The 72,089-nt window shown below is 35.9% G+C and overlaps 3 protein-coding genes and 1 long non-coding RNA gene across 5 annotated transcripts in view; 2 read left to right on the top strand and 2 right to left on the bottom strand.

Annotated features, from left to right (window-relative positions):
- The window catches only part of LOC146140590 (malectin-B-like), an 18,499-nt gene extending 16,300 nt beyond the window's left edge, over positions 1 to 2,199 (bottom strand). Inside the window, exons 1-2 of the mRNA XM_083391612.1 lie at positions 2,048 to 2,199; positions 1,082 to 1,292 (exon numbers count right to left, since the gene is read on the bottom strand). Of these exons, the coding sequence (XP_083247738.1) occupies positions 1,082 to 1,292; positions 2,048 to 2,184 (348 nt within the window). The 5' untranslated portion in view covers positions 2,185 to 2,199. The remainder of the gene's footprint in view (positions 1 to 1,081; positions 1,293 to 2,047) is intronic.
- A 36,513-nt stretch (positions 2,200 to 38,712) lies between these two features.
- Positions 38,713 to 39,442, bottom strand: LOC146140589 (uncharacterized). The gene is made up of 2 exons (XR_014501339.1): positions 39,286 to 39,442; positions 38,713 to 39,145 (listed from the first exon to the last, which is right to left on the bottom strand). It is a non-coding gene; the product is annotated as an uncharacterized LOC146140589 (long non-coding RNA).
- Positions 39,443 to 41,426: 1,984 nt separating this feature from the next.
- Positions 41,427 to 43,089, top strand: LOC146140588 (uncharacterized). Its single transcript, XM_083392659.1, has 3 exons — positions 41,427 to 41,829; positions 42,273 to 42,731; positions 43,085 to 43,089. The coding sequence occupies exons 1-3, from the start codon at positions 41,427 to 41,429 to the stop codon at positions 43,087 to 43,089; spliced, it is 867 nt and encodes a 288-aa protein (XP_083248785.1).
- Positions 43,090 to 51,176: 8,087 nt separating this feature from the next.
- Positions 51,177 to 69,991, top strand: LOC146140587 (uncharacterized). 2 transcript variants are annotated; one of them, XM_083392023.1, is made up of 6 exons: positions 51,177 to 51,727; positions 55,204 to 55,362; positions 55,534 to 55,901; positions 60,283 to 60,468; positions 66,302 to 66,520; positions 67,810 to 69,991. In XM_083392023.1, exons 1-6 carry the CDS (start codon positions 51,444 to 51,446, stop codon positions 67,959 to 67,961), a joined length of 1,368 nt encoding a protein of 455 aa, XP_083248149.1. In that variant the 5' UTR covers positions 51,177 to 51,443; the 3' UTR covers positions 67,962 to 69,991. The 2 variants fall into 2 exon arrangements, with proteins under 2 accessions (XP_083248149.1, XP_083248148.1); XM_083392022.1 differs by having other exon boundaries at positions 51,179 to 51,727; positions 60,280 to 60,468.
- The last annotated feature ends 2,098 nt before the right edge of the window (positions 69,992 to 72,089 follow it).

The following is a 72,089-nucleotide window of genomic DNA, read 5'->3' as shown; positions in this document are numbered from 1 at the left end:
AAATGTATTCTTAAAGCCCCCAAATCCATACTCCACCCCATTTTTTGAGATTTTTGAGTGTTTTTAAGCTCCCTGATCTGGAATTGGCCACTGAAACAGCGGTCAGAAATTCCGCGTTTCAAAATATGGCAACCCTAGGTTAGGCTGGGTTAAAAACAGTTAGGCTGGGTTAAAAACATCCTTTGCATTAATGCAACTTACCTAGAAATAAGTTGCTGTTATGCTTATATCTCAAAAATGTCTCAAAAAGTTTAAGAACCACTGCACTAGTTGCTCGCCTAATCCATCCTATTAATAATTGGCCGCCCGAATAAAGGCTGACGCCACACTGCATTGCTAGTATACGTACAGTCGTACACTATTATACAGTAATTATTTCCCGACAGCGACAGGCATTTAACCAAACTTGCCACTTGCAAACGAACAATTAGGCATAACTTTCCGCAATAAAACGAATAAGAGGATCCAATACTCAATGTTGGTTAAACATCCCTACTGACGAGTCAAAGTAGGTATCAGAAAAATGTGTTCAAAAACGTTACAATAAAGTTTTACATTAGTATTAAAAAACACAAATTTAAGGTAACTGGTATATTTTGAAAATAGTCACACTTTGGTTTTTGCAATATCTAGCTAGTGAGTTATGCCCGTGCCCCCCCCAATGACCGCTCTGTGGCCGAGGGGGGCCGAGGGCCACGGTTGAGAAACCCTGGTTTAGTGAATGATTAAGGGTCAACTAATAGTAATTTAAGAATTGAACAAAATTTAAGAATTTGAACAAAATTACAACGTAAGAGATATATTAACTTTTGCCAGTAAATAAATCATAGATGATGTTCATGTCAAGTTTGTGTTGGACAAACAATAAGTCATGTTTCAGTTTTAAACTTTAAAAGTTACCAAGCTTATTTCACTTTAAAAATATTTTACAAAGCAAATAGCGATAACTAAACATAAGACAAGGAACTATTTTACATGAAAAAACTATTTTACATGAAAAAAAGAAATTCCATCTAAAACTTTTTCAAAAGACAGCAAAAGCCATTTGTTAAATCCTACATTTATAAATCAATGGTTGGACCTTCAAATTTGGCCCATAAAAATAAACTTCAGCAAATTTGAGGACAAGGACATAATCACTATCATCCTTATCCTTCACAGGGATGTTGTAATGAAATGATGTGTCATGCCATCGTTCAGTCTGGTATAGTACATTATCCTTAGGTGGTGCTCTTATCACAGCTTCTCTTTTCCCGTAATCACTGGCAACACCCAAACTGAGAGGGTCTTTTCTAAAAAAAGATAAAAAAGGTAAAATTAACTCTGTAGAATAAATTTAGAGTGTAAAAATAGTGCAAGTAAAAAACTATTTATGTGACCTGTCAAAGATAGGTAAATACAATTATTAGGCAGAATAATTCATTGGTAAAATGGTTGCCAATTTTTTTGCGTAAATTTGTCTGGCCGAGTCCTTATTGATTGACAAAGTACTTTTTTAATACCAATCCATTTGTAACCAATTTATTGTATATAGGGATGGCGAACCACTGTCCCGCGTTATTTCAACAAATTTGGTGATATATGTAGTTTAATTTTGCCGATGGTATGAAGCGTGGCTTCAAAATTGCCCTTTGTATAATTAGTAAATTATTCAGCTGAAGCTGTGCAAGAAAAACACAAACATGGCTTACTACTGAAGTTAGGGTAAGACGGCCATTTATTATCAGTTTAGCCGGGAGCTATAGTTTGCCGATGTTTTAATCTGTTTCAAAATGCGACGGTCAATGCTCCTTTTTGAGATTGAGGCTAATAAAAACATTCAATAGAACGACCTTCTTTCGTATAAAGTTTGTTATTGCATATCAAACAGAAATTTTTTTTTATAGATTTAACACTTAGCATAAAAACTTAAACGGATTACTGGTAACCACTTAAACCCGTTGCACGATCCCCAGAGGGATGCCACCCACTAGTAATATAGACAAACCTAACAAATGAGAGCATGTAACTAATAACTGTTTGAACTATTTAGCAAGAGCAAACTTACAAGTAATGAATTCCAAATGAATCTGTGTGTTCATCTCCTCCTGCATTGACAGCATATACAACTTGACCAGGCTTACTTGCACTAGTAGATAAAGTAATACCAAAAAATATTAAGCACAGAAAACACAGGTTGATCATCTTTCTATTGGATTTACCTCTATTCAAATTAACAAAAATAAATAAATAGTTAGTTTATAAATTAAAAGCTTGCATCACTTCACTAAATAACAAAATAAAAAACCTACTTACCACAGATTAGGGATGTTTAAACTAGAATGGTATTTTAGAATAGAAGCTTTTATTTCTAGCCAAATATAATCAAAATATTTAACTCAGGAAGGTATTATAATATATCGAGCATTATGCTCCAAAACTATATATAGTGTTTGATTTGAGTTTGCTTAGTCTAGTAATTTAAAGCACCCGCAGCACTACATTTACTCTTCTTAAATGATTATACTATATGTAACCACACAAGATTCTGGCCGAATTCTGAATGTTAGGATTTCTTCATCCCTGACCGATATGCTTTTCGGTGGAAATTTTTTTTCGCAACTTAAAAAACAAAAAGACTGTTGCAATATTTCTTCACCTGGTAGTGGATGCTAGGTTTTTTACTTATGATGCTCTGAGCACCCCTAGCAAAACTTAGAACATATTGAAATGTAAATAAGAAAATAAGAAAGGAATTAAACCTGACACAAAAACAATGCTAATTTCATGAATATACACGAAAAAAGTATTCACAAATTTTTCCTAATTTTTTTTTATTTTTTATTAATTAATAAAATGGGATCACAATTTCAATATTTTTTTTTTGATGCCTTAGCTAAAATCAATTATTATGCAACTACACTGTCATTCTAATTAAACGAAAAAAACAATAGGACTGTACAGTTCATGCTCATTTTGGGCAATGCATTGTCCATCCTTATCCAGTATTGTTAAAAAAATCAGCCCAAAATGACAACTTTAGGTTATTGACCATAACAAATTAGGAAAGTTCCTTTGAAACACATAGGGATTTAAAAAAATGTGTTTTTTAACTTCTAAAGGTATAGCTAAACTGACAGACATGGGAGTGGATTAACGCTCTTAATTGATGAACCAAAAAGCTTGCTAAGTGAGCTGCACACTTATTCCACTGCACACTACACAGCAGGTGCACACCAGATATTTTTCTCAAACAATTTATGTACAGACCTTGACTAGTAAATTGGAATACTTAAATCTTTCTGCCATGTTAAAGTAGAACGTCACAATTCAAAAGGGAAAAACAACCTGTTTTGCACAACTGCACACCTGTTTATTTAGCGCTGCACACCACAAATGTGGGTAACAAGTGCCATGGAATGAAGCCTGGCATTTACTAATCTATTTCAATTTCAGGTTTCTCGAGGCAAATAGAAGCTAACCTACTTTAAACATTATCATTTTTTGTTATATGTTCTTCTGTAAAAACTTGGCCAATCAAATGTGAAAAAAATTTTAGGAGCCACAATGAAAAGTGTTGCAAGTTTTTTTTCATTTGACAAAACCTGCACCCCTAAAACTGAATATGCAACAGTTTACAACCTTCCAATTTCCAACTTTAGGTGCGCAAACATATTGTTAAAAAAATTTGCCAGATCTAAGATCTCACATGAAGTACCATGAAGTGCAAACTGGGCTGTTTGGCTGCTGTTTAAACTTTAAAAGGTGTACACCGGGTAGCAACATAAAAATGCTCAAAGAGTACATGCAAGGTAACATAACCTTGTCATAGAAGAAATTGTTGTTCTTATATACCGTAACATAATTACAGATTAAAAACAGGAGTCATATCAGGGCCATTCCGTGTCAATTCACACAGTCAAGAAATTTAACCCCTCCAATTTCCCTTAAATATTAGACACCTTTTTACTATCCTATTTAATGAACACCTGCAAAATTTGAGCATAATTTGTCGACAAATGCCAGAGTTATAAAGCTTTGAGTTAAGAGGGGTCTGCCGAGGGGGCGCAATTTTTCTATTTTGGACCATGTTTGATGCCCTATTACTGCTAAACTAAATAAGGTAACAACCCAATTTTTTACAGGTGATAGTACTTCGACCAAATATTAAAAAAACAACATATTTAACATTGTCACTCTAAAAGGTCAAAGGTCATAGACATTCAAAGTTGGCCATTCCGAGCACTCGGCTAAATTTTTCTAACTTTGAAACCTCGCCAAGACCCCTTTTTTGATTGCAATTAGCTAAAAATGTTGTTTATAGAATTCTCTCTAAACAGCGAAAATTTCAGTACAAAATATTAAAGGGGTTGGGAGATATTTATTGTGAAACAAGGGTTGAAATGAAAAAAAGAAAAAAGTGGGGTCCTTTAAATATCCCGGTTACCCATAACCCCAGTGAAAATTTGCACTGAAATTTTGTCCACATATTTACTAAGATAGGACAAGTCTACCATGCAAAATTAATTCATGGTTCTCAATGTTTTCTGATAGAAATTCCGTGTTAAATTTAGACAAAAACGAGAAAAAATAAAATTAAAATGTATTTGTAATTGCGCTTTGTAACAATTGTTACCTCATAAAAACACAAGTGTTATGCTTGATAACTGTAATGTACAAGTGTACAACTTAATAACTGGAATGTTTTTCTATTTTTTGTCAATTACTGACCAAATAATTCCAATTATTACCAAATCACTTGGCTCTCCAAAAAAAAGATCTTTTTCAATTCTGGTGCTGCTTTACAAATTTTCAAAACCCACAAAAAAGCATTTTTGCAATCATTCAATGGATTTTGGAACTGAAACTGAGTGTCATTTATTTGCTAATTCTCATGGCAAAAGTCCATGTAATAGAATTGGTGGAACCACCAAAAGATTAGCTACATGTGTAAGTCATCAAACAACCAACAACCAAATTGTACCAATCAGAATCAAATCTGCAAGCCACATATTGGCCTACATTTGTATTATTTTTCGGCAGTTGTGATTGACCTTGTTTAACATCCACAAGGGCAAATGAAATATCATCCGACAGTCAACGCATTTTTAAAGACTGACATGATTGTGAAATGAAGCTATGATGTGATCTTGCGCCTGTTATTGTTTTACACCAGGGGTCAGCAACCTTTTTCTAGTCGCGGGCCGAAACCAAACTCAGAAAGGTCTCTGTGGGCCGCACAAAATGATAACTAAGAATGGTGTTATTAACATGTTCGAACAACTGTGAATCAGGCAGGCCTCGGATATTTTTTTGCACTTAAAAACGTGTTTAATTAAATTTAAGAAGGCAGGAAAGTGTTGGCGCAAAGCGCGAAAAAAAATTGTTTGTTTTGTTTAAAATTGGAGTTTTTACGTCGTCATCCATACTACTAATGAAAAGTGAAATAAAACTACTTTAGGAACGCGATAACATTTAAAGTTATTCTAGCTCTGTGTTTGTAAACGTTTTTAAGTAAAGGGACACCTGACGATTTTTTTTGTATACTGGCATTTCTTTTAAATTTCTTGCTTTATTACATTGCCGAAAATAAAGAAATATTAAAAAATATATGTTTTCCATTTTTGTGCTACGCACGTGGCAGCTGCCCACGGTGCATCGGTAACAAATCGCTGGTCTGGTTGAAAAGAAAGCATCGAAACGTAAAGAAATTAGCGTATAAAGATCATTCGCCTATTGCTTATACTTATTATAAAAGATAACAAAACTAGTGTGTTTGTCTAACTGTTTATAACATTTAAGAATATATTGTATTTAAACTAAAAATTGACCACCTCTATTTTAGGGGTTCTCAAACTTTTGGACCGCAACCCCATTGGTTTAATTTAGCGAAACTCTTGCCAAATGTAATTATGCCAGCATCTATGTCACAATCAAGTTATTATTTCACAATTTTGAATTGTATAAAATTGAGTTATAGTTTGCTGCTAGGTTTAAATTCATTGCCATTTCAGAAAATAAGGTTTTACATAGCACAACAAATGAGTGTGCGTTGCAAGAAATGCATAACTTTTTTGTAAATTATACAGTAATCTGGCCAAAAAATAAAAAAATACTCCGTTATTAAGTTGTACATAACAGTCACAAGTATGACACTTGTGTTTTGTGAGGTAACAATTGTTAAAAACACAATTACAAATACATTTTAATTTTTTTTCATTTGTAATTTTTTCGCGTTTTTGTCCAAATTTGACACAGAATATTTATCAGAAAACATTGAGAACCATGAATTAATTTTGCATGGTAGACTTGTCATATCTTAGTAAATATGTGGACAAAATTTCAGTGCAAATTTTCACTGGGGTCATGGGTAACCGGAATATTAAAAGGACCCCACTTTTTGCTTTTTATCATTTCAACCCATGTTTCACAATAAATATCTCCCAAAACCCAATATTTTATACTGAAATTTTCGCAGTTCAGAGAGAATTCTATAAACAACATTTTGACCCATTTTTAGCCAAATCCAATCAAAAATGGGGTCTTGGCCAGGTTTTAAAATTAGGAAAAAATTTAGCTGAGTGCTCGGAAAGGCCAAATTTGGATGTCTATGACCTTTTAGAGTGACAATGCAAACCATGTTTTTTTTTTAATATTTGGTAGTAGTACTATCACCTGTAAAAAAATTGGGTTGTTACCTTATTTAGTTTAGCAGTAATAGGGCGTCAAACATGGTCCAAAATAGAAAAATTGCGCCCCCTCAGCAGACCCCTACAAACTAAAAGCTTCATAACTCTCGCATTTCTCAACAAATTACGCTTAAATTTAGCAGGTGTTCATTAAATAGGATAGTGAAAAGGTGTATAAAATTTAAGGAAAATTGGAGAGGTTGAATTTCTGGACTGTGTGAATTGACACTGAATGGCCCATCAGGGAATTTTCGCCAAAGAAATGGAGACCTGTTTGGAGGTAAGAAGAGGCTATTTGTCCAGCACATTGAACTTTCGAAAATTCTCACTACTGTAAACAGATCTGCTAAAGCCGTTTACAGTAATGCGAATTTCAAAGTTTGGTAAATGGGTTGGAGATAACTTCTATAGGCGCTGGTCTAGAATCCTACCACAACAAACATTATTTGGGTTAGCGATTTGGTAGGTTAAGCAATATTAATAAATAATAAACAACACCCTCACCCCCTGTGGAAAGTATGGCAAGTGCACCCGGGAGTTTTTTTCAAATAAAAATTCAACTTTCAAATTGTTTTTGTATAAACTACAGAAGCGACTAGGGCGCTGGTCTAGAATCCTACTGTAGGGGTAATCTTATATTTGTTCTCACAAACAACTTTATGACGTGATGCAAACGCAGATAAACATTTGACCGTGGCTATAAACAAGTAACATGGAGACGTTACCCGTTAACACGCTTCTGCTAACTACTGGTATGGGCAGACGATGTGTACAAAAGCTGTGGGCATTAAGCCAAACGAGGCTAACGAAACTAATCAACTGAAATAATGTAAGGGACTGAAGTTATTATGCTGGACCGTTAGTTCTGTGCATGGACTATAACCCTTGAATAAACTAGCACCAGTCTTCAAATTAAATCAGCTTTAGCCCTGCAAATGGTGACCACCACGTTAAGGAACGACAATCAGCATTTGGAAAAAAGCGCTGCCATAAAGCGTTACATCTGAAGCAACAAGTTTTCCAGAAGAAAATCTTTCATCGTTGGATCAGGCAAATCGTTCAAACTTTGCAACTTTACAACTAAGCCGCAACGTTCAACAGAAGAAAACTAACAACCAGAAGAAGACAGCCTATGAGCGAACTTTCCTCATTATTTGTCTCAAAGAACCTATTGCAACGTGCGCACCTAACCAAATGTTCACAAGAGAACAAGCGCCGCCAATCAACAATTGGAGGAAATCACACTGCAACGATGCAAATCGCAATTCGTCGCTGGATGTCTTTGTAACTTTTGCTTAAACTACTAAATAAACAAGGTGAATGTCGAGATATCTTACAAAACATCTATAAAAAATCTAAGTTTAACGCCGATCGAAAGATCTGTTCATTTATGTCGTGAAACACGATTAACAAGCTTATAAAAAAGTTAAAAATGAATATAAAAGTTAAAAATGTGCATATAGTTTAAAGTTTTGATAACAGCGCTAAAACTTGTAAATATTGATTTTATTTTGTTGTGCACGAAACAATTTCGTGTTAAATTTCCAAATTCTTTAACATTTGGTTTGTTTTTGGGTTTTAGTTAGGGAAGTCTGAATCAAAGCATGCACAACGTGTCTATTTAGGTAGATTACAAAAACACGAGACGCCCGTTATACCTGCCTTTGTTAAAAGCAATAGTGAAAAAGCAGCAATTTAGAAACGCGTTTTTATGTACTGCGTTTGTTTGAAACTAACTTAAACGAAATGTGCTATTTAACAACAACAAAAAATTGAACAAATAACTGCCTTCCTTTTGTTTTTTGTTTTTCAAAGGTTTCCATTGCATTGCACGATTGTGGCAACTGAACGTGACAAACAACAGAGCGAGTTGCAGGGACGCCGGAGAGGGGGGGCGCGGGGGCAAGCGCCCCTCCTGCCCTTTGCTAAGGGGGGCAAGGGGGGGGGGGGCAAAAGTGCCCTTTTCATGAAAAATGATATATTGCTTTTACAACGTTAAATATTATGCAACGGAAATCATAAAGTTAAATATTATGCGACGGAAATCATTAAAACATTTTTGGTACCATTTTAAGTCAATCTAGAGGGCGTGGCCGCAAAAATTTTTCCGCAGGAGTACACCTGGACCCCCCAATATTTTGGCTCGCTACGCTTGCCTGCCATCTATGTTGCCCATACCCAAAAAGTCGCCCCCTTGCCCTGAAATCGCTCCGGCGTCCCTGGCAAGATGAACAGCAGTTACTGTTGAACTTCGAAAACACCAACAGAAGATTTTTCATCTTGCTGCTACAAAATTTAACTCATGATTTTGTTTTGTCATGTTCATGTTGTTCACAATTTTAAGCACAAATCTTTAATGGCTGCGATAGATAATATGTAGGGTAATCTTATTATTTGTTCTCACAAACAACTTTATGACGTGACGCAAACGCAAATAATGTAAACATTTCACCGTGTCTATAAACAAGTAACACGGAGACGTTACCCGTTAACACGCCTCTGGTAAATGCCTTTATGGCCAGGCGATGTGTACTAAAGCCTGACGAGACGGGATCTTAACTGAATCAGTAAATCGTAACTGATCTGGACAATTTAACCAACTTCAATAATGTAACGAACAGACTTCATTATGCTGGACTGTGTTAGTACTGTAACATGGACTTTTTGGACTTTTGGCTATTCCTGTAATTTGATTGCCGTTCTGATGTTCTCAATAAACTCAGGTCTGTTTAATACCTTGCTGTGGCTAAACTGTTAGAACACGCAACCTTTCAAGCAACCTTCGAAGAACCTTTTAATGAATGGAGCCGGACCCAAATCATAGCAGTAACCAGCATCAGTTTCAATGATGAATGGTCGGAACGCTTACAGTATTATTATTAAATATAATAACACTTGACCCACCTTCACCCAAACGCTAATCCCCACCCTGACTCAAATATTTTGCGTTGGTTTAATAATTGTTTTAACCGGGTAACACTTAAATTAGTGAGCGTTCCGACCATTCATCATTCCGTAAATTAGTATTACCCGGATTCTAGACCAGCGCCGCGATTAGCAATCTAATATGAAGTCTTAAATCAGTACATGCAACCAGTCAACATACAAAATCATAATAACATTTTGTCATGGAGTTTTACAATAAGCTATTCGATTAGGTAATAATATGAAGATGTTAATCTCTTTTATTGAAAGATGTTCACTTTCTAACGTGCTTTAAATTAATTGAAATCTTCCGCCAACTGAGTCAGCCAGTTATTGAGGTAGAAGGTAAACGACCAAGTCAAGTTTAATGTCGAACATAATAGAAATCTTAAATCGAAATGAAATAATTCCTGTAGAACAGTAGTTCTTAAATATGGCGATATCTGCACCCTAAGGGCGGAAATCTTAACGGGAGAGATGAGCACATATCCTAAATCAGGGTGGTTCTGTAGGGGTCGTACTTTGTTCTATTTTGTCGCAGTCCTGTCACCATAAATTTGGCCGCGTTAAGTAACACGAAGATGTTATTTCCAGGAAGTCGACCCGGAACCGAACCGGAACTTTATGAACCGGTTTGGGGTCAATTTTGTCCGAACCGTAACCGAACCTGAACCGGGTTTTGTAAGATTTTAAGGAGCCGAACCGGAACTGAACCGAATATTTTAAAAGTACTTGAACCTTAACCGAACCCGAACCTGTAAATAGAAGCGGTTCGCTCCAGCATGACGTCACAACTTCTATTTTACAGAGTCGAGTTACGCCATGTTCGAATTTTATGAAAAATATATGAATATTAAATAAATTAAACGTAGATTTTTTAATTTTTAGATATTTCAATAATGAGTTGCCGTTTTTTTAATACATCGCGTAACTTAGACTAAATGACTTACAGTTTAAAGGTTATTCTCTACATTTATCGAACCACATTTTGAGATTTAACGCAACTTATATTGTATCCGAACCGGAACTTTATGAACCGGTTTTAAAATAACGATGGTCGAACTGGAGCTGAACCGGAACTTTTAAATTGCTCAAAACCGAAACCGGAACTGAACCGGATTCCAAAAAAATCTTTGAACCAGAACCGAACCTGAACCGGAAAAGTCAAACGTTTCGACTCCCTGGTTATTTCCATGCTGTTAAGTTAACACGTCGACCTCTGCTAAACAATTATATGGCAAAGCGATGTGAACAAGCATCAGGCCAAACAAATTCAGTTTTAGCCTTGCAGTTCAACCCCAAAAGACATCACTAGACTGTGATTAAACAATTCCATGATCTTTCGTTTCGCGTCTTGTTAAAATATTTATTAAGGCTAGGTAATTAGTAAATACAAATGTCTTTAAATTTTTCGGTGATAATTTAAAATTGTGTGTGTTTTTACGTTTGCATAACACTCGCAAATATCTTGAAATCAAGGGCTGATCCTGTGGGAAGGTGTCATGACCCCCCCCCCCCTCTCCCCCTCCAGATTCATTCTATGCAAAAGCCAAAATAATTGCGCTTCTAGAAAATCTTGCTAAACTCTGTAAATACATAATAAAAAGAGAAAGTTTGTGAGATGTGTGTGTGTGTGTATGTGTGTGGGAAGATGTTCGCCCAATGTTACGTCACACTCAATGCGGTTTACAACATGTTACATTGTGATTTCATCACTTACCAAGATTGTGTTTAAGCATGTATCCCAGGCCCCAACGTTAGTTAATTTAATATAGGTATATTTAGAAGTTTTTGTGTTAGGCAGAGTTTAAGTAAAAGATAGTCCAAGTTTAACGTATCCGCGCAAAACTTTTTTTCAAGCGCAATTACCTGCCGGGAAATAAAAAAATAAAAGTAAGTATATTTTCTTAATGTTTCCAAATAAGACTATTATGTTTAGGAACTTATTGATGCCTGTTACCGCGTAAAATTTAGGTAGAGTTCGCGAATTTAAGAATTGAATTTTTATTTTTAAGCCGTTTGTTAGCGATAGTGATTGAGGCCAAAGCCTAATGACTTCTTACAATGTGTTTACACCCACGCAATACAGCAGAGTTCGCGAAAAAAGCTTTATTGCAGCAGTTAACAGTAAGCATTTGTTTTTTCAATGATGATTTTTCTTACGTTTGACGCAGTTTAGCACCGGGATTACTTATTCGCTTAAATATGGGCAGCCTCTTGACGCGGGGTTCAGGCTTTCCACTAAGACTGCCCGGCAAAACCTACGCCTTACTGTATATACCCTACTTAACCTGGGCAACGCCGGGTATTTCGTCTAGTGAGTTATATATCAAAATGCCATGCACAACAGCGCATTCTCTAAAAAAATAATCCAGAAGTTACCAAACTGAACGTCGCAACACCCTGGTGCGTCGTTTCTATTTTTCAAGGGCGCCGCACAATGATTGAATTGTGTTCCCAAATTTAACTGCAGCAATAACATGCTTCCAGTTAATGTGTGTATTTGAACTCATAACTGCAGCAACGTTTTACCAATCATATTTCTCGATTCTTACCTTCGACGCGCGACAAATAAAAGTTCGAGCAGTTATTTGTTGTTTATGAGCAAACAAAGATAAAGCTAGTCTGGTAGGCCTATCCAAAAACCCAATATATGCCACTGAATATAACCGACTAACCTTCCTTTTTATTTTTAGGTAGTCGCAACTCTATGTATCGAGAATGAAGGTTTATAAGTAACGCAATAAAATGGCGGACAACCTTAGTGCAGAGGGGTTCTTAACCCCAGGGGTGCGTGGAGGTATGAAGCACCAAAGCGTGGGGTGCGACTACAGTGTGAAATTATGCGCTATTAAGGCATATTTGAAAAGAATGCGCAACAACTACGAAAAGCAACAACAAAAAAGCCATTCGTAAATTGACCTATTGCAGTGGTCGGCAACCTTTCGTATGCAGTGTGCCACTTTATGAATAATGTCAAACTATAAACAACTCGCGTGCCAAACATTTTTCTATGTTTGGTTTTACACTAGCAACCAGGGCTGTGGAGTTGGTTAAAACAGCCCGAGTCCGACTTTGGCCAAAAAGTTGAACCCGATAGCCCGACTCCATCTAAATGTGCGATTTCGTCTTGTTCCAAGCCTGATTCCGACTTTACATCCTGTATTTCACCCACTAACGTAACTGCAATAAGATGGATATTCATCAATCCACTCATAGGGCCCATGGAAAATATGCCACGATAAGCTATTCCACCCTAACAATTTACAGTTTGCTGCCTTATTACTTTCGAATTTGTATGCGCACACGTCGGACTCGGGTAGTTTTACTTAGTCTTACTTAAGTCTGACTTCGTAAGCCCTGCTGTTATCTGCTAATTTGCGAATGATCTGACATCTAATTTACGTTTCTTAGGAGACGCCATTAAACCAAATTTCATCAGTAAATGTCATGGCGCTGATGGTACAGAATCCTACCGCATTTTGTCCGGGGGGTTATAATATTGCTCACAATATTTGGGTTAGGGTGAGAGTTAGCGTTTGGGTTTGGTTGAGTCCAGTATTATTATTACTATATTTATTCTTACATATTTACGCCTTTCTTACAATTTTACCTTTGACACCTTGCTTCGTTGGTAAAATAAATATCATAGGAATGTAGACAAGCGCCAAATTCTGTAATACCCAAACCTTCTGAGAAAAAAACGAACTGTCACGAACACAATACTGTGCTGCCCGCTATATTTGAATATATTTCGATTTTCAGTCGATACCTAGAAGTGTAACTATACCAGTTACTCTTTTAGCTTAACGCTTTTATTAATAGAGATCAGTTGCTTTAACGCAGTAAACATCACGCCAGTTTTTAGGCATTGTGTCGTAATGCGAACGGTTAGTGGTAAACAACAAGTTTAACGCCAACAAAACATAATGCTAAAAGACACTAATTTGTAAACGAACACGGCAAATCGAAATTAGTGATGTAATAATAATGTTAATGATGTAGTAGTGATGTAATGGTTGCACTTTGTTCGTCTGCGTTAAATAATTGGCGTGCCCTGAAAAATCATCTCGCGTGCCACTTGTGGGGTTGCCGACCCCTTACCTATTGTTTGTGTGTTGGAAATAAGACATATTTAATATATGCATTCAACACGGAAGTGATAAATACATTCAGTTTAATTCATATCATTCAAATTTACTTCCGTCGGCCAATGTACCAGCATGGTCATTTATTGCACTTTTTATTTATTTCAGGAAAAACATAGGCTTGTTAGAGCTTGTATTAGATTTGGCTTTTTATTTTGGCCATCTGGCAACCCTGCTTTCAGTTCAATTAGGCGCCTTCCAAACTTTCAATCACTATACCAGTCTGCTTTAATAGGCTATAAGTAATAAGTTTAGTCATAACCTACACATTTTAAAAGAAGTTTTTTTTAAAGGTAACAGACGAGGTTCGATCCTTGTGAAAAGAAACAGCTAAAACCTATTTTCAAAAAAGGGGCACTTGTGTTTTGGAAACATGTGTTTTTTGCTTAACACAAAATATAGTCAAAAGCCACGCTAAGTACTGTAAGTGACCATGTGCAATGTATGGCTCTTTGCGGATAATCACAGCAAAAATGTGGCTCTTAGGCAGGGATGTCCAACCCGTGGCCCGCGGGCCGCATTGCGGCCCATCTCATGTTTACGTGCGGCCCACTACTTATTCTCAGTTACAGTAGCCTTTTTTTTAACAATTGTTTCGACTATCATCAAAACGTGTAGAACGCGCAGTATTTGATGTAGGCCTCTTATATTTTTTCTGAAACTAGAATCGAGTGCACTCTCGAAGAGAGGGTGTTCGTAAGTTAAGTTGTTTTATGACGTCACGATATGGCGTAAATTATGACGTCACCCCTTTTGCCCAATTTATACCGTCTTTGCAATATTGTATACTGCACAGTGGTTCTCAACCGCTGGTCCGCGTCTACTTTCCTGCCGGTCCACCGAATATATTACAATTTTAAATCTCAATTACAAAATGCATGATAATAAAGGCTCGTCCATCAAATTTAGAACTTTGCCAGTTCCGTAATTTGCCACATTGTGACGTAAAATAGATTAATGGTCTACTTTGGACTTTATAGTACGTCACTATGCAAGTGTTGTGTAGGCTAAAACTCGTTCAAGTCTTAAATTTTGAGACCAGTTGTATGCGAAAAACTTTAATAGAACCACGTATAACACGAATGATATCAAAAAGACAGAAGCAAAATACTTATTAAATTAAAGTTTCCATTCTTTGCTTCTAAGTTGCATCTTTTGTCATTATTACATTTCGGGTTGACTTTGATTTTTGAAGATTCACCGGTCCGCAACATTTGTTTTGAAATTTTACCGGTCCGTAAGCTCAAAAGGTTGAGAACCACTGGTATAGCACATAACACATCGGTAACGTAAAGCCTCGACACAACTTGATAAACTAAAACATATCGAGCAATATGAACACATTTTATCCAGTGGTGGGATTAAATTTTTTTTTTGTTTCAAATTTGTTTTTGTCCTGGACCATTGCACATTTTAAAAAAACAAACACGTGATGCTACTTAGATCTCAAAAATCAATATATGGAATAAGAGGCAAAAATACATTAACAGTAACCAGTAATGCTAACCGGTTCGCTGATCTCATACAATTCCGCGAGACGGTTGCGGTTCTATAGAACCGGTGCGAACCGGCTGAATCCCACTACTACCTGTATCCAGTTGTAAGTTGTAACACAGTCCGCTTGAAGCGTAAAATTTCTAACACATAATCTAACGCAAACTCTTCAAAGATCCTAATTTGAGCGCTACAAGCGTTGAAAACAAAAGGAATGGGGTGTTTTTATCTGTGGTCAATGCGTTACACGCCCCTTGTATTTTAAACCAAATATGCGCTTTTTTTGCCTTTTTTAAATTCGACATCAGTTGCACATTTGTGCACAACAAACATAATTACACGTTTTAGGCCTAGCCTCCTTGTTTTATAGCGTCACTGTATTGCGTTATATTGTGTGTAATGGAGATCCTATTTTGACCCGCCCGCCACAACGTTTTATGTTTCTTCCGCTTTAAAAAATACTTACCCAACCCTGATTAAGAGCATAAAAAAAATACGATGCTTTAAATTCGAGGTCTTAAGTTGTAGATATGTTATTTACGACAGGGGTCCTCAAATTATTGGTTGCGAAGGAAATTAGGATCGCGAAAAAAATTGGGTTTTTGGTTTTTATTTATGTGCCTCACTGACATTACTTCATAGCAAACTTATTTAAAAAAAACAGGAGTGAATTGCAGATGTGTTGTCATTTTAGGACAGAAAATACCGAAAAAATACGTTAGATAGGATAAAGCAGAGTCTCTATAGAATTTCTGTACACTTGGAATAATTTACCGCGAGCCGTATTTTGCCTAGGCATTTGGTTTTCTCATGCGAAATCATTTAGTTCATTCATTTTTGTTTCTATATATATTTGTGAACTATTTCAGTTTTTGGAGGTTAAACTTATTTAAATCGTAATTAAATTTCTATTTTTTGGCGGTGTAAGATTTCTATGATTTTACAGCAAAATGGCAACACCGTTATAATATCTACCGGTATTGACACGTAAACTTAAATTGTAGATTCGGTGGGTAAACCACTGATCTCTATGAACCTGAATAATACAACTAGTGATCAAAAATTTAAGCCAATTAGAAAGCGCGTTAGGGTGGTTCATGAAAGTTTTTAAAGACGTCACTATTTAGGTTAGCAAACGTAGCGTATTGAGGACACAAAAATGATTCTCGTATTCAATTACACTTATCAATATTATTTAAACAAAACAGGATTTTTTTGTTTGTGCAATCGGCAAAAAACGAAAGATTTATCTCGTGAAGAGAAGTTGGTTGTATTCTCAATACAAAAATAATCATTGGAATGAATGGAATGAAACCAGCGCAGCTTTTATATACCACGCAAAGCAATTATCATTGTATCACAAGAATGCGCTCTGTAAAATGACATCACAATGTACGAAATGAGTTAAAGGCAAGGTGCGCAATACCTTACTATAATAAACATTTTACACCACTTCGTTATTCGTTCAGGTTGGCTGATTAGTAAGTATGTTTTCGACAATGGAATGCTTTCTGTCACTAGGGGCGCGCGCGGACCGACTCAGATAAAGTCGCAAATGTTCACAATGGCAAAATCCCAGTCTGGCGCTCGTGGAGTGCGGAGCGAAAATGGCAAGCAAAGCAAGTTACGCTCAGGCAGTGAATAAAAATGCGGCAAGCTTTAAGAGGCTGAAGTATGACGACAGTTAATCTATTGAAAAGAGACGAAATTTTAAATCTTATAAAAATTCATGCGAAGGACATTGAGACGTATGCCATGTTGCGAGGAGCTCCAGCCAGAATCGAAGACGAATATAGATGTGCTTGAGTGCATGCAGTGCCAGAGGTACTCTGTTGCAGTGCTTTTCAACCGGGTGTATCGTACACCCCAGGGTGTACCACTTTGCCGTTGCTTTGCCCTCTCACAGTTTCACTGACCATTGTGAGGTAATATTCTTATTATTTTTTATTATCGTGCGACCAGTTTGACCCATATAGTAACGTGTTGTTTTGACGTGACTTTGTGACTATTCGACATAAACGACGTAAGGTCGTAAATGATGTTAAAGTAAGCATCTACAGTTTTAGCTGTACACGTTTAAGGTGTGTCAGCACAAATTAGTAACTTAAGGATATCTAAATTAAAAGTTTGTGACCCACTAATTTGAGCAAAATATGGTTGCAACGATGCCCTGAAGTAATTTCAAAAGCCTGCAACTTAATGTTTGTGGTGCGGGTCAAAAACCAAAGCAACCGCGGGCCACATATTTTTGTTCCGCGGGTCGCATTTGGAAGAGTAACTTGGGCTACTTAGCCAGTGAACTTATTGAACTACGGTCATATTTCGTTCAAAAGACAGAGTTGAAACAGTTGAAAAACTATACTGAATTTTCACCCGATCCGTTAGAAATTATTGCAGTTCTAAGTAAAAAGGTCTAGGCTAGGCTACGACAATTAGGGCATCAAAGGATCAAAACGTCTGACGTTTAGACTTTGAGGTCTTAAACAATGCACTAATTTGACTCAACAAATCTGCATAACAAGATTAAGTTTAATAATCCTTGACCCACCCGAACCCTTAGAAAACTAGAAATATCTAGTTGTCCAAGTCTGCTCCGAGGACGCTCACAAATGCCCAAATGTCCTCTTTTTTCGCAGTTCGAATTAGTTGATTATACTTTCAACAAGACTTTTAGACGGGACGTTATATTTATTTCCCAAAAATTACTGTAGCCATGAAACATGCTGAATTGCTGGTTTAAAAGGATATTCGTGTAAACAACTTCACCATTTCGTTAAAAATGATCATTCCTTATTGGCAAAAGTTAAGGAAAACGCAAAGTATTCATGGGCTGAATCTAAAAAATAAATTTGATTTCTTGTTTTTGTGTCTGTTTTGTTACTTTTGCTTGCAACTACCAAGGAAATGTAAAACATCATTAACCTCAAACGTAACAATTCTACTTTCGTTTTACTTCCTGGCAAAAAATGTCTTCTTTTTGGGTGCTGAAAATATGGTGGCCTCTTCTATAGCCTTGTCGAGAAACTATCTTATGACCACCAGAGTTTGGGCTTTTTCTCCAGCGTTCAAATAAAATTTAAATTAACGAACATTATTTGGGTTAGGGTTCGGGTTAGCGTTTTGGTTTCAAGTATTTTTTTTTTATCTTTTGTGAACTTTTAGTGAATATTTTCATATTATCTATACCGGGAGTTAACCAAAGGTCCAATTACGGCATTGCCGCGACCTCAAGGTATAATGCCCTAATTGACCTTTTTGACTAGAACTGCACTAAGTTCTAACGGATCGGGTGGAATTTTGGGTATCGATTCTCAACATTCGTAAATACCGAAATCTCAATGAAATAACGATTTCCATCTTTGTTCGCATGTTAACGACATACCTTTGCGAGCAAAGATTTTCTGCTCTAGTTGAAATTAAATCAAAAAAAAATTCTGTAAAGTATGTTTATACGCTTATGATAGGAGCACTTGAAACAAGGCTATACTGCCTCTGTTCGCACAACTGACTGACAAAAAGTCAACAGCAACGCTTGCATTAAATGACTAATTAAATATTGTAGTTGTATAAAGATATGCTACAGATTTCCTATACTTGCAGCCCTGCTTATCCTTATTCCGATTAGGATTACTACAGATTCGATGTATTGCGTGGAATGGGGTGTATAAGTTTTGAGTAAACGTAAAAAGGGTGTACCATTCCGAAAAATGTTGACAAGCACTGCTCTGTAGTCTGCAATTGTTTTACTTTTAACCTGATACCTAAGGTAACGATGTGTAAAGCGTGTAGTTATACCCATTGCAAGTATAAAATAGTCAACTGCAGTTGCGGGAAAAAAGCATTCCTGTCTGATGAGTTCCAATAAAGCGTTCAGATGTGATATTGGTGTTGAATGCGTTTAAATACTATTTTTTATGTCTTTAAATATTGTTTCACACAACGTTCGAGGTTTAACGATTGCGATGAAAAGAAAATCGATTTTTAATTTTTTGCTTCGTAAAAAGTGTCACGTTTCCTTTTTGCAGGAAACTCACAGTAGTGCCAAACACGAAAAGTTATGGGGTATGGAATGGGGAGGGGAAGCGTTTTGGGCGGACGGCACCTCAAGCAGTAGATGGGGGGACTAACTAATTGACAAAAAACTGTCCCATACCTCTCAGGCACACGGGCAGACCAAGAAGGTCGATACTTAATGGAAAAAATTACAATAAATGCAGCCCTAATAGTAATTGTTAATGTTTACGCGCCGAATAAGGACGATCCAGAATTTTTCACCAATTTATTCGCCGTACTTGACAGCTTTTACGATGGCCCGATAATTATGGGAGGTGACTTTAATATAGTTCTGGACAATTTCCTAGACCAGTGGTTCCCAAACTATTTATTCTGTTGTGGGGCACGAGTTAAGTTTGTTGAACTCTTGACTCCAATTTTAAGCTGCGTGCGTTAACTCGTTAGCCGACCACAATAGCCTACTTCTGGAGATTATAATTGTATTAGCTGATAAGCGAAAAACCAGTTCAAACTCTGGTTCGGCGACACTACTTGCAAATATGAAAGCTGTAAACAGTACAGTCGATAGCTCAGAAGAAGTTAGTTTTACAATCGGATAGCGGCGGCCTTGAATAGCTACAGACAATCCAAGTGCTGACTGCAGAGATAATGGCAGAACAGGCCATTTAGCATTTGACACTTGGGCGTGAGTTAGCGATGCTTCGCATAGAATAATTCTCTCACTTTCACTTAAGCAAATACATCATGAAACTCATAGTAAACACAAAAGCTCTTAGTCGGTAGTTATTCGTGCACTCTACACTGTGGCCCAAATTTTGTTTATAAAACACTTCTCGGCCCACCATTTGCTGTAAACCTTTTGTTGTGTGACTTTTGACCCTTTTTCAAAATAAGGCATATCGCCCTGGCTGGTATATAAGCGAAATCGATTATAACGATAACTGAAAAATTCTTTTAAACCTGTGGTTCAGTTAAATATCTTTATCATGTAATTAAATATCTTAATCAACAGACTGAATTTAAAAAGTGGACTGCCTTGTTAACTGCGTATAGTGAAAAGTGACTAATAACAGACTCATCGAAGCGTCAATGATTTTGTTTCTTTCATTCGTTATTTTGTGAAAAAAAATTTCAGCTTTTCTGTATTTCTCACCACCAGCGATGATTAGTTCAAATTTAATAAGACCAAGTTTTCCATGTTATAAGTATTTGTCTCAACTTGATTCTAATTATATTTAAGAAGGCGGTAAAAAAATAATGCGCTTGTTTGGTTTAAACTTGAGCGTACACACGGCTTATACATGATCACAAGCAAAATGTTTAATAAAAATACTTTTTGGAAACGTGATAAAGTGAGTTGCGGAACTTTTTTCAATGATAGTTGTAGGGTAAGCATGGCGCCTTGAGTCTGTAGAGATTCTTTAAACGCATACAAGAAGAAAAAAACGCATACTAGAAGAAAAAGCATACGAGAAGAAAATACTACCGCCAAGCGTTTTTTTGGGTTTAAGTAGAAACCCAGCCAAAAAAGGAAATAACCTTGTGCCTATAGTTTGTAAAACAGTTGGCGGATCGGATGATATTCGATCTAACACCAATCACGTCATTACTGCGTACTCATACACACGATATCTTATCCATATTATTGGACATCCCTAGGCTATACTTACAGTTATTTTAGTTAATCAAATTATATTGTTTCAATATTTTTAAATAGCTCTATGGCCCATTGAAAATGGTCTGGTCGCCCACTATTGGGCCATGGCCCACAGTTTGGGAACCACAATCCTAGATCAAAACGGAAGTAAAAAACATCGTAACCAAAAAGCAAGAGAAAGTCTTTTGCAATACATGACATATTACAAACTTACAGACATTTTTCGCCACAAATTTCCTAGCTTTGAAAAGTTGCCAAGAAATCAGAAACCAGCGGCATCATCGCGCTTAGATTTTTTTAATTGGAGGAACTCTCGTCGAAAACGTTACCAATGTAGACATAGTTCCCTGTATAATGTCCGACCATAATATGGTAACTCTAAGGGCTGACATTAACCCAGCACCACGTGGCAGAGTTTACTGAAAATTTAATACATCGTTACTAAATGATTAGCGTTACAAGGAAAAAATAAGACCGGTAATCACTTATTATAAAGCAGAAAACCATGTAGGCGCAACCGATCCTCACGTTAGATGGGATGCCTTGAAAGCAGTGGTTCAGGGAGAAACTATTAGATATACGGCCGAACTAAAACGAAGGCTAGATAACGTTTCGGAAAAACTGGTCGGGGAGACATAAGACGCTATTTTAAATAATTCTGAAACAGAAATAGGCCCCTTGCACGAAAAATTGTCCAAACTTAAATCGGAACTTGAGCAACTAATGCTGCGCCAAACCAAAAGCGCCGTAACGCGAAGTAGGGCTCGCTGGGCAGAGGAGGGCGAGAAGGATACAAAATACTTTTTAAACTTAAAAAAAGACATTGCAAAAAGGGTACCAGTATTAGGACGATAAAATAATAACTAAGCAAAACAAACGGAAATCTATTGAACAAAACACCAATTGCTACAAAATTAAAAACACTAAATCTCCCCAAAATTAAGGTAGAACAATCAAAAATATTAGAAGCGGAAACAACAGAAGCGGAATTCTTTAATGTTCTCTGCAACATGGGTGAAAATAAATCCCCTTGGCTAGACGGTTTTCCAGCAGAGTTCTATATTACATGACCATCTTCAACCGGGAAACTTTAGACAAATAACGCTTTTGAATGTTGACTACAAAATTGCATCAAAAGTTGTTAACACCCGGGTCCAAAGTGTACTAAACGACATTATCTCGCCTGCGCAAAATGGTTTTATTCCAAAACGATACATAGGCACTAATATTCGTCTTTTGTTTGATATCATTGACTGCGCAACTACGGTATACCTGGCGCGATACTGACCTTAGATAAGTTCATGACACGGTGAACTGGGACTTCATATATACGGCCTTAGCTGCTTTCGGTCAATATAGATAATTACTTGTTAGCCAGAAAATGCGGATACTAATTGGAATCAAATCGAAGGCCAAAGTAAACATGTCCAAATCAAATGCGTTTTTTTATTGGAACAAATGGTAAAAACAGTCAAAAACCCATGGAACAAAGTGGTCTTCTATGGCCATCAGGCACTATCAAATACTTGGGCGTTGAAAATTCAAATAGTATCAAATATCTGATGCGCAAGGGGTCTCTCGCTTCTCGGATAAACAATAGATATCAAGACCCTCATTATCCCTATTTTAACCTTTAAAATCAGTGTTATATCGGTTAGTATACCCAAATGCTACGGTTAGTATACCCAAATGCTACGAAGTTAAACGAACCCTTTTTACATTATTATGGGGGTCCCAATAGGAGAGGGTGGAAAGAGAGACTTTTTTAGCCTTAAATACGAAATGAATCTCTACACACTACTCGACGAAAATGCGGAGGCTGATTGAATTCAAATCGAAGGCCTTTTTCTCCAAAATAACAGATCGACCAAAAGCGTTCCTTAATGGTAACATATAGGAACAAACAATGTAGTTACAAGGCGTATACCCCCCTCCGAACGTTACGTTGCGCAATAACGGCGTGCAAACAACTTTTGGAAATCAAAGATCCAAAGGGAAACAGTCGTGTATCTACAAATACGACGCATTGGCAACAAAAATTTAAATTTCCATCAAACAACACAGATTTTGTCAAATTTGTTAAATTAACATCGAGTATCCGAGAAGAATGGGATTCGGGTAGCACAAAAACGTCACGATCGTGTAGAACCGAAACATTAAAAATATTTAGTCCATAAACTCCACCAAAACAGTTTATAAACAACTACAAACGAAAACCCTCTTTCCACCTAGAGCTCAATTACAATGACCCCGGCCTTAAGTTACGGGAATACACGTCTGCCTTGGAAAAGCATACCGGTATATCAAAACCTGTACAAATCAACAATCGAAAACAAACTAAGAAGCTTCCAGATTAAGTAAAACTTGGGCGGAATTATAACAAATGATTCACTTTATTCGTTCGGTAAAGTAGAAATGTACTTTCTGCAGAAAAACTGCGGAAACCGTTTAACAACTGTTTTATTTTTGTACTGTGACGTGTTTATACTGGGAAAACGTGAGCGCGTGGCTAAGAATGAAACTAGGAACCTCGTGTATTTTTCCCCCGAGCAATTACTCTTTGGAGTGCACAAAGATGAACGTATAAAAACATTGGTGAAATTGTGTCCTTTTGTGTGCAAGGTACGTAATTTATCAATGTATATGTGCCAAAAGTGCTCCGTCCTTCTGTGCGAATTTCCGAGCAATATTTTCGACTTTAATACAAGTAAATGGTCGTTAGCTGCATGGGAGCTTTTCTATTATAATTTGTTTTCCTTGTGCATGTTCGCCATTTTATTTATTAATTAAAAAAAATGTTCATTGGCGAAGGTCCTAAGCAGTGGCGTGGCCAGCCGAAAATTGGGGGAGGGGAGACAAAAGTTTTTTGTTTACCTTATACCATTGTATTAACTGCCGTGACGATCACAAATAAATTAGGCCTACCATATGTCCTCTTTTAAGAGGATTTGTCCTTTTTCTTAGGAAAAGGTAATGGTCCTCCAAGACGCTCGAAACTGCCCAAATGTCCTCTTTTTTCGCATTTCGAGTTAGTTTCAACAAGACATTCAGGCGAAACGTTGTATTTATTTCAAAAAATTATTTCGTGTAAACAATTTCACGATCTCGTTAAAAATGATCATTCCTTATTGGCAAAAGTTAAAGGAACCGCAAAGTTTAATCTGAACCGCAAAGTATTCAATCTAAAGAATATATTTGTAAGTTTAGCTTTGGCCTGTTTTTATAACTTTTGCCTGCAACTACAAAGGAAATGTAAAACATCATCAAACTTAAACGTAACAATTCTACTTTTGTTTAAATTACCGGCAAAAAATGATCTCTTTTTGAGTGCTGAAAATATGGTAGCCCTAAAATAATTATGCTAGCAAACCGTTTCGAACAGCAACTATGAGTGTTAACGCAATAAAACCATTCAAAGAGCAAAAACTGACTAAAAGTAGTAAAACTAGATTAATGTATAACAAACGTAATATTAACTGTGTAGAGCAGTGTTTCCCAATCTTTTTTATACAAGTGCTCCCTTGGGCTTCATATTATTTCATATCGACCCCTCCCATCTTGCTTTAGTGATACGGTATTATATATGTGCCTGTAGTACCTAAATAGATAGTTGACTTTCAATCGTTATCTTAGATTATACTTATAATTATAAAAGTACATAAAAATCAAGAAACGTGTTGTTCTCTAGCAAACCGGTTTGGCATTATGCAACTAAAGCAAGTTTATCGTGCAAAACGTAAAAAAAATGCGTCTATTTGGTTTCAGTTGGTGCGATTCATGAATGGTTCATCCTAGACGTGTATAGTTAATGCACAAAAGATTAACACTATTTTCATCCCCTAAATCAAGGGTTCCCGGGGGTACTCGTACCCTTTGGGGGTACGAGATTGGACATTAAGGGGTGCGAAGTTCCTTGGGCCACAGAGCAGCTTTTCAAACATATTTTACAGCAAAGTTTTTTAAATTGTAAATGATATTAGGCCATAACAGTATTTGCTTTAAAAAAAACAACAATTATTTTGAAATAATTTTTGTTATTTAGTAAGAAACCTAATTGTCTCATAACAATGCGTTTTTTTAACTGCGCCGTCCTACTTTAAACGATTGAGAACTGAATATGAATTTACTTGCTGCCAGCAATCAACAACCAAACACAAAGTTTGGAAGAAAATGTGCAGATGAAGGTTGCATTCGATGTAGTCTTGCTAAAAATCTGCTACAAACTGCTACTATCCACCTCTAGAACTAGAGTAATCGGCTCGGAGTTATTGACCGAACAATTTACTAAACAAGTATAAACATGAAAAACCTCCCTAATATGACATCTTAATTTTCCTTGAGTAAAATCGAACCATCGTTTGAGCGAATTTTATCAATGAAACAGCAACAAATATCTCATTGATCTGTGGCAAACAAAATAATTGACGTTTAATTTCTTTTTTCGATTATTGTGCGAAATGCCGGTTTAACGTTTAACTAAGATATAAAAGAAACGTAATTTAGCAATATATATCTGAAAAATTCCACCAGAATTTTTTCGGGGGTACGAAGAATGTTCTGACCTGACCAAGGGGTACAAGCAGCAAAAAAGGTTGGGAACCCCTGCCCTAAATGGCGGTACCCGCAATCACGTAAAAAGCTCGCACAAAACGCTAAAATATATATATTCGTTTTATCTTATATTAAAATTTGTATAAATGTTACCCATGACCATACAATAGCCATATTACAAAGTTGAATAGAACAACATACATTAACTAGATATATTTGGTAAAAATTGCATTTTTCAGGGAAAAATTTTGCTGAATGTTACACAGCACCATGATGCCGAAAATACTGCCAAGCCATAATTTAAAACATACTATAAAACGAAAAATATACGCGCGATGCGCGAAAAATTTTACGTTTACAAATATTTAAAGTTGGCAAAAAACATAGTTTGACAGGCACTCAGGGCCACATTTGGCACGCGGACCTGAACCACGTTGAGACTGAGACAATTTAAAATTCTTAGCCACACCAACTTTTAAAATACGGTGCAAAGAATGTGTACGCAAATCACCCACAACCAGGGGCACCCGCAGAAAATTTTCCAGGGGTGCAATCAGGGGCGTAACCAGAAAATCAAAAAGGGGGGTCCTGAATTTTCAACTTAGGGAATTCCCCTATTTTTCGTCTGACGTTAATGAATAATGACGTCATAAAAAAGTGACAGTATGACGTCATAGAATGGTGATTGCAAGACGTGATAAAAAAATTAATCAGAAACAGCCAAATACGACCAGCAAAAGCGACCACGTGCGTCGTCGACAATCCTGTCAGGCGCCAGCTGCGACATCACGGTGTACAATCGTTAACTTCAGGCAAAAAAAACAACCAAGACCGTGAAATATGTGTGATTAATTGTGGTAGAATCACACATAATTCGACTATCAGCAGCGAAGGTTTCAAGTTCCATGAACGGAACGAGCGCTAAATTACAAGCACGTCTTTCACCACCTGCAATACTAAACGTAGATCGTTTTTTCCGGGTGTTATTATGCCACGATTAGCGCAACATCTGCGCCGAGCTGTGTGCCAAGTCAGCTAAATTACAAGCTGCGGTTGAGGGCAAATAAGTTGTGTCCATTGCACACTTAGCACGTGGTCTTAGAGTATGCTTAAAGAGCATAATTTTGCGTTAACCATCATTACTTAAAAATGGAGACTTTGAAACGCGCACGACAGTCACCATTTTGACTTCTTTTAAGAATCTGCTTCAGTTAAACAAATGTCGATGTTACACCAACATCGGATATTAGCGCAGAGACCGAACAGCGAGAAACATACTGCGTATAACTCGTTTTTTAGCGAGAAAAAAAGAAAAAAGGTTTAACTTAGCGTTGTCAATTGTCGAATACACACTTGCTAATCATAGTCAACCTAAACAAAAAACGATCGGAAAGAGAAAAACTTCCATCGTTTACGGTCGACCAAACAAAAGACGAAAAACGGCGTTTTGCGCTCGATTTTGGTTTCGCATTAGATTAAGACGCGTGGCCCAATTACTTAAAAAGCACGCCGATTCGAACAGTTTGTTAAACCATGACAAAAACGAACAAAAAACGATAATATCACTTACAAAAAGGTGGTAAGAACTCCCGCCCCCCTGGATATGCCACTGGGGGCAATGGATAATATATAATATTTTTAACCTTCATAAGTAATACATATTACACTTATAAATAATACTAATAATCGCATTTTGAAATTCCAGGAGGGGGCAAGTGCCCCCCTTGCCCCCCGTGCGGGCGCCCATGCGCACAAATATATGATATTCAAAGTAACTCACGGCCCACAGTTTGCCAATTCGGCTTTGAATAAACAAAACCTTTTGCCTCGTATAAAACGGTGAAATACAACAACAACCAACAACCTTACATCAGAAAAGCCAATTGTTACGTCAGAAGTTAACAATGGGCGCGAAACAACAAGTTCTCAGTACGAAAGTTTCCATTTAAGCTTAAATGTTATGTTACATAATAGTGCTGCAAACTACATCGTTTGTGACGTAACAGTGCATGAAAATTGAAGGTGTGGCATGTCTGTGATACTTCTCATAAATGCTACAAAACATATTATGTAAGAGTTAAATATTTGGGGCGTGAAAATGTTAAAGATGACGTCACAAAGCGTGACGTCATGAAACAAATATTTTCAATAAACTTGCATGTGCAACTGCAATCGAGTTAAATATGTTCAAGTATATGGCAACAAGCGGTCGCGCGAAAAAATATCCGAATATTTGGGTTAACTTGACAAAATGTCTAATTTTCCAAAATAGGATGCGCGATGCCTTTACCACACAAATCAAGAATCAAGTCCTAAAAAATGCATTTCGGTTCCATGATCCTGAATTATTGTCAAACATTCCTATGGGGCGCCGTTTGGAAAAAAACAAATACGCTTCTACGGACAACTTTTTTGTCCGATTTAGCTTAAATCGAACTGAAAATTTGTCCGATTTAAATTAAATCAGACAAAATTTAAATCGGACAAATTTTCTGTCCTATTTAATTTAAGGGACAGATTATATTCCGATTTAAGCTAAATTGGTCAAAATTCCTTTCCGATTTAAATTTTGTCCGATTTAAGTTAAATCGGAATATAATTTGTCCCTTTAAATTAAATCGGACAGAAAATTTGTCCGATTTAAATTTTGTCTGATTTAATTTAAATCGGACAAATTTACAGTCCGATTTAAGCTAAATCGGACAAAAAAGTTGTCCGTAGAAGCGTATTTGTTTTTTTCCAAACGGCGCCCCATACATTCCACTGCTGTGTTCAGCACTGTTCTAAACTCATTTTTTTCTTTAAGCTTGATTTTCCTGAGTAAACATTTAATTCTACGTTATAAAAACACGAGATAGAAAACATACACAGCATGGATGATGAAAACCGATTATACAAAGTAATCTATTACGTCACAATCGTCATTGCGGATTTGGTTTGTTTACTTGCTTTTAGCTACAAATATCAACAGAAAATGGCCAATGCGAAATGCTCAAACTGTTGTGGCAAAAAAGTGAAAATATTTTAGTTTTAATTGGAGAATGATGTAAGTGGGCAAAAGCAAATTTTACTGCGCAATTGCGCACCTTAGAGGGAACACTGACATGGCCACCTTAGAGGGAACACTGCCATGGGTTAAATCATTGGTCGGCAAACTTATCTGTGGCGGCCCAAAATACTGCGTATCTACATAATAAAAGAGAAAGTTTGTGAGATGTAAGTGTGTGGCAAGATGTTCGCACAGTCGGTGATGAAGATAATATGAATTTCGAGCAGTCTAACGTTGCCCCGCTTTAGTTCACTGGTGGAAAACTGTTGTAATCCTGAATTTCAATTTAAAATGTGTTGCATCACTTACGTCACACTCAATGCGATTTACAAGATGTTTTTACAAAATGTTACAATGTGATTTGTCACTTACCAAGATTGTTTTGAAGCACGTATCCCAGGCCCCAGCGTTAGTTAATTTAATATAGGTATATTTAAAAGTTTTTGTGTTAGGTAGAGTTTAAGTAAAAAATAGTCCAAGTTTAACGTATCCGCGCAAAACTTTTTTTCAAGCGCAATTACCTGCCGGGAAATAAAAAAATAAAAGTAAGTTTATTTCCTTAGTAAAAAAGTAAAATTTTAATGTTTCCAACTAAGACTATTATGTTTAGGAACTTATTGATGCCTGTTACCGCGTAAAGTTTAGGTAGAGTTCGCAAATTTACGAAGAATTTAATTTTTATTTTAAAGCCGTTTGTTAGCGATAGTGATTGAGGTTGTAATGCTGACTTTGATTTTATATTATATTTGTGTTGCATCACAATGGAAATGTTACGTCACACTCAATGCGATTTACAACGTGGTACAATGTTACCAAAATTGTGTTTAAGCATGTATCCCAAGCCCCAGCGTTAGTTAATTTAATATAGGTATATCTATAGGTTTTTGTGGACCCCCTGTTGAGAAACACTGTTATAAACTATGCCAACAAACGTGTGCAACGTTCCAAGTAAAGACTTAAGTTTAACAATGCCAAATTTTGGCAGAGTTCGCAAAATATCGCGTTTGTTGTCGCAGTAAGTAAAAGATAGTCCAAGTTTAATTTACCTGCCGGGAAACAAAAAAATAAAACTAAGTACATTTCCTTCATAAAGTAAAATTTTAATGTTTCCAACTAAGACTATTATGTTTAGAAACTTATTGATGCCTGTTTACGCGTAAAATTTAGGTAGAGTTAGCAAATTTACGAAGAATTTTATTTTTATTTAGCCGTTTGTTAGCGATAGTGATTGAGGCCAAAGCCTAATGACTTCTTACAATGTGTTTACCCACGCAATTTGTGTTTAAGCATGTATCCCAAGCCCAAGCGTTAGTTAATTTAATATAGGTATATTTTTAGGTTTTTGTGGACTCCCGGTTGAGAAACACTATTATAAACTATGCCAACAAACGTGTGCAACGTTCCAAGTAGAGACTTAAGTTTAACAATGCCAAATTTTGGCAGAGTTCGCAAAATATCGTGTTTGTTGTCGCAGTAAGTAAAAGATAGTCCAAGTTTAATTTAGCTGCCGGGAAATAAGAAAATAAAACTAAGTACATTTCCTTAACGTATCCGCGCAAAACTTTTTTTCAAGCGCAATTGCCTGCCGGGAAATAAAAAAATAAAAGTAAGTATATTTCCTTAGTAAAGTAAAATTTTAATGTTTCCAACTAAGATTATCATGTTTAGGAACTTATTGATGCCTGTTTACGCGTAAAATTTAGGTAGAGTTCGCAAATTTACGAAGAATTGAATTTTTATTTTTAAGCCGTTTGTTAGCAATAGTGAATGAGGCCAAAGCTTAAAAACTTCTTACCAGGGACGTGCGGTCACAAAAGAATGCCGCTAATTTTTTTATCTTTATTAGTACGATACCGTTTTTGTGATTGTTAAAGAAAAGCGTGGCTTGAAAAAAATTAGTGCCTCACCATCTAGGAACCTCACCGCATTTACCCACGCAATACTTAGCAGAGTTCGCGAAATATTGCGTTTATGCAGTAGCTAACAATCAGCATTTTTTTTCAATGAGGATTTTCTCACGTTTGACGCAGTTTAGCACCGGGATTACGTATTTGCTTAAATATGACGCTATCAAGCAAGTCTAAGCAATTGCTGCTGCATCCTAAAGTTTTACGTTTGGGAGTTATTCTCAATTGACAAATGTCACAGGTTTTCGTTACTTAAAAGATGCATTGCATGCTTAGCCAAGTGTTGTGCGCTATAGTTAACCGACTTCACATCACATGACTTGAAATTTCTATTTAGTGACACTTAGTTCAAACGTTTAGGCATTAGCAAATTTGTTATGACATTTAAAAACATATGTTTGAATTTATTTATGTTATTTGCGAAGATCTTACGAATAATCGGTAAATATTCTATTTAACCTGGGCAACGCCGGGTATTTCGTCTAGTAACCACTACGAAAACAGGGAAGGATCAAGGATATTTGTTTTGAGTTGGAGGCATTAGAATAACGTCACAAAGATACGTCACATTGTCCTTAGAAACACTTGTTGTTGTCAAAGGAACTTGTGCGCAAATATGAAGCTAAAATCCAGTTGGCGAAACGTTTACCTTCGTTTACCTAATGCATAAAAGATTAACACTTAATCATCTCCTTAAATCATTTACAGTTTAATGGCGGCACTAGCAATCACGTAAAAAGTTCGCACGAAACGCAAAAACGCATACATTACGTTAATCTTGCAGTATTGTGGACACAAAGAAAAGGTGACATATTACACCGTGGTCTCCAACCTGTGGGTCGCGACCATGGGCGCCCGCATGGAGGGGCAAGGGGGGGGGCACTTGCCCCCCTGGAATTTAAAAATGCGATAATTAGTATTATATGTAAGTGTAATATATATCACTTATGAAGGTTAAAAATATCATACATTATTATACATCGCCCCCAGTGGCGTATCCAGGGGGGCGGGAGTTATTACCCCCTCTTTTTGTAAGTGATATTATCGTTTTTTGTTTGTTTTTGTCATGGCTTAACAAACTGTTCGAAGCGGCGTGCTTTTTAAGAAATTGGGTCACGCGTCTTAATCTAATGCGAAACCAAAATCGAGCGCAAAACGCCGTTTTTTTTTGTCTTTTGTTTGGTCGACCGTAAACCCTGGATAATTTTTCTCTTTCGTTATTTGTTTAGGTTGACTAATTAGCAAGGGTGTATTCGACAACTGACAACGCTAATTCAAACCTTCTTTCTTTTTTCATCGCAAAAACGTCGAGTTAGGCGCAGTATTTTCCTCGCTGTTCGGTCTCTTCGCTAATATCCGATGTTGGAGTAACATCGACATTTGTTTAACAGAAGCAGATTCTTAAAAGGAGGTATAATGGTGACTGTCGTGCGCGTTTCAAAGTCTCCACTTTTATGTAATGATGGTTAACGCAAAATTATGCTCTTTAGGCATATTTTGAGACCACGTGCTAAGTGTGCAATGGACACAACTTATTTAACCGCAGCTTGTAATTTAGCGGACTGGGCACACAGCTCGGCGCAATTGTTGCGCTAAACGTGGTATGATAACACCCGGGAAAACCGATCTTCGTTTGATGAAAGGCGTGCTTGTAATTTAGCGCTAGTTCCGTTCATGGAACTTGAAAACTGCGCTGCTGATAGTCGAATTATGTATGATTCTTCCACAATTAATCACACATATTTCACGGTCTTGTTAACGACGCGCGTGTTCGCTTTTGCTGGACGTATTTGGCTGTTTCTGATTAGTTTTTTTATGACGTCTTGCAATCACCATTCTATGACGTCATTATTTATTAACGTCAGACGAAAAATAGGGAATTCCCTAAGTTAAAATTCATTACCCTCCTTTTTGCTTTTCTGGTTACGCCCCTGATTGCCCCCCCCTGGAAATTTTTTTGCGGGCGCCCCTGGTCGCGACCCCGAGTGGGGTCGCCTAAAATTTTTGTGAGGTCGGCATAACTCACCATATTCCCACTGTTTTTGTACGATTTATGTATTTTGTTTTGTTTTCGATGTCGTCACACTAATACACGTGAGAGTGAGTGAGTGCATAGGTGAGACAAGCTTTCGTTTCTTTAACATAAAATTGCTTTTTTTAGCTCTCAAGAGCTGCCAAATCAATGTGATGCAATCAACGTACCCAGTCTGTCTAATTATGTTATTGAAATACTCATTCCGTTTTCAACCACATGGCTTTGAGAAGCTGGATTCAGCGCAATGAGCAATGAGCATAATACTAATAACAATTCATCGTAATCGCTTGGAAGAAAAGCATGACACACGGTTATGGTTATACAAAGTGAAGACGCGTTAGCGACAGCTAGTTGATATACTGTGCAGTCGCAACCATCACACTAAATTTACTGCTGAAAAAGTAAAACGTTGGTGTTCGTTCGTTTGTTAAATTCATTTATATGTTAACCAAAACTTTCTAAAGAAAATCATTTTGGTTCACAAGTGTAGCCACAGTTCTCTGGAATTGTATATAATTTACGCATATTCGCTCATGTTACTTTGTTCCTGCAATAACTGAAATATTTTTATTCCTATCTCAGACAAATGGGGTCGCAATGTAAATTCTGATTTATTTTTATTCAAGTTGAGGTCGCTTGTTAAAAAGTTTAAATACCACTGTTATTACACGACGCTTTCATGCCGAAAACACTGTCATGTCTTAAAGTAAAACATACTAGAAAAAAGCGTTTGTTTGATTTAAAATTCGACTCATACTTCGTCATCCATACTACTAATGAATGTGTAATAACATTACTTTGAGTGTAATAACATTACTTTGAGGGAACGCGATAACACACCCGCGGGCCGTAGTTTGCCGACCGCTGATCTAGACCAACTTTTCGAAATACAATACAATATTGTACAGTATTCACTCGGCCCACAACTACATAATAAAACTAAACTATTAAAATGTAGCTCGCGGCCCACTGAAAAGGGCTCTGCGGCCCATATTTGGGCAGCGGCTCACAGTTTGCCGACCACTGAGTTAAATGGTTGGGATTTTCAATGTGACACGTGACGCAGCTGATCGTCGGAACGGTTCGCATGCAGTTCCAGGGTGGTATGAAGTTCGTTGACCTGGGACCCCCTGGGGACCTGGGACCCCGAAAAAGGTCTCAATTTGGTCAAGTCGATTAAGTCAACTTATGAATTCATTAAGGAGTCTTTAAGAAAAAAATCCTGTGATTGACGTGAAATTTGCACTTAGCGCAGGCTAATAAGAATGACCTCGTACAGAAACTAACGCTTACAAATACAAAACATTAAATTGTTATATTAATAACACATGATATCACTTCTGTTAATTTTCAAAAATTTAAGAATAAACTAAGGTAGCCTACCACATAGATAACAGAGTTGTCACATATAGATTATAATCCAACGTTTCTTCTTCGACAAAACATTTCTACAGGACATTCTCTTGCATTGCTCACACACAAACGTACATTGAAAGTTATGCTTCCTGCACGTACATTTTACGGTTGTTCATGTCGTTGTAAAATTACATCGTATCACCTTAAGGATACAATTGATGTTTTTTTATCTCCGGTCCTCTGAATTCAAGGTAAAATCTCGATCTTTCCACTTTTGAACCTGAAAGTACGTACTATGATATTTTATAACAGCGGATGTAGGGGTCAAACTTTGAGGTTCAACCCACTTTGTCGAATTGCTAGCTGTCTTCAAGTAGAATTTTGATAAATCCTTATGCTGTTAGTTGCTTACGTATTTGATACAAGTTAATAATAAAGAGTGTTAGTAAATTTTGCACATTTTGGCATTGATAGAATCCATGTAACTTTTTGTTTTTCCGTCATTCCACAGCACCTATAGTCGAGCCACCAGTTAATTTTACGCTTCTCATAACAACTTGTTATATAGCCTACCAGGGATGGCGAACCACTGACCCACCACAGATTTATAATGACCCACTTGTCTTTCTAGAAATACCGATTTGTTATCAATCATTTTCAGTAAATGATAAATGTAAAAAAAATTCTTCGTTATATAGCACTATACTGTTTCAATCCGGGCTGTCCAATCTGTTGGTCGTGCAAAAGTTTTTTAAGGGTGACGAGTATAGGCAGGCCTTCATTAACTGCACTTCAACAAATGCGTGCAGAAAAGCAGACAACTAAAAGCATTTTGTTTATTGCTGTAAAACGTAAAAGGTGGCGGAAAATTAAGAGCTGGCAGACTAAAAATTGTGAATATGTCGCAACACGTCAGCACATCAAATTAATTCTTTGTTTTATCGCCTTAATGTTGCGTCATGAAAGTTTTTGTTTAAATTCGATTGCCGATATCTCTTGCTAGAGTTTGCAACGAATGCCTTGTTACACCAATTTTTATGCGTCAAAGCTGTATGTGATGTTACGTATATCCGTTTAATGTGAGCGCTTTGTTTTGAAATTCGCCTTATTGTCAACAATCCATTATTTTTAGAATCGGACGCCAGTTACGTCGCAATGTAGATCGAAGCGCTTTTGTTCAAGCCATATTGGGACAAAAATATTATTTCCGTCTATAAGAGTCGAGAGAAAAAGGTTTAGACCACGCCTTGTTGTCACGTGATTTATTATTGAAAATCGTAAGAATATCTACGTCAATATTTCCTGTGCATTTTAGAAATATTTTCGCCTATAAGTATAGTCGCTCAATCGAATAAAAAAACAGTATCAACCAGTATCACCCAGTACTGCCTAGTGCAGAGGAGGCTTTTACAGCTGTTACTAAGACAGCAAAATTGACTGTTCATGTATCAGAACTAAAGGAAAGTATTGGACCTGAATGGCCTCATATTTGTAGAAGCCATTTTGTCATATTGTGTTTACACAGAGAATTTTTGTTTTAATCGATGTGTCGTAACGGAAAATTTTCAGTAAAAATCTATGGCCTAAATTCTTTGTAACCATATTCTAATGTTTACGTTACTCCTTGCAGCCAATGTGCAAACGATAAGCGGAAAGTTTTCGGTAAAATTCCGTTACGTAGATTTCTTGCAACCACATAATATTTGCAGCGAATTTGCAAAATTCAAATCGTTGACACCAATTTTTATGCGTCAAGTTATTTACATCCGTTTTTTTGTATATGTTTCAAAACACCGCGGTCTGAACATTAGTCGGTTTCCCCGGTTGTGTGATTTTAAACTGTTGACATTTTAACTGCAGACAGAGGCTGTTTCGCAATCGCATTTTGACGTAAAATTTGTATGTTTCGCGTCAGAAATAAGTGTGAAAAAGGTTTAAACCACGCCTTGTTATCACGTGATATTTTGTTAAGTATTATAAGAATTAATGACGTAAATCTTTTCTTTATCGCAGAAATTTTCTTAACTGATTCTCGTCTATAAATAGCGTGTTCAATCAATATAAAATGGCTTATATAGCTACTACTCAGACAGCAAACTCGGGTGCTTTTGTGACTGGACCAGATAGAGGCTACTCACCCGAACCGCAGCAAGCGGACAGAACAGGGTTTGTACGCCGAGAACCAGAGTTCTCGCCAATCAGTTCTGCAAGCTCAGATTCAAGCAGAAATTCTCCTGTCCAGAAGGTACGTAAACCCTTCGTTAATCTTGATAGACTTCAAGCATCTACTTCAGCAGCTGCTAATCATACAGCGAAAATACAATTGAGCAAGCCATCTCGAGGTCCAAGAACTCCACCTTTGATTAGACGAATTTCAGGATCCAGATCGCCCATAAGATCTAGATCACCATCAAGCAGAAGATCACAATCAAGCAGAAGATCACCACCAATAAGAAGATATCCATCGGAAAGAAGAAACAATTACAGAAGAAATAGCCACGAACGTTCCCCGGAATCCGAAGATTCTTACGAACTGTATCTCCCGCCAGCTCCAAGACCTTCGTGGCGAATCCACGTCCCGTTTAGTGCAGGCACATCAAGAGAGCAAATTGCTTCCGATCGGCTACTTGAAAATCAGGAATCTTGCCCTTTTGTCGATTCTTATTTCAAAGCTCGTGCAGTAACTACCCAACAAATCAGACTTCAAAACGGTTCTTTTGAGGCCATTATCAAGAGGACGGCCTTTGACCATTTTGCTATTCCTAGCATCAGAGAATTCCGGCATATCAGCAATATAGACAATCTTGGAATTGTGGCTGTGCATTCTCTGCAAGCCAACAACGAACCAGGAGACGTGTTCGTGTGGCGATCAAGTCATACTCCAACATCTATTGAAGGCAAGGTCTTAACAGAGACGTTCTTGGCATTAAGAATATTCCTTAGTGTTCCATTACGTCTTGTAACAAGTCTTGTTACTTCAAATACCCTGTAGCGTCACATTAGCGTCACATTGTAATTTTCACAAAGAATTCGTTTTTATCGCTGTTAAAATGTCGTCATGGAAAATTTCTAAAAAAAAACCCATTGCCGACAACCTAGCAAGATTTGCAAAATAACTTTTCTGACACAAATTTCCGGCCAGCGAGTAGGTCTGCGAGTTTTTACGCATATCCGTTTAGTGTTAACCATATGGTTTAAAGCGCCATTCAGTAAAAACATCAATATTTTTAGTATCAGATATGTGTTGGCCAGTTCCGTTGTATTGTTTATTGTTTATATGAAGTCAGGGCCTTTTGGAAACCGTATTTGGACCAAAATTATATTTCCGCGTATAAAACAAAGTCGAGAAAAACGACTTATAGCAACGCCCTTTTTTTTTTGTGATGTGATATGCTACGTGATAAGTTAAAATTATTTAGAACTTGATACCTCAAGACTCGACTGGAGTTTCTATGCTGCCACCTAATGACAAATACTTTATAATATAGGGTCTCAGTTAAGAGTTCTGCTAGGCGTCGCACCATGCATATAGGGGTTTCTCTTCTATATTTTAACAGGTTGACATGACCATCGTACTATTTTAACTCCACTAAATCGAAATTAAAACAAATTGTTATTGCATTTCAATGGGATGGTTTCTACCACTAGAGGCGTTGCGTGAGTCAGATAAACAGTTGCGAGCGCCTATCTTTTACAATGGGTTCTGGGAAGAAGTAACTGCCTGGATCTCGGCGAAACTTCTTATTGATTTACGCCCTGACCCTGTTCATATGTTGTTTGGTGTTGTGGCGGATCAATCTGAAACCCTTTTGAATTGTTTGTTGTTGTGTGCGCGTTTCGTAATTTGCCGCTGTAAGTACGCCGAATCCGTGCCGAATTTCAATATGTTCCTAAATATGGTTAAATCTGTTCAGAAGTCGGAACATCTTATCGCCATTCGGAATTGTAAAATTAACGACTTTCTTTGCAAGTGGCAAGGGCTATTTTAACGCTCACTTCATTTTACTCCGAATCCCCAACTGTATTTTAATGCCTTCCTGCTAATTCGTCGCTTTCTGACATGTGTTTTATCTCGCCTCTTTTTTTTCTTTCGCACTCGCTTTATTGTGTCGCTATATAATAATAAAACTTGTCAAAAAAAAAAAAATATATATCTTTTACAATGGTTATCCCTGGTTTTCAATTACGTATTTTCGCGCTTTGTTTTCGTAGAATCTATTGTGAAGCTAATCATTCGTTTTAAGTTAACTTTAATTAATATCTATAATCACTTTTTATTCGCAATTTCTTCAAATACTGGTAGCGAGAAGTTGTTAAACATGTACTGTTACAACGTTAATTTTGTACTTAAAATAGGGTTTCGGTTAATACCAGGAAGCATTTGCGTCAACTTTAAATTATAAATAAAATGTAATTAGAATACTTAAGGTCAGCTAGTTCCAAACAAAGCATTTTTATGAGGGAATATTGTAGTTTTTTGTGGTACTGCTGTTTTTTAACCTATAACTTTGCATTTTGCAAGTTGTTTCATTCTCACTTTTTAACAGACAGTTTTAATTCAAAAATATATCTTCTGTATAGTATTCTAAAGGACATTGTATTGCTCGTGCATTAACTTTAACACCTTTTAATACAAGATACCTCACATCTTAGGAAAATATTCGAGTGATCCACATCCTTTTAAAAACAACTAACTATTTATACTGTTATGAAATAGGTGTAATTTTGTAAATGTTATCTTATTATAACCTTTCTTACAAGTGACCCCATGTGGTTTTACAAAAGTTGAATCAATATAGCCTGAAGCCCTAGAGCAGACAATATCATGCAAGCTTGTGCATTTGGCTGAAAAACCAGGCACTTGCTGAATTCCAAAGAATATTTTGGCTATAGAACTGAAATCTTACATCTTGACAAAGAAACTGTATATTTGTGGAAGAACGCCAGGACAATGAAAAAAGTTTGTCAGTTTCCAATGTTACAAACAAGTCACAACTACAATGAATCTTATCATTCTTCAAATAGTAGTCAAATCTCTAGAATAATATTGTACTGATTTTAATATGAAATTTAGTAGAATGTTTTTTACTTCTGGTTTTGCAAGCATCAATTTAATTCGCAGCGTTTAGATCAACTGTAAAATTTTGTTTCATTTTGTATCATACAAAAAATAAATGCATATTATGAAGTTTAATAAAACAAGCAAAACTGTTGACTTTTTGTTAGGTGTGAACTGTAGTATATGACATCAAGAACATGATTAAAAGTGTTTTTTTAATGCAGGCTTGTTTCTCATCTCGTAGAAATTATATTTCCAGATTTGTCTGTTTTGATTCCAAACCTATAAAAAAGGTATAAATAATTTTTAAAAGATAATGATTATTATTTATTTCAACTAAATCAAACACTGTTAAAGAATCCCATAACTTACAACAAACTAATTTAATCAGCGAGCACTAGAGGTAGAAAATAAACTTTTACCTGTTAGATCACTTGGAAAGCAGCATCTGCTTAAATTGTATTCCAGTACCAGTTTCTTTAGTTCCATAAATTGTTAACCCAGGGAGAGAATGCATAGCAGGTTTAATATTACCAAACAAGTATTTTCTAGAAGTTTACACAAAATTCTCACTAACTTCAGAAAATTATAAACAACATTATTAGCAAAAATTGACCAATATATCTAACTTTATTATGGTAAACCCTTTCACTTGGTAAATGCATGTTAGTTTAATGCACTTTCTGGATCAATAACTAGAAGCTTACCCCAAAACATACCACAGCCACCTTGCCAAACAAATTCTCGTGAAAGATTTTCCGAGTGTGACAACAAGCTAAAATCGTGAACTAACTTAAATAACAATCCAGTCTTTGATTCGGGGAATGGAAAAGGCGTAAATTACAACAACTTATTGCCAGGACAGTTTGATGACTGGAAAAAGCAATATTCACATACTTGTCTTTGCGATAAAAATAAAAAGATGGTCTGATAGTGACTACAGGGATAAACTTATCAGTTAAACCGGTCAAAATGTCGCAAACGGCCCTAATGACTGAATTATCGACCAAATAGTGCTAGTCTCAGAACCAAGAGCTAGCCAACCTACAAAATCTCGCCCTATCTCATCCTACAATTTCAAAGGCAAAATAAACATATTTATTCAGCACCTAGAAAAAAAATATTTCACAACCACACTAATACAGGTCTATATTTTAGGAATATCAAAAAAAAAAATTTAAATTTAAAAAAATATTAATATTGAATATTAATATTCGCCGAATATTAAAATATAAAAACATTTGCCAACCGTTTAACCAACAAATTGAGGTAGATCTTGAACACACCTTTCCAACGATACTACACATGATACCACTGATATGGGGGATAAGGGTTTAAATCGACGATAACCGATATTTATATTCATAAATAACCATGCGATATAATCGCCATTTTTGCTCCCAGTAGCATCCCCTCAAAATGAAGAGAAATTTTCACTTGCCAACCGTTTAACCAACAAATTGGGGTAGACCTTGATCACACCTTTCCAACGATGTTACACATGATGCCACTGATATGGGGGATAAGGATTTGAATCGACGATAACCGATATTTATATTCATAATTAACCATGCGATATAATCGCCATTTTTGCTCCCAGGAGCATTCCCTTAAAATGAAGTGAAATTTTCACTTGCCAACCGTTTACCCAACAAATTGGGGTAGACCTTGATCACACCTTTCCAACGACGCTACACACGATGCCACTGATATGGGGGATAAGGGTTTAAATCGACGATAACCGATATTCGTATTCATAACCGATCGCGATAATCGTAAAACGCCTGTAGCTCACACAGTTCGCATTGGAACTGGGCGAAATTTCAGCACGGCGTTTAAGTCTAGCGTACCTGACCAATGAAAAAAGAAAATTCGAAAAATTTTTTAGTTGAGAAAATTTCATTTTTACAATTGAATATGAGCAATATCACAATTTTTGCTACCAGTAGCATCCCCTTAAAATGAAGTGAAATTTTCACTTGCCAACCGTTTAACCAACAAATTGGGGTAGACCTTGATCACACCTTTCCAACGACGCTACACACGATGCCACTGATATGGGGGATAAGGGTTTAAATCGACGATAACCAATATTCGTATTCATAACCGATCGCGATAATCGTAAAACGCCTGTAACTCGCACAGTTCTAAATGACTTCTCACATATAGTATCAAAGAAAAAATGGCTTTGTTCTAACCACGTTCTAGTACTTCAGGTTTAATATATCCACTAGATCGCAATTTTCAGTAAACATCTGTTTTGACAAGTCAAACGCGACAAGGTCTCACATATATGAGCAGGCCTACGACTTATTTCGGCCATGTCATAAAATTTAGCAAAGGTCAAAATATTTTCTGAAATTGTAATTTTCGTTTTGGACTTTGCTATACATCCAAAACAGTGCTGTACATCCCAACAAAGGAAATGTATGTTTATATTTTAATTATTCAATATCCTAAATGTATTTCATTGTTTAAGAATGGTATTTTAGCCTAGGTACATACCAAAAAGTCCACGTTACCAGGGACTATTCGGTTTTATTCTAGCATTCCAAGTAGCCTTATGCTTTGGTCGTTGGATACTTTACGCATTTTTCACGAAAGAACTAAAACGGATATTATGTACATAGACGCCACAGGGGGAGTCATTAAAGCTTCAGAGAATAAGGCGCAGTATTACGCGTATGAAATATCAGTGCGTCACCCGACCAAGGGAAAAGCCCCTTTGGCTGTTGCGACTTATGTGACCAACAGTCATAACATCGTTTCAATTTCCAACTTTTTAAAAATGTTTTATTCGGACGAAAATAAATTAGTCGGAAAAACCGTTGTGCGCCAAATTATTTGCGATGGAAGCATGGCAATTATTCGGTCGCTATTGTCAGTGTACATGAGCGAAGATTTGGAAGCCTATTTAGATCGATGTTTTAGTTTAGTAACAGGAAAATCAACTCAAAGAACTTTCAGCAAACCGTTTCTTCATTTATGTGGCAGCCACACTATGAAGAATATGAAAAGCCTTTGTGGACTTTAATGGGTTTGTTAATGTGTGCGGGATCTTTTGAAGAAATTAACAACATTTTATATCATATGGTTATCATATTTACTTCGAAAAATGACACTCAAGTAAAAATAAGCTGGAAATGGTTGAAAGCACAAATTGAGCGAAATCAGCGTATTTCAAAACAATTTGTTCTTTCTGAAAGTGATTCGGGAGAGAGCGAACATGAACTTGACAAAATTGCTATCGCGTCAACCAACCCATTTGTTAAGTACTTTGATAACGCTATTAGTAGAGCAAGACAGGCTGTCCAAATGCAAAAGGCATGCGGACAAAATGAATTTTATTGTCCTGAATTTTTTGTAAAATTTACGAGCAATTGTTTGCCGAAAATTGCGCTGTGGACAGGGCTGTTGCTAGGCGATTTGGGTCGGCACGGAAAGAACGAGTCGTACATACGCGCGTCGGAATTTTTCGATAAGTTAACTAAAAGTGAGGAGCAAAATTTAACGAAAGATAACAGGACGCAAGGCGTTATGGAAAAGAGTCAGCAGGAATTAAAGCGAACGCGGTGTTTTGGAAAGCGGTTTTGTAATGTCGCTGAGTTCGCAAAAGTGTACGACGACCAGAATAATGCATTAGTTCGTGAATTTAGAGATAACATTCGGTTGGCGCAAAAATCTAGGCGTAAGAGGGCAGTTGTCCAGCCACAGGAGGAGGAAAGCTGGGCAAAAAAACCCAGAACCACAGGGCCAGATAGGACGGTTGGAAAATATCTTCAAGCTCCTTTAAAGGACTTGAGAAACTCTAGTCCGAAAAAGCGCGGAAAAGTGCCGAGCAACAAAACTAAGGACCACGATTGTAAAGGTAAATTTAATACAGATTTACGACAGTTGTTATAGTCAATACAGTTCGGACGATTTGTTTAAGTTGTTAAAACTTGTCTACTTCAAACAACACAAAAACATCGAGTTTGAATTTCCCAGGGTGTGCAAGCAGAAGGGCAATTCCAATTGCGGTCCTTTAGCAATAGCTTTTGCAGTTGCGTTATCGTTAGAAGTCAAACCAGATCGCGTAAAGTTTAATGAGGTAACTTTGCGCCGAGAAATTGAGAAAATGATTTTGAATCGAGTTGTTGCGCCACTTTTTACCGATAAGAAGAGGCAAGGCTTACAACAAAAGCCTTTAACAATACAGACGAGTATTTATTGTAATTGCAGATTAGCAGATAATAGATCGCTTTTCTCAATAGAGTGCAGTAAATGTAACGAATGGTTTCACAAAGAATGTGTTCAAACAAATATTCCCAAACAAGCAATTGAAAATAATGATGAATTATGGTTTTGTAATCAATGTTAAAGAAAAATATATTCTTGAGGTACAAGACGCAAATTCATTTAAAAAAAGGTTTTGACCTAACCAAAAAAATAACCCAAATTTAAAAGTATATTAGCTTATTACTGTTATAATCCGGAAATAAGCTTAATGTACCTTTTACATTTGTGGAAACTATCTTCAGTAGGAAAATCCAGTTAAAGCAATTCTTGAATGCTCGTAGCGACCAAATGTACCCCCCAAACTTTAATTTTTTTTTGTTTTTAAGCACAAATGGGCTACGGAAAACCTATTTCGCTGAAAATATCTGAATGACCAGAGTGGGAGACTATGCTTATCTCGTTAAGAATACTTTCTAGCAGTTGTATGTGAAATTTTAGGAAATTTTAATGTGCGGATAGTTTTTAAAAATTCGACCAAATGTACCCCCCAAACTCTCCTTTTTTGGTTTTCAAGCACAAATGGGCTACGGAAAACCTATTTCGCTGAAAATATCTGAATGACCAGAGTGGGAGACTATGCTTATCTTGTTAAAGATACTTTCTAGTAGTTGTATGAAAATTTTTAGGAAATTTTAATGTGCGGTTAGTTTTTAAAAATTCGACCAAATGTACCCCCCAAACTTTAATTTTTTTTTGTTTTCAAACACAAATGGGCTACGGAAAACCTATTTCGCTGAAAATATCTGAATGACCAGAGTGGGAGACTATGCTTATCTTGTTAAGGATACTTTCTAGTAGTTGTATGTAATTTTTTAGGAAATTTTAATGTGCGGATAGTTTTTAAAAATTCGACTCAAATGTACCCCCCAAACTTTAATTTTTTTTGTTTTTAAGCACAAATGGGCTACGGAAAACCTATTTCGCTGAAAATATCTGAATGACCAGAGTGGGAGACTATGCTTATCTTGTTAAGAATACTTTCTAGTAGTTGTATGTAAATTTTTAGGAAATTTTAATGTGCGGATAGTTTTTAAAAATTCGACCAAATGTACCTCCCAAACTCTCCTTTTTTGGTTTTTAAGCACAAATCGGCTACGGAAAACCTATTTCGCTGAAAATATCTGAATGACCAGAGTGGGAGACTATGCTTATCTCGTTAAGAATACTTTCTAGCAGTTGTATGTGAAATTTTAGGAAATTTTAATGAGCGGATATTTTTTAAAAATTCGACCAAATGTACCCCCCAAACTCTCCTTTTTTGGTTTTCAAGCACAAATGGGCTACGGAAAACCTATTTCGCTGAAAATATCTGAATGACCAGAGTGGGAGACTATGCTTATCTTGTTAAAGATACTTTCTAGTAGTTGTATGAAAATTTTTAGGAAATTTTAATGTGCGGTTAGTTTTTAAAAATTCGACCAAATGTACCCCCCAAACTTTAATTTTTTTTTGTTTTCAAACACAAATGGGCTACGGAAAACCTATTTCGCTGAAAATATCTGAATGACCAGAGTGGGAGACTATGCTTATCTTGTTAAGGATACTTTCTAGTAGTTGTATGTAATTTTTTAGGAAATTTTAATGTGCGGATAGTTTTTAAAAATTCGACTCAAATGTACCCCCCAAACTTTAATTTTTTTTGTTTTTAAGCACAAATGGGCTACGGAAAACCTATTTCGCTGAAAATATCTGAATGACCAGAGTGGGAGACTATGCTTATCTTGTTAAGAATACTTTCTAGTAGTTGTATGTAAATTTTTAGGAAATTTTAATGTGCGGATAGTTTTTAAAAATTCGACCAAATGTACCTCCCAAACTCTCCTTTTTTGGTTTTTAAGCACAAATCGGCTACGGAAAACCTATTTCGCTGAAAATATCTGAATGACCAGAGTGGGAGACTATGCTTATCTTGTTAAGGATACTTTCTAGTAGTTGTATGTAAATTTTTAGGAAATTTTAATGTGCGGTTAGTTTTTAAAAATTCGACCAAATGTACCCCCCAAACTCTCCTTTTTTGGTTTTTAAGCACAAATGGGCTACGGAAAACCTATTTCGTTGAAAATATCTGAATGACCAGAGTCCCAGCTAAAATTTGACGTCGCAGCGACGTAGATTTTTGGTTTAAGTTTGGTCGATAAGACGTTGCAACCAACGTTATTTCTACGTAAAAGCGTCGACACTTTACGACCTAGATGCGACGTTGTGCAACTACGTTATTTATACGTTTATCATAAACGTTATTTTTACGTAGAAGTGTCTACTCCAGACGACGTAGATTAGACGTTGCAAATTACGATGTTCAGCGACGTTATTTATACGTTTATCATGAACGTTATTTTCACGTAAAAGCGTCGACACCAAACGATGTAGATGCGACGTTGTGCAACTACGTTATTTAGACGTTTATCATGAACGTTATTTTCACGTAAAAGCGTCGACACTTTACGACCTAGATGCGACGTTGTGCAACTACGTTATTTATACGTTCATCATGAACGTTGTTTTTACGTAGAAGTGTCTATTCCAGGCAACGTAGATTAGACGTTGCAAATTACGATGTTCACAGACGTTATTTTTACGTAAAAATGATCCGGACAAAGTTCATGCGACGTTGGAAACTACGTTGTAAAACTAGGTTATTGAAAACGTTCACATTGTTATGTTTGCGTAATAGTTTGGACTCCGTGCCCTACAAATTACGTTTGTAACTACGGTATAATGCGCAAAAAAGAAACATAATAAAGATTTTTTTGAACTTTTAAAACACTTATACTTGTTGTGACATATCTGATTGTAATTATTTACACTTGCAAATTCTTACTAAATCTTCTAAATAATTACCATCCAGGAAAATATAGAAATAATATAGTATTGAAGTAAAACAAACACGGCAGTATAAAAATGTTGACAATAAAGAAGTGTAAAAAAGACAAGAAAACTGAGAAAATTGGTCAGTGGACCTGCAAAACACACGAATTTTATAGTGTTACTTAAATTGCTCTATTACACTAACACAGTCTAAAAGACAAAATTTAAAAAGTGTTGCATTTCACAGACTATGTGTAAAACAATGCACATTAAAACAGGAAAGTAACGTTAACAACAACAACGTATTGAAAAAATAAGAACAATGCAAATCCAGCGGTGTAAAACGAAAATCCAGCAGTTTAATCCGAATCTGAATGCGTGTGTGATACATCGAGAGAGCTGTTGGCAAATAATATAAAAATTAGGGAATAGGGAAGTGACTGCTAGGGCTATAGGGTCGAACAGGGGAATATATACCTTATAAAAATGGCTCATTTGTTTGTCAAGCTAAGGAAAACCCCATCCAACTTTCATCTGTTTAAGCTGCATTAACTGGGAAATGTGATTAATGACTACAAACATAACTTTTAACTTCATTTACCTTATGAAACCAAATTGAAATGAGCAAAGCCAAAAAAACTAATTGCAATGATGCACGCTTCTACATGGTACAATAAATGCCCAACTGGTTGCCTTAAACAAAAAATTTAAAATAACCTGATAGTTATTTCATGTTTTTGATTTTTTTATTATGTCAGCAAAGTGTTTTGTGATTAATTGTTCTCACTATTGGTAATATTATGATCCAGACGTTTGGAATCCTAACACACTTCAACCATGTGCCATTTATTAATTTAGCCAAGTACAAAAATTTTATATCACTGTTAATGTATTTTCTTGTGCAACCTGAATTTGTTTGGTAAAATTTAGTATCAAGAATTTTTATCTCATTTTTTTGCCAATAATAACATTTAATAATGAATATTAGTATTTTTTACATTTTTTAAACTTTGTTTTTATATTAAAAAAATATAGACCATTCTTAGTACAAGTCTATGGTATAATTTTTTCCCAATAATTCTGTCATATTATGTTTATTTTGCCTTTACTTATTGTGTGATAGCGTTTTGTGCTGTGTAGCTTCTGGTCCACAGAATGCAGACTGGTCAGAAATATATAAAATTAAAATTTTGGTGACATTGTATAACTATCACTGGTAGGTTTTGAAAAAAATTGCTGCCCAAATAAAGAAATTTAAACGCAGCCAGGATACATTTTAAAGTCTTTGTTGTTAGCATCTAGGGCAATTGCAAGCATAAAACAAAACAGTAAGAGTCAAATAAATATAATAATTAACAAAAATCTGGAAAATATTAATCACTAATTTACCTGTAAATATTGATGAGCAGCCAAGTTCATGAGGAATATCTTTAACGTGTACCCTTCTTCAAATCCCACCTTGAACTTTTAATCAAGCCTTTAGTCGAGATCTTCAGAAATGAATTTTCAAGTGTTCATTTGGGGTTTTATGCACACCCAAGGTATTTACGCTGGCATGATACAAAGATCAAGATTTGCATTAAAATTGTCTAAAAAATTTGGGTGTTCACTCGCGTAGAATGCAATTGCCCACAGAGGTAATAGAGCTTGTTTTTCTATATTAGATGAAAATTAGTGGAGGCTTTAAAGTCATTTATTCAGTAAATTATTTTTTTTCCTACTTAAAATAAAAGTTATAAATAAAACTACAAATACAGCTTAGACTATTTAACCTGAAAATATATTTGATAACAAAGCCTAATCTTTTTATGTAACCCCAATCTTCATGGTTTAAGGAAAACAACCTAAATATCTAACGAGCACTCTAGCGCTGAGCTGCCAAAACTTATTTTGAATTCCAATGTCCTGACTGATAGCAAATGTTCAAACTGGACTGTGTGATGTCATCCGCATATTGGCCAATCACTGGCCAATCACGAGTTTACGCGCCGTTCGAAAACCGCGAAAAAAAGCAGCAGGGAGCGACATTCTTGTCTATCCAGGAAACTGCGTCTATAGCGGTCGCTGCGCTAAGTACTTTTTATGCGATTTGTTTCATCTAAAGACAATGTTACCCTTACTAAAATGCTATCTTAAATTAAGTCACATTTCTATTTTATGTAAGCATAACTAAGTATACTTCTTTACATTTTCTAAAAAAGTTAATCAAAACACATTACAGAAAAAAACAAATATTTTTTATATAGGCTACATAATCCCGACGCATTCCTTAAAAGAGAGCATTTCTATTTAACGAAAATTAAAACTTGGAAAGTTAGTTTTGACGTCGGTAAACAACGTTTTTTATACGACACGTATGACATTTTGATTCGATTGTACTTCAGCTCAGTCGAAAAATCTGTGTATGACACGCAAATTCGTCTAAAATCAGTTACCTTTAACGTAAGTAGGCTAATTGATGTTGTTTCTACCTCACGTTTAACGTTTTAATAGGGTTCCTTTGACATTTGTATCAACGCTAAACAATATTAATGAAATGTTTTAATTTATGTATAAAATAGTCTAAAACAAGTTGACCTCGATGTCAGGTATATACCCTTCTTCAGCGACAGTTATCATTGCTTTTTGCATATACGCCACGTATGACGTTTTGAATTGGTTATATTGAAGATTGTAATAACGTTGAAAAATAACGTTATATTAACGTTAAAAATGACGTATAAAATAGTCTAATTCTAAACACAAGTAAGCTTCGATGTCAGTATTTACCGTAGTTTTTATGTCACGTGAAGTTCTAATTAGATTGCATTGTTGTTAGTTACAAACCAAAAAATAACGTTGTTAAAACGCTTAAAATCACGTCCAAAATGCTGTCAAAGAAGTTAGCTTTGACCTTAGAATTCAACGTCATTTATACTTCACGCGTGACGTTGTCAGTTAGTTGGATCTTATAGTTTGTCGCAACGTCAAGAAATAGCGTTATTAAAACGTTTAAAATTACATCCAAAACGGTCTTAAATAAGTTAGCTTTGACGTCAGAAATCACCGTTGATTGTACGTCACGTATGATTTCCTAAATTGGGTCCATTGTGGTTTCTCACGACAACGTATGAAATGAAATCAAGTTTACTTTGACGTGAGTAAATAACGTTGCATGTACGTCACCTATGACGTTCTAAATTGGTTACATTAAGGTTTGTAATAAGGTTGAGAAATGACGTTATTAAAACGTTAGAAATGATGTATAAAATAATCATAAAAAAATTATCCTTGTTACAAAAGGTAACGTTGTTGTTACGTCACGTTTTACGTTTTAATTATATAACAATGTAGTTAGTCAAAACGGTAAAATGACGTTATTATAAGCTTAAAATGGCGTCCTGGTCTCCAAGAAATTAGCTTTGATGTCAGAATTTAATGTTGATTGTACGTCACGTATCACGTTGTAAATTAGTTACATCAATGGTGGTCACAAAGTTTAAAAATAATGTTAGCAAAACGTTCGCTCTCACGTACAAAATAGCCTAAAAAAAGTTATTAGCCTCGAAGAAAGTAATTAACCTTGTTCGTACGTCACCTTTGACGTTATAATCAGGTTACATTGTGGTGCGCCACAATTTTTTTAAAGAATACCATTGTAAAAACGTTTAAACGACGTCAAAAGTGGCTGAAAAGACGTTAGTTTTGACGTCAGTAAGCAACGTTTTTTGTACGTGATTTATGACGTTTTAAAATAAGTTGCATTTGGTTTGTTTCAACGTTACGAAAGAACGTTAATCAAACGTTTGAAGTTACGTTAAAATTTGTCTATAACAAGTTAATTGTGACGTCAGAAATGAACGTGAATTCTACGTCACGTATGACGTTCTAAGCTGGTTGCGTTATAGTTTTACACAGCGTTAATTAAACGTGTAAAAGACGTCTAAACCGGTCTAAAAATGTTAGATTTTACGTCAGTAATAAACGTTATTTTTATGTCACCTATATGACGTTGTAAATTTGTTTCATTGTGGTTCGGCGCAACGTTAAAAAATAACGTTCAACAAACGTTCGAAGTGACGTCCAAAATGATGTAAAACATGTTAAGATCGACGTCTGTAATCAACGTTGTTTGTACGTTACAAATGACGTTGAAATTTGGTCGCATTGCGGTTTTTCTTAACGTTAATGTTGACGTTAGTGCTACGTTTTACATTACGTTTTGATAACACGACCTCGACGTATTTTCTTAACGTTCGTTTGGACACATTCCCACAACGTTTACTTAGTTTAAAAAAAAACTCCGAACGTCGAAAAAACGTTGTGTGTTAGCTGGGGTGGGAGACTATGCTTATCTTGTTAAGGATACTTTCTAGTAGTTGTATGTAAATTTTTAGGAAATTTTAATGTGCGGTTAGTTTTTAAAAATTCGACCAAATGTACCCCCCAAACTTTAATTTTTTTTGGTTTTCAAACACAAATGGGCTACGGAAAACCTATTTCGCTGAAAATATCTGAATGACCAGAGTGGGAGACTATGCTTATCTTATTAAGAATACTTTCTAGTAGTTGTACGTAATTTTTTAGGAAATTTTAATGTGCGGATAGTTTTTAAAAATTCGACCAAATGTACCCCCCAAACTTTAATTTTTTTTTGTTTTTAAGCACAAATGGGCTACGGAAAACCTATTTCGCTGAAAATATCTAAATGACCAGAGTGGGAGACTATGCTTATCTTGTTAAGAATACTTTCTAGCAGTTGTATGTAAATTTTTAGGAAATTTTAATGTGCGGATAGTTTTTAAAAATTCCACCAAATGTACCCCCCAAACTTTAATTTTTTTTGTTTTTAAGCACAAATGGGCTACGGAAAACCTATTTCGCTGAAAATATCTGAATGAATTGACAATCTGACTATATTGATGACAAAAAACGCGAAAATATTTAATTTTAGTCAGTTTTATAGGTAGGCTAAAGAAAGTGAAATTGTGGTAAACGGCGTAAAAAATGTTGAAAAAAGCATGAAAAATTATTTCGCCGAAATGACAATGGTGAAAAAAATTACGACAAGATATAAATCCGAATTTCCGAACCAATAAATACATTAATGCATTCCGAATTATACGATAAATCGATAATTGCATGTTTTCATCGGAACAACCTATAAAAATACTTGTTAATACTGTTTGGTATACCAAAGAGGGTTACACACATAAAAAAATTGTAAAATTATCCTGCCAAAATGACAGTGGTTCAGTTGCATTTGCAGAATGCAGTATCGTTTAACTTCCCTTTAGTGGTTGTCTCAGGGTCTATTTTTAGGTATTTTAATGATTACATTTTAAAGGCAAAATAAATCAAAACAAAAATGTAAGAAAATGCTTCTAGAAATGTAAGGAGAAAAAAAAGTGCAAACGAATTAAATTGTTTTTAAATGAACTGTCTGAAAATAATCCTGTAACTAATTTATTTGTTTTAAAGCATACAAAATTTGTTTTGGTAACATGTATCAAAAATGTGTACTTCAATATTGATAGTTGCAAGTTGCTCATTGTTTTTTTGCCTTTGTCTTCATAATGTTGATGCCAATACATTGGCTCCATATCCCAACACCACAGCATTATTGGATGAATGTAATATGTTAGAAACAAGTAAATTTATGTTGGACCATACATGTATTAAACAATCCAGAGCAGCACAAACAGCCATACACCAACTAACTGCTCCAACGCTTGAAGCATGTAAGAAAGTTTGTTGTGAATGGTCAGAAGGACCATGCGATCTAATATATTGGAACAAGTAAGATCTTTCTGTGGTATTAGGAATAATTATAATAAGAGTGGTATTATTTTTTATTTTTAATTATAAATCTGGGCTTAAATACATATCTTTTATATAACTGTTAATATAACGTTTTCATTGTAAGTGGAATGCATTCAGAAACCACAAGTCCCGATTGCCCCGTCTGGAAAGAATTGAGGGTGCAGGTCTAGTCACTAAAAAAAATTTGCTGGTGCACTTACTTTCCTTAGTGTACGTTATATTCCAGCCCATTCCTGCCAAACATGTTTGTCGTAAAACGATTCCCTAAAATCACAACAGTGACGTCATTTGGCATAAAATATTTACGGCCTTGTGAACTTACAATGGAAAAATATTATTTTTTGTAATATAAATTGTTACATATATTTTTTCAGGTACATATTTTGCAAAAAGAGTACGATTTTAGGCCAAAAATGTTATTTTTTTTTTTTTTTAAATAAATATTTTTATTTATTCAAGACTTTTTTTGTGTAAACCAGTAGCGTATCGTATCCAGGAGTCTGGCCCCCTTTTTTTGTAAGCAATATTATTTTTTTGTCAGGGTTTAACAAACTGTCCGAAGCGTCATTGATTTTAATGTAATTGTTGACTGATTAGCAAGTGTGTAACGATAATTGACAACGCTAAGTCAGGTCTTCCTTCTTTTTTTCATGCTAAAAACGTAGAGTTAGGTGCAGCTAATGTTTCTCGCTGTTCGCTGTCTGCGTTATATCCGCATCGTTTTTTTTTAACTGAAGAAGATTCTTAAAAGGTGATCGAATTGTGGCTGTTGTGCCCGTTTCAAAGTCACAATTTTTAATTTTTTAGGTTATGATAGGTAACGCAAAATTATTCTCTACAGGAATATTCCTAAGACCACGTGTTTAGTGTGCAATTGACACAACTTATTTTCCTTCAACCTCAGGTTGTATTTTTGCTGACTTGGCACAAAGCTTGGTGCTGATGTAGCGCTAATTGTGGCATAATAACACCCGGGAAAAACGATCTTCGTTTAGTATTGCAGGTAGCCTAAGACAAGCTTGTAATTTAGCGTAGTCTTGTACATGGAACTTATAAAACTGGGCTGCTGGTAGTCGATTATGGTTTTACCACAATTAATCCACATATTTTACTGTCTTCCCTTATTTTTTCGCATCAAGTTAACGATTGCACACTAGGCAGTTTCGCCTGGTATTAGTGTCGATGATACATGTGTCCGCATTGCGTCTAAATGTTCGCGTTTCTGATTTGTTTTTTATGTAATCATATAACATCATTATTCAATAATGTTAGATTGAAAATAGGAAAATTCCATAAGTTGAAAATTTGGGACATTTCCCCATTTATGATTTTTTGGATACGCCCCTGGTACCAGGATTACATACTGTTTAAGTGTTTAGGCCAGTGGTTCCCAAACTGTGGTACGCGTACCACTGAGAGTCTTTCAGGTGGTACGCGACTAACTTCAGCATACTTATTAAATTTGCGAAAACTTTCAACTTTTTAAACGTTCAGATTAGGTAATTTGTAATGTCGTTTCAGTTACCTTTGGTTTTGCACGTTTATGTAACAGTTATCTTGTTCAAGATAATAAAATGCTAATTGTTAGCTGGTTTAATATGTATGTAATAATAATGAACTGATAGCAGCAGTGTAGTATTTGATATTTCAATCATATATTATTGAACAGTACTACTAATTTATTCTAAAAGAGAAGAATAGTGAGAGAACAAAATTTTGTTAAAAATTTAGGAACATGTCTAAACGAAAGTACAGTCAGGGTCACAAAGTACGTGTTTATAGCTATTGAACACAATGGAGAAGCTCTTTCACAATGTGTATGAAGCGTGGAGAGTTCGTAGGGGGCTACAAGAGGGCTGCTGACCTTGTAGACGAGGGCCGACGGCTGCCTAAGTCTTTTACAAGTTCTTAATCCGACTCTAAAGGAGCAGGCCGCTAGAATACCTGTCCTTAACTTCTTGTACTCTAAGCAAAGACAATCCACTCAGTAGATAGTTGCTCTTAGAGTATATTCACAAATCTCAGAAATACAGCGATAAACAGAGCGGTGATTCAAGCCGCTAATCAGTAAGACGTATAAAATAGAATGAATTGTCAAAAGCGGAAAGGCAATTCGCTAGGCGCGGCGGTCACACATCAGTGGACAATGGTCACGTGTATAGTGACGTAAAAAGAGGCTAAATGCCACAGTGTATCTGTACGAAATATGTTATCATGCTTGAACCGAGTGATCAAACTCGTAAATCTCGTCAAAACATCTGCCCTTAATACTCGGTTGTTTAAACGTCTTTGTGAGAATCTTAGTTCCAATTACACCTGTTTTCTCTATTACACACGGAGGTGCGCTGGCTCTCACATCCATCGCATTAAAACTATTTGCTGTGTTTTGTATAACTTATGGCTTTTATGTCTTCCTGGAATGACATTTGTTGAACTTTAATACAGCTACATGCTCATTTTCTTATCTATATGCTAAAATATTTATAGTTTGAGATATTCTAGTCGGATGTAGGCCTAACTTAGGTGGTACATGAACACTGTAAAAAAGCTTAAAATGGTACGCGAGAAAAAAAGTTTGGGAATCACTGGTTTAGGCATTAGGAGAGCGAACAGCGAGGATCATTACCTGTGCCTAACTTAACGTTTATTAGAGTACAAAAAAAAAGATTTGACTTGACGTTGTCAATTGTTGAATTCAAACTTGCTAATCAGCCAACCTGAACGTATAACATAACAGAAAAACATCCTGTGTTTACCAAACAAAAACAAAAAAACTTGCGTTTGATTTTGGTCTGGCATTAGTTTAAGACGCATGACTGAATTAAACATTAAAAACACTGCCGCTTCGAACAGCTTGTTAAACCCTGACAAAAAGGAACGAAAAACAATAAGATTCCATACGAAAATGGGGGTTCGAACCCCCACCCCCTCCCCTAGACATGCCACGGGGCGTTGGCATTGTTTAGGACAGACTTATGTCAGTTGCAATGTTGACTGTGTAACCTCACATCAATCAAGGTTTTAATTTTTTTTACCATTAAAATTCTGGATTTCGAAGGGGATGTCAAGAATCCTAGACACGCTACGCTTTTTCCTTAACCGGAGCAGGGATGTTAGCTGACTCGGCGCACAGCTGTGCTGCATAATTTACAAAAATTATTTTAGCATAGTATTGGGAAATTTCCTTGATTGGTAATTCCAATAGTTTAAAACATATTTTTTCTCAAATTATAAAGAAAGGTAAAATACTAGTATTTAAGATTTAACAATTTAATACCTTTACCATATGGGTAATGTTTTTTTTTTCGAAAAGGGTCAGCGGTTTGGTCACAAAAATAAGTTTTATGAATTTTTTGCAGTTTTAAAAATAATAACTTTATCCTATTTTCTTGGGAAAAGTAGTCTGTGCAGAGCCTTCTTTTGTAGAGTATAATATGGGAAATATATTTAAGTTTACAGCAGTGTTTCATCATGAACTACTATGTCCTGAGTCTATGTCCTTTGTTTTCTCCAACCACACAACAATCCTCGAGCAGCTTCACACTTCTTTTAAGTGTTTCACAGAGGGTGAACTCCCAATTGAGAAAGCATTTACTCCGCAAAGGATACAGGTTAATCTCAATAATATAAACAATTTTTTTTTAATATTCCTAAAGCTGTTACCTAAATATGTTATGGTTATTAGTTGTATCTTTAATGTTATATTAATCTGCTGTATGATTTGATATTGTTTAAGCTGTTGTTATTTAATTGATATGTGTTATATGTAATGTGCACAACAGGAATGAATTGCAAAGTCGCCTTGGCTGTTCAGATGATGAATTTGTGTGTGATAATTGGGATTGTGTACCTGCTAAACATGTATGTGATGGAAAACCACATTGTTCTGATAACTCAGATGAAAATGCTTGTTCTAAATGTTTGGGCAGTGATGGTCAATATGTGGCAATTGGTAAGCAGTACATACCACATGATCAATCAGATAAATGTAAGGTGTGCATTTGTGGAAAAAATTCATCTGCAGTTTACTGTTACTCCGCTACTTGCTACCTCAAGCAAGTAAGAGATTGCTTCAGCCCAAACAGGGATATTTGCTGTCAATGTCAATCAAAGCAAAACTTTAAAGATCTTGTAACACCACCATCAGCAGGTAACTCCAGTCTGCTATTGTGTTAACAATATATATATTATATATTAATTAAAAGTTAGAATGTTGGTGATAATAAAGGGATTTTTGTCTAAACAAATTTACAGCAGTTTATTTAAATTTACATTTCATTACGTCCTAAATATAAATAAAATCTAATTAACTAACAATGGAACAATTATAAACCCAAGTGAGGCACACTTTGTAAGCTACTTGATCAAAACAATCCTACAATGTTTTTTTATTTATTTTACAACATGCAAAAACAGGTCTATGCAACTTGTCACAACCTTTAGTTTAAGAAATATTGAAGTGAAACATGTTAATTTTGCACATTATTTGACAAGCTTTATCTGTAAAACTTTCTTAAATAAATCATTCTGAATTGGTCGCCCCTTTCTTCTTTTTATCCCTCAAACAGTGGTGGGCAAACTTTTCGTCCAGGCCCAAAACACCCTTTCAAAAGTTATTGAAGGCCTATTCCGTAAAACCACTTTGCCAACAGAGCGAATCAAGAATTTTTGTTTGGAATGGCTATGAAAATTGTACAATGATGTCTTAAAGTTACTTCACAAAACAATTAGGATTAAAAACACCTGTTGTTAGCAGGTTGGCAGACTATTGCCGGCCTACTGGTGAGAAGTATTTTTGACGTAAATTCTTCAGTTTTTGGTCACGCCCCAAAACTTAAATGATGTGTTCGGCTAAGGAAAGTATGAATCTTGCTATGTTTTTGCGATAAACAAGGCTATTATTAAGTAAATTAGGTAACAAAACGTTGCGCCAAAGGCGCAAAAATTTTTGTGACTTTAAGTCATTAGCGAAAACATAAGGGGCTTGTGAAAGTATAACCTGGGGCCTGGGGGTGTGTACGTACATGTCTGCTTTTCTTACTTTAAAAGTGTTACATAGATAAGCTGTTTTCAGGCAAACTTGTGTGAAAACATGCAGCTCAAACCAGATTGAAAAGCACGAAAAAATATTCTTTGGATATATTAGGATAACATATTACCTTTAGGAAAATTTGTTAACCTAGCAAACCTAGCAAAACCAGGCTAAAGTTCGCGCGAAAATTTTTTTGCGTTTCCGTAATTAAAACAACTAAAAATATACTTTAGGCCCATGGTTCTCAACCGCTGATCTGCGGACCGGTGCCGGTCCGCCAAATATATTAAAATTTTATATCTCAATTGCAAAATGCAAGATGTTAAACGCTTGTACATCAAATTTAGAACTTCGCCAGTTTCGTAATTAAAGCATTGTGACATAACATAAAGTTATTGATATTTTGGACTTCATCGTACGTCACAATGCTGCAAGTGTTGTGCCCAACTGTTTAAAAGTAGGCTACAACTCGTTGTATGTGAAAGCTAAGAAGACTTTTGTTGTAATTAAATTTTGGGTTGATTGTGATTTTTGAAGGTTCACCGGTCTGCAAAATTTGTTTTGAAATTTTACCGGTCCGTAAGCTAAAAAGGTTGAGAACCACTGCTTTAGGCCTTAGGTGAAGAAGCATAGCCTGGTACATCCTCAATATGCCGATGCAAATGTTATTCCTGTACATTTAACAGGAATGGGGAATTCAACTCAATATACAGGAATTGAACTCAATATAGGAGTACTTGCCAAATCAAAGTAAAACTACCAACACATAACAATTGTATGATCAAAATTGTGTACTTTTTAAAATAATAAACAATCTATATGCCTTATACTGGCTTATTCTCACTAAACAACGTGCTTCACACTACCGTAACTTTTTTCAAAATAGCACAAAATTAATTTCTGGTAATTGTAATGTGTAATGTTATTACATATTTCCGCTTTTCAAAAATAGATGATATTAAATATGTGTGGAAACAACCACAAGGTTTAATGGTGAAAATAACAGCCCAAATAGACGTAAAAAGCGACATGCTGTATTGTTCAAACATTTCGACAAATGCTCATGCCATCATCAGTGATATGAAGGCCACATCAGTTACACCCGTTTATATACACTTTAGTCGCACAAAGGAATGAATATTTTCACCATTAAACTTATGAACAGATCCGTATATAGTGTTCCAAACCACAAGGTATTTTGTAAAATTGATGTTGGAAAAAAACTTAAAAAAAGAATTTTAATTTAAAAATTTTTATTTTTATTTTTTTACTTGAATTTTTGTTGCACCAATTTCTTCGGTTTTCTGGCTGATTGTTCGACGGCATAGTCGCCAAGTCGCCGGCATTTTGCCATACTGGTTGTTAGTAAGCGAACTAGTGCACAAATTTGTGGGTAAAGTGGGCAAAACTTCAATTAAAAGGATACATGACACACAGAGCACATAAAACACTTATTTACACAGTTAAACTTGGCTAAAAGTAAAGTGAATGGGGGGTTTTATCTGGAATGGGATGCAGCAATAAGCCAAATTTAAACTGTTAGCTTCAATTACTTTTAAAATACAGTGCCATAAATGTACGACTATAATGCAGTCCACAACCACAACTATATAATAAACTAAAATAATGATAAATAGCATCCGGCACTCAAAAAATTGCTGAAAGGCACACATTTGGGCTATGGCCGACAGTTTGCCAACCTTGTCAACAACCTTTTATATTTTCTACTTTAAGTTCTCTTTATTTTATCATGCTGAAAACAATCATACTATTGCACCTTAATACCTAAGTTTAAGAAGGTATATTTTAAGCAGCATATTTTTATAGCAAGCATATTGATCTGGAAACTTGGGTTTACGAAATTCTCACATTAATCAGACATATACTAATTTGTATTAAGCGCTTAGAAAAGTTAACTACTCAAAGCCTTAGTGCGAGCAATTCAAAAAAAATTATCTTGACTAACATTAAATGAATTTATTTTTCTTTGTTGTACTCACCAACAAGCAGGGCTGCCGAGTCTGTTAAAAAAAGTCTGACTCAGCCTGAAAAATATATTTGTAGATTCTGTTGAGTCTGTCTCGGATTCAACAGCCTGTGTTTCACCCATTTACATAACTAAATAGGGTATAACTGTATATACAGCAGTCCAATCATTTGGGTGTTATATAACTCAGCCACTCACTAAACAGGGTTGAAAAACATTCTACTATTTTATTCTACCTTTACGATTTGCAGTTTTTGGCCTTTTCGGTTTCTAATTTGATGCTACACGTGCACATGTCTGACTCTTGACTACTGACATAGTCTAGTCCAGTGATGGCGAACCACTGACCCGCGAGTCACGAAGTGACCCACCACAGATTAATACGTAATGGGTGGCGATCCTTTCAGGGAAATCAAGAACTCGTAGACTAAGAATTCTGAAATCCCAGGTTAAACCATGCTGAAAAGCTTTCTGCTGAATTCCTGTGATCCAATAAAAAATGCTGCAGCATGGCTAACTATTTAGGTTTCTAATATTCGTGGGAATCCGAATTTGGAAATCGTACAAAAACCTTGATTTACCATCCAAGACAATAACACTTGAAACGACGCATCAGCAAAGTTTCGCATAAAATTAGCATATAATTAAATATATGACCCACTTGTGCATTTTGTAAGGATTAAGATTGTGTTTGTGACCCGCACGATAAAAAGTTCGCCATCCCTGGTCTAGTCCCTGATCCAACCCCGGCAAAACAAATCAACTCCATCAAGTCCTGAGTCCGACTCCACAGCAGTACAAATAAGTAGTCTAATAATTGATAATAAATACAAGATTTGCTTGGGTCTTATCTGGATTAGAATAGTTTGCCCACCAATATAAAAAGTTTTGCTTACTTAGTATGTGAAAAAGCCACATTCCAGTCATGGTCCCTGAACATTGTGTGCTTAGGTTGCTCCGAGCATTACTAGCGGAAACTTGGGGTGCTCATCCCCCCTAAATAATGATAAAAAGATCATGTAAATTTTGTTTGATGCATGCAACTTGGGACCATGACAGTTAGTGAAATACTAGCAATTAAGCAAAATACCTGCCTAGCAAATAAAAAAAAATAAATGTTATTAATACAAATGTTACAAAGTCTGGACCTTTAAGGGCGAATCCCTAAAGCGTTATCACAATTTGTTTTCACATTTATCAAGCAATAAAAATGAAAAAAAACATAGTACCTTACTCCACTTTTAAACTTATGTTTTCGGCGGGCATTTAGTGACTGGTCATAATTTATCAAAACTTGCGCCAACTCTGTAAATAATACATAGCAACCAATGTGCTTTTCTTGCTATGTTTAAAAAGATGTTTTAAAAAAGAAATCAAAAGAAATCTGCCCTATCAGTTAAGTGGTGGATACCAATATATCAAATAAATAGAATAGCGGTCAACCTTAGTGTCAAATCAATATGTCTGCGCCTCTAAAATTAATTTACTTTACTGAATATTTTTATTCAGCAGATGTTCCTTTTGCTAACCTTTCGGACACCCAACGCCTCATAGTGAGTTGTATGTCAGTCCTGGTCATCATCACCCTTCTTCTCTTTTTATCGCGTAATATTCTACATAGAGGTAGGAGGGCAATCTACCACAACCATACCTACTTCTCCAGGAGTCATACCAGACGAAATCAGCCAACAGCAACAGGTCTACAAAAGCATATTAAAAAAATTATTACTATTTTGTTATTATAATTCCTGGTGTATGACACATTAGGGTTGTTCAGATTTAACTTTTTTTAGAAAAATTATGCTTCCTGCTTGATTTCCCATTATGTGTCACATAAAAATGAGTTTCGTTAGTTTTCAAAACAATTGGACAACATTTAGGGGCTCCGCAGACACCCCAAAGTTATCACACTGAAATTGCTAAAATCTGGGACTTCCCCTAACACGATACTGTACGTTTTTCTTAAAAAACACAGAAACCTTTGAATTTTTATATTAAACAATGGCAAGAAAGCATCACTAATCTATTTTCCAGTTTTATATAACTTAAAATGTATTCTTAAAGCCCCCAAATACCAACTTTACCCCATTTTTGGAGTTGTCATTTAATTTATCACATATGTACAATAAAATATATTTTAACAAATGTATATTATGAAAAGCAAAGTATTTTAATCAACAGTGAATAAAGAAGGAATATAGCAAAAGTATACCAATGTAATAGTAAAAAAATGTAAAAAGGAACATCATTGAATAGCTTTTTTTATTTTTTAGCCAAGTTTTTTTTTTAGAAAATCTGGGTATGATTGCCTGTGATCTTCAACAGCTTGTAGCAAGTTGTTTGTTACTGTGGATTGTCGGTTAGTATAGCAGCACAATCTGTGTTTACTTTTAACCCCTCTTTCTGCGGCATCATTCACAACTTTAACAGTACATGAAGACTTTAACTCGTTGTACCCATTATGAGCACCATGAATCGGGAGAATGCGTCGGCCAATCACATATCTGATTAAGTAGCGTAAAATAAACCAGGAATCTGTGCCAATCAAATCCTCTAAAGTGGTTAACTTTTAATTTTATGATGCAAAACTTGAATTCCTTGGTGAAATCTTCTGGTTTTGCAGTTGTAAGAAGTTTTCGGGCAATTGCTGCCTTTGTCATTTGTGGGTGATTACCAAACATGGAAAATGTGACAAGTTTGTCTAGAAAAATATCATCATTACCCATCTGTTCAGACCACATAAACATTTTTGGCCTTAGAAAACTTGTCCCATCCACCTTGTACTGTGTGTTGCACCAGCTTGATCTTCTTCTTCTTTCCTATGGACGATCTTATTATTCCAGTTCAAATGTCCGGGCAGAAGTCGAGATGCCAGCGGATAGTCTCATCGTTCAAGAGTGTCAGACCATTTGTCCCACTTGGTTGGCGATATATCGGCACCGTGAGACTATGTGATCTGCAGTCTGTTCCTGCAAACCACAGTCACAGAAGCCCCATTTATTCATGGAAGACCTGGCACGCCCGACCCCTGTTCTCAGCCTGTTAAGGCGAGTCTAGGCTCGAATAGACAGGCCAAAACCCTAAGGCTTATTGGAGGTGGTGGGGTAATAGTGGTGGAGAGGGGTAATATTGCTCCTCGTTCTATTTGGTGGCCATCCATTCACCTACACCAGAGCTTTCACATTTCTTCAGTGATTTGAGTGCAGCTGGTTCAAAGGAGCATCTCGAGGATAGCAGCCTTTGGTATTGTGGCTCCTCTGGGGCGAAGCTCAGTGGGCTGGATGCCTGCCAGGGTCGGAATATGAGTGTCCTGTCCAGATGCAATGCGAGGTATGTAGACATGGAAATCCAAAGTTCTTCCATTGGTATTGACGGACAACACACGTTTAATTTCCTTGTTATTGAGGTGGACTAAGAGTCCTCTCAACACTGCGCCAATTCCCTTCAGCATGCAAGATCGCCCAGTCATCAGCGTATGTTTGGAGACTGTGGCGGGCAGATCACTGTAATAAACATTAAACAGCAAAGGAGCCAGAACTGATCCCTGAGGCATGCCGTTTGTAAGGCATCATAACCTGCTCTGATGGAGCCGTTGTTTGTCTTAAAACAAAGCTGTGATTACGGACAAGTTCCATAATCATGCTGACCATGTGTTTGTTAAAAATATTAATCACTGATTATGCTGCTATGTTAAATGACAATCCTCAGCAACGTGCAAGCTTGCTACAGGCTGTTGAAGATCACAGGCGATCATAAACAGGTTTTAAATAATTCGATAAAATGTATTTTATTGAATATATGTGATAAATCAAATGACAACTCTAAAAATGGGGTAAAGTTGAGCTTTGGGGGCTTTAAGAATACATTTTAAGTTACATAAAACTGGACAATAGATTAGTGATGCTTTCTTGCCATTGTTTAATATAAAAATTACAAGGTTTCTTTGTTTTAAAAGAAAAACGTACAGTATCGTGTTAGGGGAAGTCCCGGATTTTATCAATTTTAGTGTTGTAACTTTGGTGTGTCTGCGGAGCCCCTAAATGTTGTCCAATTGTTTTGAAAACTTGTGAAACTGATTTTTATGTGACACATAATGGGAAATCAAGCAGGAAGCATAAATTTTCAAAAAAAAGTTAAATCTGAACATTCCTAATGACACATACATAAGGATGACACTTGAGGTACGGTATCTGTTTGACAGTCATCAAAAAGTATATTTTAATGTTGTACAATTATCAGGTTGAGAACAACTGCTTGGGAATCATAATATATAAACTAAACCCTCCTAAAAATTTGAAATGCCAAGGGGGTCATTCCATGCCTAATATAAAAGCATGGAATGAACACATGTTCCCAGATTTTCTTGATACATGAAACAAATAGCAACCTTAAAAAGAAAAATTAATTTTCAAAAAAATTGAGTGTTTAATTATAATCTGTTTCCAAGATTTGAAATGTTGACCACTAGGTGAAAATGTGGCAATTTTATGTTCCTCTTTACTGCCATTATCTCTGTAGACCGGTGATTCACAGCCTTTTATGGCTTACAGCACCCCTCAAAAATAATAAATAGACTTTCCGCACCCCTCAAAAATAATAAATAGACTTTCCGCACCCCGACTGGAATTTTCGTTGAGTTTTACTATAAATGGAACTGGAATAACACAATAAAAAAAACAAAAAAAAACACACACATGTATAGGAAAATGTAATTTAGGGTATCTAATCGGGTATTTAATTGTACACAAAAAGTTGTATCAATACGTTTAACAATTGAGCAAAAATCAGTTTCTTAAAAAAACTTAAATACCTTTTGGCACCCTTGAGCATTAAAAGTGGCACACCAGGGCGCCAGGCACCCTGGTTGAGAACCACTGGTGTAGACTGTAGAGGCTTTGGTTTGTAACCAAAATAGCATGCTGTTTTTAAAGATGTTGCTTGAAACACTATGTATCGATTTTCCACTATGTATTGATTTTCTTAAAGTTTTCTGACTCTTAAAATAGAAATTCTAAAATGCTTATCTTGCAATTAGATAACTTAACAACAATATATAAGAGGTAACAGTTCAGCTGCATACAACAATTGTACAGACGACATGTAGAATAACCAATGATTGGCTAAAATATATATGTTTAACATACTGTACAAGGTTATTGCATATACCTTTCATTATTATTAATGGATATAATTTGTTAAACTAAGGGAAACTTGAAATCTAAATGAAATATTTACAAGTTAAAAAAAAAATTTTATTGTGGTCAATAATTAAATTATTAAACCAGTTAAATGTCAGAGAGATTAAAGATTCAACTTCATTGAAATAAAATTTGTTGAAATACAATGGTGGATATTGTTATTTTTTACAACATAATTTAGAACCGAACGGTAAAAAGATTCTGATTGCACATCAATGATAAAAGTCAAACTAAGTACAGAACTTGGTAAACTGATAATCAGTTTGTTGGATGTTAGGTAATAAAGATTTTTCATAATGGTTTAAAAGAGCAGCTTTGTCCTCTTCTTTTGACAAAGAAATTTTTTCCACGTCCCTCTGTGGCTATTCGATCGGGTGGAGAACTTTTCAATCAGTGTTTGGCCAAACTTACCTGCCAGGCCATTTGCTCGTCTAAACAATACAACAAAGGTTTTTTAACTTTTGGACAGATGCGAAACCCCAGATATATAATCCCTGGACTAGAAATCCCTGCAATTCCCATGTAAAATAATTAGGGATTTTTGTTTTTATTATCTGCCTTGGTTTCACACTATTTTTTTATCTTGATTGTTGGCACAATTTTATCTGCGTTGGTGTTCCAGAAGACCTTTTGAACATTAAAGTACGACAAAATACAATGTTTTCTTGAGTTCCATTTTCCTATGCCTATTTTTTTCTTAATGTCAGAAGTCCTTATATTCTCTGATTAGCCACCATGATGGGGTAACCGGGGTAGTCTCAAGACTTTGAGCGGATGGTTTTAGAACTTAAAAAAGTCTAAAACTTGCTGATAAGGGAATATAATGCGTACAAGTGTTGCGCAAAAGATTGCAGAGCAAAGATGATATGTTAACTAGACAGTAAAACAATATGCTGCAAACAATATAAAATGACCACTGTCAGTAAAGCATTACTATTGCTCACTATTACACTGTGCGTAACCTCTTTGAATATTGGCCTTAAATTGGCCTTTAATAACCCCGTAGCATAGTTTTGTACCATAAGGTGTTTCACCACAGCTACAGGTCTTTATCCGAACTTGCCATTACGTGGTCAAACATTAAATTATAGCGGTTCCAATTATGTGATACAAACGGCAAAATTGAATAACAATCTTTTAATTATTGAGACAAAAGATAAAACTTAGAAGAGATTCAATTTACTTCATTCATTGACAAGAGTGCAAGTATGACCATTCCTGTTGCTTAATTGTGGTTTAAATTTTACACTGCATGTTATGATTGGAATACAGAAGCTATCATTATGTTGGCCAATAGTAAAAGGCGATGAAACAGATGACTGGTTCGATCATCTAAAAATCATACCAATCCACAACAGGTCCTAAAAACAGGCCGTACTTTCATTGATAGCACTTCATTGTAGCTAGGTAAGCCATAACAGTGAAAGTTTCGGACTCCATCCATAAGACCGAGATAAGAACAACACCAAAGTCAGAATAAAACACAATTCGGAATAAAGCCAAAATAGGATTAATACCGAATGGTATGAGCACCGTCTAAATCGAAATAAGTCCTAAATCCGTTGGAATAAGACCTAAAAGGTCAGAATCAGGCCTAAACAACACTTTAACTAACCCCGAACCCCACTCCGAAGTACATCACTAACTTCCCTAATAATTTCAACACTAACTCATTTTCTAACCCCACCAATGACCCCAAACAGGACCAAAAATCCGGTGCCAAAACAGCGGCACCCTGACGGCGCCGGTCAGACTAGGGCGTCCAAGCGTAGTCACCAAAACGGCCGATGCCAGACCGATGGCCCCCGATCGTCCCATACCTCTACCTAGGGTTTGGGCGTGATTTTGGCCATTTAGGCCTTCTTGCGTTGAATTTAGGCCTTATTCCGATAAATTAAGGACTAATTCCGACGAATTTAGGGCTTCTAGGCCTTATTCCGATGAATTTAGGCCCTATTCCGACACATTTACGTATTTTTCATGCTGTACTGGATATTCTGCGTATTTGGCATAATCATTTCTAGAACGAGCACCCCCAAAGGAAATCTCACAAATAAAGCCTATGCAGAGATAAGACACTCACGCACACCCCAAAACTAACACATTTCTACCTAGTAATTAAACACTACAAATTCATATCTTGGAAACCGGTCATGATAGAACCCTTAATTTTTTGGGAATATTACTTTTTAATGAGATCTTTAATTGTTTTAAGTATGAAAAAAATCTAAGAAAAATAAGTAAAAAAAATAAGGATGGAATGACTGATGTGTGGTGACCGTACTAAGGACGAGGCAGCTTTGGAGTGAAATATTTATACTTACATTCTCTAGGACGCTATTGCCGCGAAAGCGATACTGTTTCCTTTTTCGACCCCGATGGACTTCGAGGGCCCCCCTTGACCGATCAACCACCCTCATACAACCAACTAAAACCTCTTGGTTATGACGTCACTTCGAACAGTAATGAAACCCTAGGAGCGCCACCTTCTTATCGATCAGAGAACGTCAGCAATGATAATAGCATGAACAACATCTTCGAATTAGATCAAGGTATCGCCTGCATTAAAAAGACAGTGTTCGGTTATTTCTGTTACTACAAATTATATGCAACATTTAATAATGCTTTAAAGTTGTCTAGCTGTTCTAAGTAGTATTGACCATGGCAAAGCTGGAAAAACTAGCGTGTTTTGAGGTCCGAACTTACAACCTCAGGGATAGTCGCAATACCGACAACTACCCATTACTAGTTCTGATCTAGAAACGACCATAGATATCCTGCTGCATCCTGGTTGTACATACAACTTCATATAACAGAGTGTTGCTCATCCAGCAGTATTAAAATGTATTAATACTGCTGGATGAGCAACACTCTGTTATATATTATGCCTGGCAGCAATAGCTTATTCCATACAACTTCATGTTAGGAGATCAGCAGTCCAGGTCGAGCAACTAAGCCTGTAGTTTTCAAACATTTTTAGTTTGCGGCAGAGTAAAAATATATAAAATATTTTCGTCGCAGTTTCTTTAAAGCAACTATTTTATAACTTGACAACCGTTATTAATACATGCCAAGACATTAGGTAATTGACTGTAATTTTATTAGTTTTCCAATGGATAGTGTGCATTCTCCGAAGCTTGTTTGCATCCGTTGTAGTAATACAAATATGTTATTTCACAAAATACAAATGTTACGCGACACACTTCTAACACTTTGCTGCGACACGTATGTTGAGAATCGCTAAAATTAGCCATGGAATCCACATTGTGCGATCTAGCCCTGTTAAGGATGAACGAACATGACCAATTTGATCATGTACGAACAGGGTGCCGTAATCGGTCATCAGTACTACTTCAGTAGGGCTAGATCACAATAAATACCCATATGCATTCTAGGGCTTGGTTGCTTTGGCCTGTTGACCCCCTATCATGGAATTGTATGCATGAACAAGATGCAACAAACAATTGACCTATGGTTGTTTCTCGACTTGCTCCACTATGAGCCTATGTAGCTCAGTCGGTAGATCAACTGCCCCAGCATGACCGAGGTTGTGAGTTCAAACCTTACCGCAGGCTGGATTTTTCTAAATCTTGCCTTACTTGTCCTACAATTCTGATTAGGCCAACTACTTTCAGTAATTGGCTCTTCCGAATGAACCAAATAAATGCGACATGCGTATAAGTGATCCTAATTTAAAAATTATTAAAAAATTAGTCCTGTCAAAATACTAAATTTTTCAGGACTCTCCCTTTTTTATAATGATTGCCTTAAATGTTTTTTTTAGATTAGTTTAGTCTTCATACAGTGTTCTGAAGTACATTTACCAATCGTGTTTATGTAGGATTAACCACTTCAGCTTCCACCGAATCACCATCATCTATAGAATCCCAATTAACATCGATGGGCGACTGTGCCCCTGTAAGTCCTCTGAGCACTACTTCCGATAGCCCATTGCTTAGTGCCACCCAGCCAAGCGCTACTGACCCTCATTAGCTACAGACCAGTTTACGTTGCTTGTTGATGTTACTTGTCATGTATTTATGCTGCGGTTTGTGCCTACTTGTCCGCTTGAAAGGTCAAACATCGCCTTTGGGGCTGTGTTGTTTACATCAGGGGCGGGGTAGGAGGCACGTGGCCATGTACCCCCAAAACTTTTTTTTTTCGCCTATTTAAACTAACAAATTCAATTTTTGCGCTTTGCGCGAATCTAAGTTATGTTTCTAGTATGCCCATTGCCCATTTTGATAACATGTTTGTAGCCCAAAGCTATCGTGCGTTTCATCGCACTCTAAAAATTGAATTTTTGAATTTAAATGCCAGATTCGACAACATCCTTGTAATGTGGTTTTGTATTAAAAGTAACACCTTTATCACCCAGTGTTTCTTGTTTTTTTTTACCTTACGGCGCACCTGTAGCCTCAGAAGTGGTGGCGCATCTATTTGTTTAGTTTGACCAATATTTCCCTTGAAATGCCTGCAATTTTGTATTTTATGGGCTTCTTCACGCTTTGAAGTAACTTTGTAAACTCATCTCTGAAAATATTTTTAAACAAAATTTCTGGATCCGCTACTGGTTTACATTTTACTTATTTTCGTGGATAATTAGATGATTTTGGAAGCAATAAATCAGTTTGTTTGGTTGTTAAGATAAATATCCTTTGATATAAGCACTATAAGTATTTTGTTCAAACAGAAGCTTGGATAATTGGGTTATAATTTTGTTTAATTTATGTCTTAACTTCCTTGTTGCGAAAATGATTATACTGCAGAGGTATTATCACATGCTGGACGTATTTTAAGCTCTTCATCAATGTATTAATGTTGTAAGGGGCTTCAAAAAAATATTTTTTTATCTTTAAAATGTGATTGATGTACTGTAGTTTAATCAAGCAATTTCAGTTCTTGTAATAGTGTCCTTACTGTTTCCTGTCGCTTTTTCCAGTATTACATTAACTTGTTTAACTTTTTATGCTTTCCTGTGTTTCACTTAGTTATAGTTTTTATTTGATTACCTCTTAAAGCAAGGGTCCGAACTCTAATTACCCCGGGGACAAAATAAAACCATGTACTTAACCGCGGTAAGTGCAAAATAAAACCATGTACTTACCCCCAAGATTGCCACAATATTATGTGCGTATTATTGGCGTGCCAAACACAGTAAATTGGTATTTACTTAACTTTTTTCGCCGTGCTGCGTCGTCATAAAACAAGTAATCCTAAAAAGATTGTAGTTTTTGATCGAACTCGTGCTCAAATAAGCAACTGTTGTCAAGTCTAATCGCGCACAACTCGAGAACAACGCACTCATCTGGTCTAAGCCGGCAAAGCTTTTCTTTTCGATATATGCTTGACCAATTAAGCACATAAAAATGCACATTGCTTATTACAATAATGTTTATCACGATGATTTCGCAACTACTAAAATCGTTGATCCAGTTTTAATTGCAAAGACGTTATATTTTCGCGTTTACGGCAAAAAATGCATTACTGAATGACAACAGATTTTTCATTTTATAGATAGCCCACACAGCGCTAGTGCCTGATCACTGAAAAGGTATAAGAAAAATCGTTTTAGGAAGCTGGTTAATTGGTTTATCCAGTTTTAAAGTAGCAAAAAAACATACCACGTTATGTACAACGCGTTTGAAGTGGAAAGATCGACATGAAGAGTAACAGTTGGTCACCATTAACCCCCTAAATCTGTCCTAGTTTAATGTATAATTTTTGACCCTTTGTATGTACGTACGACACGAATACTGTACCCTTTTGGACCAACGGCACTCGATTACTAGAAATGTTAAATGGTCAATATAATCAGGAAAACACTTTTTAAATTCATCGCTAAGATTTTTATTGGCCTAAGTAAACTAAAACACATAGGCACTAAATTAGATTTTAATTATTTTATAATTTAAAATGCGACGCGAGGCGCACAAAGTGTTCTCACGGGCCTTTTGTTTCAGACCTCTGCTTTAAAGGGATTCTCGTTGGTTTTTGCTTTGTAATGTTTAAATAAAATTATTGCAACATTCGGTGCGTTTATTATGTTAACATTACAGTGATGTTATTGTTTCGCGCAAGTCGCAAAAAAGCTTTAACTGCATAAATTCGAGTTGCAATTTGGTGGTTACATAAAAAAGTGGACCAAATTATTTCAAAAATCGCGATAAAATTTTTTGATAGATAGTTAAAGTGGCAAAAATTCTAGAATGAAAACACACGTTAAAAAATTATAGTTTTAAAAATAACCGTTGTTTGGTATGGTAAAATACTTGGCAGCACGTAAGCGTTGTTTTGCAATTTTTTTTTAACAAAATTTGAAGGCCACTGATTAATTATAAAATATAATACGTTTCTCATACGATAAATTGTCGTTAAACTGATTTAAAAAAACCCGTACTGAGCGTAAAATCAAAATAGTTATCGCTTTCTGTCACAAATGGTGAAGATGGAACGAACTTTTTTACTACCGAGAAACATTCAATTATTTCTATTTTATCTGCTATCCGAGTTAAGGGCTATCTTTTATTTATTTGCACAATTTGATCAAGGGAGTAACCCAATAAACAATTTACCGTTAGGAAAACATTTTTATTGGGCTGTGTGTTAACTGCCAATAACGTTTTTTCGTTAAGTGTAGACTCTCAGCACAGTTGAGAAAACAACATATATTACGTCATTCAAAATTTGTGGAAACGTTTAGTTCTGGCTTTCCTATAACGTCATACGAAAATGTTATATGGCCGTAGGCCTAAATGTGTAGACTCCCAGGTGCTGAATTTTCTATTAACGTCATACGAAAATTTTCTTAACACGTAAATGCGTGGAAGGTACTTACAACACCGTGCTTGTTTTAAATTTTTTACAAAAGAAACGAAATAGTGGAACCTAAGGTAGTATTCGTGTTTGGATGACAATTTAGGGGTAATCTGACAAAAAATCGGAAAAATAATTTTCGCCCAACGAATCTTTATCAATGGCATATTCAATGGGATCCGATGAAAGAGTAGGCCTACCGCTGGTCAGAATGAGGACATAAATTTGTGTTATAATGGAAATAAAATAACGAATTTTGGAAATATGTAACTATCCGTTAGATATTTCCATACTAGGACGATTTATTTGTTAAAGTAATAAAATGCTAAATTAATAATTCGATATTAAAAGAAAAAAAAAATGATTAGATTAAAAATGCGTACAAGATAAAGACAAAACTTGGACAAACATAATAAAACCTCTTACAATGAATGGCAAAGTTTGTCCGCCGGAATGTGGTCTTGACAGACAAAGCAACGTCGCCCACACTGATCCTTCTTAAGCAAGAAGCCGGGCGATAGAGGAGAATATAAAGAAAGTCGTGTGCTCCCAGACAGAAAAAAATGTGTTTCAAACCGGCCACGGGTAAACAGCTAAGCAGTTTTTATTTTTAAATGCCTTTTCAATGTATGATGCAATTTGGTGCCGGGATTACGTATTTACTTGAATATCTGTTGATTAGACACCGGTCGTATCCTTATAAGGTGATAGGCTAGTCTTATTGTGAGAAAGTATTGATTTAAACCCTTTCAGGCACAATCACCTGTGAACAGTAGAGGGAAAATTACCGCCTTTTCTGTTTTACAATGTAAGTTACATGTCTTCCGATCAAAGCGAAATAAAAAAACACACATTACATGTTATAAAATTTATAAATACCGAACGCGTAAATATATTTTCACATTATTTAGCCCTCTGGCAAATCCATAACATCACTATTTGGTTAGATGTGAATTTCCAACTTCATCTTTTATAGTAGGATGGTTTATCCACGAGGCAAACATTTTGTATAAGGTTGTAGGAAATTTAACTGACATGTTACAACGTGATATTCAACAAGCAATTTTTTTCGTTTTGGTTACATATATACTCTTTTGCATTGTACATAAAACTGTATGTGATGTTCACATCACGCAGACAAGAGCGATAATAATTAATTCGTACCACGCGAGTCGATTTAATATATAGCTTTCACACAGACTTATCCTTATAAGGTGATAGTCTTATTGTGGATAAGCATTAAGTTAACCCGTTTCAGACACAATCAGCGGCACACAGTCAAGGGACTATCAGCGCCTTTGCTGT

Source organism: Ascidiella aspersa, chromosome 6 (assembly GCF_963924565.1).
Source record: "Ascidiella aspersa chromosome 6, kaAscAspe10.2, whole genome shotgun sequence".
Classification (NCBI taxonomy): Eukaryota; Metazoa; Chordata; class Ascidiacea; order Phlebobranchia; family Ascidiidae; genus Ascidiella; species Ascidiella aspersa.
Note: the sequence above shows the minus strand (reverse complement) of the source record. Positions and strands in the feature narration are given on the sequence as shown.

Bases quoted from the DNA above. Each gene is read 5' to 3' on its own strand.
- LOC146140588 (XM_083392659.1), top strand. From the start codon at position 41,427: ATGCTTTGGTCGTTGGATACTTTACGCATTTTTCACGAAAGAACTAAA. The intron at 41,830-42,272 runs GCAAACCGTTTC...CGCTGTGGACAG, and splicing joins ATCAACTCAAAGAACTTTCA to GGCTGTTGCTAGGCGATTTG.
- LOC146140587 (XM_083392022.1), top strand. From the start codon at position 51,444: ATGTGTACTTCAATATTGATAGTTGCAAGTTGCTCATTGTTTTTTTGC. The intron at 51,728-55,203 runs GTAAGATCTTTC...AATATATTTAAG, and splicing joins GATCTAATATATTGGAACAA to TTTACAGCAGTGTTTCATCA. The intron at 60,469-66,301 runs GTCTACAAAAGC...TACATTCTCTAG, and splicing joins AAATCAGCCAACAGCAACAG to GACGCTATTGCCGCGAAAGC.